This window comes from Silene latifolia, chromosome Y, assembly GCF_048544455.1.
Source record: "Silene latifolia isolate original U9 population chromosome Y, ASM4854445v1, whole genome shotgun sequence".
Lineage (NCBI taxonomy): Eukaryota > Viridiplantae > Streptophyta > Magnoliopsida > Caryophyllales > Caryophyllaceae > Silene > Silene latifolia.
Window position 1 is genome coordinate 143,885,006 of NC_133538.1, and position 72,089 is coordinate 143,957,094.

The window sequence follows — 72,089 nt, forward strand, 5'->3', positions numbered from 1 at the left end:
GATGAAGGCATTAAGATTCATCAATGAAATACATCAAAGAATTGATTCGGAAATTTGGAATGGAAAATTCACACGCTATGCCTACTCCAATGGTCGAGAATAAGAAACTGACATTGGATGAAGACGGTAAATCAGTTGATGAAACTACCTACCGTGGGATGATTGGGTCACTGTTATATTTGACCGCAAGTAGACCTGATATTATGTTTAGCGTATGCGTTTGTGCGAGATATCAATCGTCTCCCAAAGAATCGCATATGACGGCCGTAAAAAGAATTTTACGTTATTTAATTGGAACGGCCAACTTATAGCTATGGTATCCAATGGAGTGCAATTTTGATCTAGTCGGTTATTCCGATGCCGACTACGCAGGATGTTCTCTAGACAGAAAAAGCACGTCGGGTGTCGCCACTTTTATCGGACCTTGTATCATTACGTGGGGCTCGAAGAAACAAAATTCGGTTGCTCTCTCAACTGCTGAAGCCGAGTATATTGCTGCAGGACTGGTATGTACTCAACTTTTATGGCTTAAACAACAATTACGTGATTATTATTTTATGTGATAATACTAGTGCGATTATTATTTCTAAAAATCCTGCACAACATTCTCGTACCAAACATATTGAAATAAGACACCATTTTATTAGAGACCATGTTGAGAAGGGGAATATAAAACTTGAATTTTGTAGTACTGAAAAACAATGGGCAGACATTTTGACAAAATCATTAGCTAGAGAACGATTTGAGACTTTACGGTTGGAAATTGGTTTAATCAGTGGTACCTAAGCTTCTATAATTGTCTAATCCTTTTATGACTGACTAGTTAAGTTAAGATTGTATGACTGTGTCCGTATATTGCGTTGCATGAATAATTTCGTTTATAGAAATATTATTTTCATAAGATTCTATTTGCTATTTAGAATTTAATTGACATACAAACTTATAACACACCATATCTTTTATTTGTATCTTTTATCTTCAAAATTTTAAAATAAAAAAAAAAAAAATTCTCACAAAATAAGCTCACAATACACGGCTCACATCTTTCCTATTCTAGACCAAATTCCTAATTCATGTCATATCATCATAAATTTCCATACTTATCACTTTCCTATTCCTAATTAACTACATGATGTGACCATAATTGGCGCATATTTAGCCCCCGAATTAGCCTTGTTTCCATGGTTTTTAGTGCTTATTTGGGTCATTTCTTATCTTTAGTTCTTTGTTTTGCATATTCTTTGAGATTTTGATCCCTTGGTAGGAAAGGAGTAAGAATCTTGCATTTTCATGGCAAAAACGAGACTAAATTGATCGAATTCAATGACCAAGCATCAAGGAGAGACAAGATTAGGAGGCCTTTGTACATATCATAGTAGAAGAGCAATGTTGAGGAAAGATCCTTGAGTCCCCAAGGAAATCCCCAAGGAATTTATGAAGAAAAAGGAAGAAAAGAAGAAGTTACTATGCTGACTGACAATCCGAGCGGATTGTCAACAATCCGCTCGTCCAGCCCGTGCACAATCCGAGCGTCCCGTGCCGGAATCCGCTCGGATTCCCCCTCAACAATCCGTCCGGATTCCCCAGAATCCGCTCGGATTCCACCGCCCAAATCCGTCCGTCCCGACCTTATTCCGCCCGGATTTCTTCACAGCACGGATTGTCTTCTTCAAGCTACGAAAAGAGAAGCCATTCTCTCAGAAAATACCGGGTCCTCCTTGCTCAACTTAAAAAGTGTAATTACTAGTTTAGCCCTTAGTTAACCCTAATGCATCCTCCCTAATTTTCACTATAAATACCCCATTAGGCTAATTAGAGGAGCATGTTCTTCTTATCAATAATTAGTGTAGTTAATATCAATCAAATCTCTCTTCAATATTGTAATCAAGTATTAATTAAGTTTTAATCCAAGTTTTAGTTCTTTAATCTCTCTTTTGTTCATCCTTTATTTTGGGTAATTGAAGATTATTTGGGTTATTATTGGGAGATTGACAACCTCTCAATCTAGCATTCAAGTACTTCTATTATTCTTGCTTTATTATTGGAATCATTAGTAGGTATAATCTCTTAATCCCTTTTTAATTATTTTTAATTACTTTCATTTATTCATCATGTTTCATATTGTTAGTATGATTGACAACCTTGCTAGCATGATCAACATGATAATGAGTGAGTAGTCTCTTAGCTAGGGTTAATGGGTGATTAGGGGAAACCAACATGGGGAATGATTCATGCTTAAATTAATATGCTTTCATGTTTTATTTGCTTGCTTGTTTTGATCTCAACTCATGCACATGTTATATTTGATGAAATGCTAAGCCTATGAATCCTTGCATTTACTATCATCTCCTATCTTTTCAATGAGACTTGTAAGACATAACCCAACTCGAGTCTCATTAGACCATGCATGTTGTTGAGTAGGGAAGATTAAGTCGACTTGTAGGTGTTGTACAATCTAATCGATTCGGCTCCGGGACCCAAACTTTCCTAGGATTGTAAGATATAACCCAACTCAATCCATCACAACAATAATTGCTTGCTTATAATTTGAGAACATGTTTGTAAATGATCACATCCCATGATTCCCCTATGATCCCATGACACCCTAGTGCCTTTAATCAATTGTTTACACCCCTTTTTATTCATCTTGTTTGTTTATTTTCATTGTTATTCTAGTTTAGTAACCTTCTACATCAACCCAATTTGTGACACCCCTTAGACACCGCTAGTTACAATAGAAATCTCATTTCAACTCCCGTCCCTTGGGATCCGACCTTTACTTGCCTCTTTACTAATTGTAGAGTTGCTTGTTAAGCTATAAATTGTGTTTTGATTCGACCGTGACCAACGACCACATCTTAATTTGTGAACACTTAGCGGGATCGCATCAAAAATGGCGCCGTTGCCGGGGACGGTGTTTGTTTGATTTAGATTTCTTTTTATTGTTATTAGTTGTGTCTTTCTTCACCTTGAGGAAGTAAAACTCCTCAAGGTTTGTTCTAATCACTTTTCGAGTTGTTTGATATTTTGCGAGATGGATTTCATAGACTGTTTTGTAGAGGACCCCTTGAGTATCCCTTACTTCAAGGATCCCATGCAAGCACTAGAAGCCTTAGAAGCAAGTGAGGCTAAGAGCATGTATTGGGAGTTGGAGGTGGATCTCTTTGAGGCCGCTCTAGCTAAAAAGGAACTTACTCATGCACAATCCGAGTTGGTGCATAATATTCTAGTAGAAGCATGTCAACCCATAGAGGATGAGCAATCCATCCTAGAGGATATTTTACAAACTCAAGAACAAGAAGAACCCATCATGGGATTTGAATATGATGAGGTTGATGAAAGTGAAGTTGAGTATGCTATGAGAATGGAATGTCTAATGGAGATGGAGCAAATTCTCAATGAAACTCCAAAAGAAGAAAGTAAGGTACAAACTCCTACTTTGAAACTCCTTTCCCCAAATTTGAAATATGCTTACCTTGATGAATCAAAGACCAAACCCGTGATTGTTAATGATAGACTTGATGATGACCAATTGGGAAAATTGCTTGATGTGTTGAAACAACATGAGAAGGCTATAGGTTATAGTCTAGATGACCTTAAGGGGATAAGTCCGAATTTTTGCATGCATAGAATTCATCTAGAGGACGACCATAGACCTACCATTCAACCCCAAAGAAGATTGAACCCCCACATGCAAGAAGTTGTCAAAGGAGAGGTCATGAAATTACTTGATGCGGGAATCATATATCCCATATCGGATTCTTTGTGGGTTAGCCCCGTTCAAGTGGTACCTAAGAAAGGAGGTACCACGGTAGTGACAAATGAAAAGAATGAATTAATACCCACAAGAATGATCACCGGTTGGCGTATGTGCATTGACTACCGGAAATTAAACTCCGCAACAAGAAAAGATCACTTCCCCTTACCATTCATTGACTAAATGCTTGAGAGGTTAGCCTCTAACAAATTCTTTTGTTACCTTGACGGGTATTCGGGATTCTTCCAAATCCCTATACACCCGGATGACCAACATAAGACCACCTTCACATGCCCTTATGGCACTTTTGCATATAGGAGGATGCCTTTTGGATTGTGTAATGCCCCCGCCACTTTCCAAAGATGCATGATAAGTGTCTTCTCCGATTACTTAGAGACCATAATGGAAGTTTTTATGGATGATTTTACTGTTTATGGAAAGGACTTTGACTCATGCTTGCATAATCTTTCTCTTATATTGCAAAAATGTGAAGATGTTAGCCTAGTTTTAAATTGGGAAAAGTGTCATTCAATGGTCAATGAAGGAATTGTTTTGGGTCACTTGATTTCGGAAAAGGGCATCGAGGTCGATAAAGCTAAATTTGAGGTGATAGAGAAACTCCCACCTCCCGTGAATGTTAGAGGGGTGAGAAGTTTTCTCGGTCACGCGGGTTTTTATCGTCGTTTCATAAAAGATTTTTCGAAAATAGGAAAACCCCTCACTCAACTTTTGCTTAAAGATGCCCAATTCCAATTTACTGACGAGTGTGTTGAAGCTTTTAATAGAATCAAAGAAGCATTAATCTCGGCACCAATCATTCAACCTCCGAATTGGGAGTTACCCTTCGAGATTATGTGTGATGCTAGCAACTACGCCGTTGGAGCGGTTCTTGGCCAACGGGTAGGGAGAGCTCTTCATGCCATCTATTACATAAGCAAAACCCTCGACCCTTCTCAAGTGAATTATGATACAACCGAAAAGGAGCTTCTTGCCATTGTATATGCTTTGGATAAATTCCGTTCCTACTTGCTTGGATCCAAGGTGATTGTATTTTCGGATCACTGTGCTCTTCGACATCTCTTGATAAAGAAGGAGGCAAAACCAAGATTGTTGAGATGGATTTTGCTTCTTTAAGAATTTGACTTGGAAATAAGAGACAAGAAAGGAGCCGAGAATGTAGTGGCGGATCACTTGTCAAGGATCCGGTTTCATGATGAGAATGGAGAAACCCCGATCAATGACTCATTTCCCGACGATATTTTGATGGCTATTCAAACACAACTTGAAAGGCACATCACTCCATGGTTTGCCGATTATGCCAATTATATTGTTGGAAAAGTGCTCCCTCCAAACTTCAACCACAACCAAAGGAAGAGATTCCTATTCGAAGTGAAGAGGTACTTTTGGGATGACCCGAACCTCTACAAGGAGTGTAGTGATGGGCTCTACCGGAGATGCATCCCTCAATGGGAAATCCAAGGAATCTTGGAAGGATGTCATTCATCACCCTATGGTGGGCACCATGGAGCAAGGAGAACCGTTGCAAAAATTCTCCAATCGGGCTTCTATTGGCCTACAATGTTTCAAGATACAAGAGAATTCATCATTCATTGCGATGCTTGTCAAAGAACGGGGAATATATCTTGGAGGAACGAAATGCCACAAAGGGGCATTCTAGAGGTAGAGATCTTCGATGTTTGGGGAATTGACTACCAAGGGCCCTTTGTGACATCCAATGGGAATAAGTACATCCTTGTGGCCGTCGATTATGTTTCAAAGTGGGTGGAGGCAATTGCCACCCCAAATGATGATGCAAAAAAAGTCACCAAGCTTTTCAAGAAGATAATTTTCCCTAGATTTGGAGTTCCTAGAGCAATCATTAGTGATGGAGGAACACATTTCCATGAGAAGAAGCTTGCGTCCCTTTTGACCAAATATGGTGTTCAACATCGAACCGGCTTGGGATACCATCCTCAAACAAGCGATCAAGTAGAAATTTCAAATAGAGAGATCAAGCAAATCCTTGAAAAAGTTGTGAACAAGACTCGGAAAGATTGGAGCACAAAGCTTGATGATGCTCTTTGGGCTTATAGGACGGCCTACAAAACTCCCATAGGAGCCTCCCCCTACAAGCTTGTATATGGAAAAGCATGTCATTTGCCAATTGAATTGGAGTACAAAGCTTATTGGGCAATCCGAGCACTCAATCTTGATCTCAAATTGAGCGGTCAAAGGAGGATGATTCAAATCCAAGAGTTGGAAGAATTCCGACTACAATCCTATGAGAATGCAAAGATTTACAAAGAAAGAACAAAATTGCTTCATGACAAAAGAATTAGACAAAAGGCCTTGCATAAGGGAGACAAAGTCCTTCTATTCAATTCCCGCTACCGACTCTTTCCGGGAAAATTGAACTCTAGATGGATGGGTCCCTATGTGATAACCGAAGTTGGAAAATATGGAGATTTCGAACTCAAGGCGGACGATGGAAGCAAATTCAAGGTAAATGGTCAAAGGTTGAAGCCCTACTATGAAGGAGCGTTTGTTGGAGAGGTCGAGGCTACCTACCTCGGGCCTCCTTCCCCTTGAAAGGACCATCTAAGGGAGAGTTTGGTGGAGTCCTCCCTAAACCACCATTTGTAAATATACTAACCCTCTAACTTGTATTTATTTATTGCATTTGTTTTAATAGACTCTTTTCATGAGCGTAAGTGAGGGAGGGTCACTAATGAGTTTTTGAATGAAGGAAGGGACAAATGCCCAAGTGTGGGGATGCATCTAAGAAAGGAGAAGAAGTCAAAACTCGCAGCCAGAATCCGTGCGGATTCCAGAGAATCCGGCCGTCTTGTCAGAATCCGGGCGTATAGGGGAGAAACCGTACGTCCAGCTACGCTGAGAAATTGAAGATTTTTGGACTGAGGTCGAATCCGAGCGTCCTGTGAAGAATCCGCCCGTCTCGAGGAATCCGGCCGGATCTGAAGAAAGACGTCCGTCTTTTCACCTATGCATTTCAAGGAAAATCTCTGTACTGGAATCCGCTCGTCTTCTAAAAAAGACACCCGTCCCACCTTAAAAGAATCCGAGCGTCTTATGCTCGGGACGCCCGTCTTGTGGCGTCAAAATTTTGGGAATTTTCCTCTGTGGTAAAATCCGAGCGGATTGTGAAGAATCCGCCCGTCCCGTGAAGCAAGAATCCGAGCGTCTTCGCCTTAAATCCGCTCGTCTTCTCGCAGCGTCTTGACCCGACTTCTTCCTAATTAAAATACCCCCCACCACACATACTCTGACACATCACTATTCCTTCCACTTACCCTATAAAACCCACCTCCTTATGACTCCCATACATATCCAAATCACTCTCTTTACCCTCAAAATCAAAAACCCCCAATTTTCTAGGGTTTCCAACACTCAATCAACAAGGAACATCCTTAGCAATCTTCAAATCAAAAAGAACCCAACAAAAAAAAGCAAGAATGGCACCAAGGAGATCCACTTTTAGGAGTGCAAGAAGACCAAGGATGGTGGGAAGTTCCTCTACCTCACATCTCAACACCATTAGAAGGGAACATGTGGAGATTGTAGATCTCACAAGGCTCGATGATTTCTCGAATGTAGAATTCCTTGATGATGTGCAGCGATTGGTCTTCCACCGACTCTTAAGTAAGAATATTCTTCCCACTAAATTTCTTTGTCATGCTACCTTAAGAAAGCTTGGGATTTTTCATCAAGTAGAAGCACTCTTTGAGGTTTTTGGTCTTTCAACTCTCTTTCGCATGTATGAACCCACCTATCGGTCCCTTGTGCTAGAATTCTTAAGATTTTTGAAGATTACAACCGTAAACAAAGTGATATGCATAAAGTTTAGGTTGGAAAACGTCTCTAGGATGATGACCCTTGTCGAGTTTGCCAATGTGTTCGGACTTGATGTTTCGCCTACCCGAACATCAAAGCCCAAAAAGTATAGTGTTGCACCATTGTGGAGGGCCATGACGGGCCGAGATTTCATTATTACCAAGGAATGTCTTGCTTTTCACATCCAAAACCCGATCTTAAGGCTTACATATCGATTTCTTTTGGGTACTCTTTTCGCCCGCCGAGATCCGGCCATTGTCAACCAATTGGACCTTGTATTTATGGAATCATACCTTAACATTCAAGGGAGAGATAGGTATCACTTCAATGCACCTCTAGTTTTGCTAGAGAAGTGGGCAAGGTTTAGAAATGGGGATGATGATGGAATGAAGCACATAGTGAATGGTGGACTCATAACTAGACTTGCAAAGCACTTTAACCCAAGGTTCAATGAGAACAATGAGTACACTCCACTTACGGGGGGAACAAGAATTAATGAAGATCTACTTGTCGTCCAACACCATTGGATAACCCTTGAGGGGGTTGATAAGAGGATAAAGTGGTTGACAAAAGGGAGCGATCCACTCTATCTCCCAATAACCGATCTACCACGGGTCTCCCCAAGAAGACGAAGCTTGTCCCCAATGCCCTCCTACCTCATCCCAAGTCAAACAAGGCAAACTCCACCACCACAAAATCCACCACCACAACAACAAGAACAACAAACTCAAAATGAGAAGATAAAAGTGCCTCCTTACCCCTTTCCCTACCAACCATATAACCATCCAAATCCCTTCATCCTCCCCCGTGACGACTTTGTCACGGGAATTTTGCAAGATTTACACTACCGTCAATATGAGACCTCCGTGGACACTTATTATGCTCTTTACCCCCAATACTATGAGATGGCTCAAAAAGGACGGATTAGTGAGGAAGGAGCTTTCCCCTCATGGGCTCAAATGGAATTGCTCTTTCCCAACTCGGAGAAGGCCAATGAAGGGGCGAACGGTCGCAAAGGGGAGGAGAGTGGCGATTCTTGTGGAGGTGATACGGTGAAGCTTGAGAGTGAGGAAGATGAATTCATGGATCCAAGTTTAAGTGATGCTTCAAAGGATATTTGGGATAGCGATATAGAGGGAGATGATGCGGATGCCTAAGAGACTACTTCATCACTAGGAGGAGCAAGCATGAGCGGCCACCTAAGTTCAAGTGAAGTTCTCTCATCTCTCCTCTTTATCTTTATTTTTCATGAAAAGAAGTTTGTGTCTTGTACTCTTTGTATTTTATCTAATTTTGATCATTGTTGGTTTAGTCCTAGCAACATCAAAGGACTCACACCTCGGTACCATTGAGGTGTCCTTATCTTATTGTTCCCATTTGTAAAATCCAAAATGACAAACTAGTTTCATGCATAGCATAGTGTGTGCATGAACTATACCCATCCTTGGACATTAGAAATAGTGTCTCACTCGGTTTGGGGAAGTTAATGCATACGCAACGGGAGGTAATCTAAATTATCCTCTCCTTCATAACAAAAACTATGCATCATGTAGTGTAGCTTAGTGTAAATTGCATTTAGTATAGAAATCATGCATCATCTTTGCATAATTTCCATCATTTTGGCCATTGAGGACAATGCCCATATTAGTGTGGGGATGGGAATTCTAACATTTAACTCTTATTCAAAAACCCATAAAAATTGAAAATTTTCAAAAATCATAAAAATTGAAAAAAATTGAAAACCCAAAAACAAGTTCATTTCCTTTGTATATATTATCTTGTATATATTGTGTTTGTTTTATCCTTGTTCACATTGATTGACTACGCCACATCCGAGACATGAGGATCATGAAGACCGCATGGTATGATCTTTCCAATCTCCTTTTTCCTCTTTATGTTAATGACTATGTGGCTTTATTTTGATTGATGCGGTATAACAATGTGAATTCAGGACATGCATTTAGTTTATTTGGCATATTAGTTGGTAGAATCATTTGCATTAGGATGTATAAATGTTAGTTGCATCATGGCATGTAGTTTTGCATGGTTAGAAAAATTTTGTGAAACCGTCTATTTGGGAAACTTGACAAGTGTATATAGGCCCTAGTAGATGCTTTTTCTTCTTAAGACTTTGCTTGTTAGAATACTTGTAAAACACCCTAGGATGTGTCATGCTAGTATCCTTTGACCCATGGTTTAAGGCCTAGTCAAGAGTACCTTGTGGTGTGATAACTCCTTGGCTACCGTTTATTCCAAGGTGACCCTTGAAACCATGCATCCATCCATCATCCATGTTCTACCACATTTTGTCATCAAAGGGAATGGGGACAAAAAGAAATCAATTTGAGTTCAATGAAATGAAAAGTGAAAGAAAGTTTGCAAAAATGCATCAAATGAAAAGAGGAGCAAAAATAGAACTCCTAAGCTTCAAATACAAGGCACCCTCGTTACTAATTGGGGTGACTTTGAAAATGTTCAAAAGAAAATGCAAAAAGTTGTCAAGTGTTGAAATTGCCAAAAATCAAAAAGAAATGGCAAAGAAAGTGTTCTCAAATGTTATATGCCACAAGAAATTGGGGGAAAAAACAAAAACAAAAGCAAACTCCCAAAAGTGAAACTCAAATATCTATTGATCCCTTTATCCATCATATCCATTTTTGTGCATGGTAGAGAGGGGACGACCCTTCTTCTTGTCTAGGCAAGAGGGGGAATTCCGCGATCCTCCAGTGTTTCTAACACCATAGGGAGTTTACTCTTGACAAAAGCATTTAACGATTGAGGACAAAGGTACCCTAGCTTGACACATTTTGGAGGTGATTTATTGGTATCCTTCTAGGCTTAGTAGTTTGAACAAATTGCATCTATGAAGGATTGTGTACCCTTGAATTGCTTCCCTTGTAGATAATTTCCGCCACTTGATGAGGGAGTGGCTATTCTTTTTGTAGATGCATCCATTATGTGTTTTTGTGTGCTTAATGTTTGGATGTGTCGCCATTTTGGCAAGACCCACCTTGCCTTGCAAGAAGGCATCCTACCTCATGGTTGTCTTGTTGTGAGTTGAAGGGGCGGAGTGAGACCCGCTAATTGTCTCATATCGGCTATATTATTAGGATAGGTTAGTATTGGTCCTAGTCTTTGTCACCTCTTTACTCGGGACGAGCAAAGGTTCGGTTTGGGGATATTTGATGTGACCATAATTGGCGCATATTTAGCCCCGAATTAGCCTTGTTTCCATGCTTTTTAGTGCTTATTTGGGTCATTTCTTATCTTTAGTTCTTTGTTTTGCATATTCTTTGAGATTTTGATCCCTTGGTAGGAAAGGAGTAAGAATCTTGCATTTTCATGGCAAAACGAGACTAAATTGATCGAATTCAATGACCAAGCATCAAGGAGAGACAAGATTAGAAGGCCTTTGTACATATCATAGTAGAAGAGCAATGTTGAGGAAAGATCCTTGAGTCCCCAAGGAAATACCCAAGGAATTTATGAAGAAAAGGGAAGAAAAGAAGAAGTTACTATCTTTGATCGACAATCCGAGCGGATTGTCAACAATCCGCCCGTCCGGCCCGTGCACAATCCGAGCGTCCCGTGCGAAATCCGCTCGGATTCCCCTCAACAATCCGTCCGGATTCCCAGAATCCGCTCGGATTCCACCGCCCAAATCCGGCCGTCCCGACCTTATTCCGCCCGGATTTCTTCACAAAGACGGATTGTCTTCTTCAAGCTACAAAAAGAGAAGCCCTTCTCTCAGAAAATACCGGGTCCTCCTTGCTCAACTTAAAAAGTGTAATTACTAGTTTAGCCCTTAGTTAACCCTAATGCATCCTCCCTAATTTTCACTATAAATACCCCATTAGGCTAATTAGAGGAGCATGTTCTTCTTATCAATAATTAGTGTAGTTAATATCAATCAAATCTCTCTTCAATATTGTAATCAAGTATTAATCAAGTTTTAATCCAAGTTTTAGTTCTTTAATCTCTCTTTTGTTCATCCTTTATTTTGGGTAATTGAAGATTATTTGGGTTATTATTGGGAGATTGACAACCTCTCAATCTAGCATTCAAGTACTTCTATTATTCTTGCTTTATTATTGGAATCATTAGTAGGTATAATCTCTTAATCCCTTTTTAATTATTGTTAATTACTTTCATTTATTCATCATGTTTCATATTGTTAGTATGATTGACAACCTTGCTAGCATGATCAACATGATAATGAGTGAGTAGTCTCTTACCTAGCGTTAATGGGTGATTAGGGGAAACCAACATGGGGAATGATTCATGCTTAAATTAATATGCTTTCATGTTTTATTTGCTTGCTTGTTTTGATCTCAACTCATGCACATGTTATATTTGATGAAATGCTAAGCCTATGAATCCTTGCATTTACTATCATCTCCTATCTTTTCAATGAGACTTGTAAGACATAACCCAACTCGAGTCTCATTAGACCATGCATGTTGTTGAGTAGGGAAGATTAAGTCGACTTGTAGGTGTTGTACAATCTAATCGATTCGGCTCCGGGACCCAAACTTTCCTAGGATTGTAAGATATAACCCAACTCAATCCATCACAACAATAATTGCTTGCTTATAATTTGAGAACATGTTTGTATGATCATATCCCATGATTCCCCTATGATCCCATGACACCCTAGTGCCTTTAATCAATTGTTTACACCCCTTTTTATTCATCTTGTTTGTTTATTTTCATTGTTATTCTAGTTTAGTAACCTTCTACATCAACCCAATTTGTGACACCCCTTAGACACCGCTAGTTACAATAGAAATCTCATTTCAACTCCCGTCCCTTGGGATCCGACCTTTACTTGCCTCTTTACTAATTGTAGAGTTGCTTGTTAAGCTATAAATTGTGTTTTGATTCGACCGTGACCAACGACCACATCTTAATTTGTGAACACTTAGCGGGATCGTATCACTACACTTACCATATTTCATTTACACTTGTTAACCCTAATATCTAGACCTATATCTACCCTTGATTGACCGTCCACCCCTACCCACTTGCTCACTTTCTTTCTTCCAAATATTTACCATCATTGCATATCTTTTCCTTTACTCCAACAATCACCATCATCCCCTTTTTCAAACCATCTCCATCATCATGAACACATCCCATGCAAAAAAACACCCGATCCTCAACCCGTCACCACCAAAACAGCCCCTTTCCTCACCAAACATCACCTTTGCCACCACATACTCCTCATTCCATGAATTGTCCTTCACCACAACCAAACCAAAACTCGCCCCTGTTTCGTAGTCGGGACGAATCGGTCTCCGAAGGAAAAAGACGCCGTCTTTTCAAAGGTAAAAATAAAGTTGTTGTTGATAATGGTGAAGCGATTGTAGAGGAACCCGAGGTGATAGTTCGGAATGGTGTTGCTCGTACTCTGCTTAGGGATGCTTCAAAAGCCGCGACAAAGGAAGGGTTGAATCGTGTTCGGCTTACTCATGATGAAAGCATCTTGGTTAATCGAGTTTTGAGGTATTCTATTCATGGTGGTCGGTTTTATCCGAAATCTTGGTTGGTTAGTGTACCCGCTCTTGCCTTCTTTATTAATTTTCTTGATTTTCAAGGGTGGAGTCACATAAGTCGGTTTTGGTCCTATATACCCGGTTGAGGTGGTACGATTCTTTGCAAGTGTGTCGATTAAAAGGGAGTGTTGCATGCGGTTGTTAATGGTGTCGATGTTACCGTCTCTGTTTCGGATTTTTCTCTGCTTTTCGGTTCCTAATGAAGGGATTGAATTAAATCCGAGTCTTGAATGGTCTAATGTTGGAAGTGAAAAGGAATTGTTGGTGAAACAGTATTTTGAGGAGATGACGGAGGGTGTCAATATCGTGGTTCGTCCTCTTTCGGCCAAAATTAAGTTCCTCTTAAATTTTTTGTGGAACACAGTGGTGCCGAGAAGAGGGGGCCGTGATAAGGTGTCGAGTTATGAGGCTATTATGGTTTATTCTTGGTTGGAAGGTCAAAAGGTGAATTTGGGTAGTGTTGTTTTGCACCGTATCCTTCAAACGAGTCTTACGGTTACTAAGGACAAATTGAGCACTACAATTGATTTGCCGTATGGTATGTGGATATCTCGTTTGTTGGAAATTAAACAGTAATCGGGCTTTGACGATTACGGTGTTAGTGCTCGGGATAGTATGTGTGATAAGTTGATCAAGCTAATGAGTCTTGTTGTTGATGGACCCGAATTACAACTTGCAAAAGATGTTGAGAAAGTTCCGGTGGATTCGGGTTTAGGAGCTATTGAGTCGAAATTGGAGGGATTTATGAGTGGTTTAATGGAGAAATTCGAGGAGCATTCGACTAGTTTGGCTACGGCATTGTCACGGGTTGGACCATCTCGGTCTTTAGACTCGGGTTTGGATGCGAGTCGGGTGTACTCGTGGATGGAGGATGTGGACAAGAGATTAGCGGGTTTTGAGAGGGAGCTGAAGGCTATACGTGGGGAAGTGTTCCCACACGGTGATCGTCTCACTTTCCTTACGAGTCAGGGTGGTGCTTTGGTGATGCACGGGAAAGCGATGGCGGGAGATCAAGCTCTTACGTTGGAAGCTACGAAGGCTCTTTCCTTGAAGGTCCTTAATTTTGAGAGGAGCATTGGTACTCTTTCACAGTTGGTTAGGAGTTCTTTCGACCGTCCCGGATGCTTTGGAGCACCGTACTCGACCCGACTACGTGAACCCGTATAAGACCCGCAACATCTGATTTTCTCTCGTCCTACCCTCATTAGCCCTTACCTTAATTAGCTTTTCTTTTATTTCATCTAGTAGTGTGTTAATCAAACTTTTATTCGGCCCATTTTGGCATTACACTTGTGGTTATGGCCCAAGTGTTCTATTAGACATGTGATCATTCGGCCCACTTTGGCTTTAGACATGTTTAATTCTTAGTTTGTATGTTAATTATCTTTTGGATGCTTTTAGTCTTGCATGTTATTCTATTTTCTTATGGCGTTTTTATCTCTTGTCTCGTCCTATATTATTCTAGTCATTTTTTATTTGTTCTTAACTTTTCGATGATGTCAAGAGGGGGAAAGAACGTCTATAGTAAGCATCTACCTAAGCTTGCTCCTTGTCAAGACCAATTGTCTCTTAAAGTCCTTAAAGTTTCGGTTTTTTGAAAAATTATCTTGATCTTGCGTTAATCTTTATTATCAAGATAACGGTATTATATTGAGGGGGAACTTTTTCATTAGTCACAATTTTAGGAGACTTGCCATCATCAAAAAGGGGGAATTTGTTGGACCATATAGATTATGTGTTTATGTTTTGATGATGTCAAGGTGTTTTATATTTTATATATTTGTTGCGTGTAATCGTTTGTTAAGTGTTTTTGCATTAACCTGTTACAAGCAACAAAGAGGATTGTGATGATTACATGAGAAGTTCAAGTCCTTGTTCAAGATCAAACAATTCAAAGATTCATTCAAGTATTATGTGAAGACGAAGTTCGTCTAGAAGATTAATCAAGCTTGGATGATGATGTAGCCTATACTCGAAGATCTCCTTGAAGATTAGAATAGTATAGGTGATTATCTCGTAATGGTAATCAAAGAATGAGTTTCTTAATTAGTAAAGTTATAGCTTTGCAGCTATAACATTACTAGTAAAAGAGTTCAATGTTATAGCTCTTCTACTATAACATTGAAATGCTGAGTTTTTATACACGACTTTTAAATGGTTCGAAAATTGTTTTGCAATTTCTTAAAGTTTATTTTATATGTTTTAATGAAAGTATTTATTTTATAAAGCCCGGTTTAGTGAGGAGTCCGGTTATATTGTTAGCGTTAATTGATGGTTATTGGGTCAACTTATGAGTTGGACTTTACTATCAATTAGGGTTTTCATCTAGCCTCTCCTAAAACCTAAATTCTAATTATATACTAAGATTAGGGTTTGCATGGTTCACGAGCCTATGAGCCGTGTTATGCCGTGTTGCCTATGAGATATTAGGTAAAGATTTTATTCTATAATAATATCTTTACATATCTTATATCTTAGTTAATATATTTGTTTATGGTAAAAGATATTCTTGTTTTAGGAAATCTTATCATAATCTTAGAATTTATGGTAAAGATAATATTTGGAAAGATTATATTCGATCTTTTAGAATATTCTTTATTATCTTTTATGGCTTTTAGGTAAGAGATAATAAGAAGATATAATTTGTAATTATATCTTATTATTTCGGTTATTAGGGTTCTTGTAGAAACCGTGTAGCCTTCCTCTTCCTTGCCTATAAATACTTTGCTATTTACAACATCTAAAAGAGAGACCTTAAGCATAAAAATTGTTTTCATATTTTAAAGAGCAAACCGTGTGTTTTTAACGAAAACCGATTTGCTAATTTTGAAAGGTCGTGTGTTTACAAAACTCGTATACTTGTTCTTTATTTATCGTTATAAGATAATAGTGCTTAGTTGATTTCTTAACTTGTTCATTAACGTGAACCTTTGTTAGAATCATTAGTGCTTTCTTATTAGCGTAAGTTAGTCACTTGAGTATTTAACGGTACTCATTGAGTTACAGCTAGAGTTAGTTGTACGAGTTGGGTTAGTAAATTTGTAATCCGTAGAAAGGTACTAAATTTATTAATCGAGAATAGTGGACGTAGGTTTCGACTTGTGAAACTGAACCACTTCAAAATCCGCGTGTCTCTTCTTGTTTCGTTCTTTCGTTTACTTTGATTACAATCGTTAGTTGATTAGTTAAAGTTTAATCAATAAACTTTAAATAATTAATTGCACACACACAATCGGAAAAGATTTAAAAAGTTTTAAATCCTCAATTCACCCCCCCCCCCCCCCCTCCCCTCTTGAGTATTTTGGATCAATAGACTCTTCAAAACACAACATCTATGTGACATTAAATCGTCGAGTAACTCAGAATAGTTACCTTAAGCTAGAAAAGAGACAAGTAATAACTTGAGAAAGCTTTGGTCGAAGTCGGAGCTATATTCTATTTTTCGGAACAATTGTCGTTGGAAGCACCTAGACCAAAACACAATTTATAGCTTCACAAACAACTCTACAATTAGTAAAGAGGCAAGTAAAGGTCGGATCCCAAGGGACGGGAATTGAAATGAGATTTCTATTGAGACTAGTGGTGTCTTAGAGGTGTCACAATTTGGGTTGATGTAGAAGATCACTAAACTAAATAGCAATAAAAGTAAACAAGCAAGATGAATTGAAAGGGTTGTAAACAATTGATAAAAAGCACTAGGGTGTCATGGGGTCATAGGGGATTCATGGGAATTTATCATACAAACATGTTCTCAAATTATAAGCAAGCAATTATTGTTGTGATGGATTGAGTTGGGTTATATCTTACAATCCTAGGAAAGTTTGGGTCCCGGAGCCGAATCGATTAGATTGTACAACACCTACAAGTCGACTTAGTCATCCCTACTCAACAACATGCATGGTCTAATGAGACTCGAGTTGGTTTATGTCTTACAAGTCTCATTGAAAAGATAAGTGATGGTTGTAAATGCAAGGATTCATAGGCTTAGCATTTCATCAATCATAACATGTGCATGAGTTGAGATCAAAACAAGCAAGCAAATAAACTATGAAAGCATATTAATTTAAGCATGAATCAGTCCCCATGTTGGTTTCCCCTAATTACCCATTAACCCTAGCTATGGAACTACTCACTCATTATCATGTTGAACATGCTAGCAAGGTTGTCAATCATACCAACAAAGTGAAACAAGATGAACAAATGAAAGTAATTAGCAATAATTAAAAAGGATTAAGAGAATTATACCTACTAATGATTCCAATAATAAAGCAAAGAATAATAGAAGTACTTGATGCTTGATTGAGAGGTTGTAAATCTCCCAATAATAACCCAAATAATCTTCAATTACCCAAATAAAGGATGAACAAAAGAGAGATTAAGGAAATAAAACTTGTATTAAAACTTGATTAATTGTTGATTACAAAACTAAAGTGAGATTTGATTGATATAAACTACTCTAAGAATTGATAAGAAGAACATGCTCTTCTAATTAGACTAATGGGTTATTTATAGTGGAAATTTGGTGGATGCATTAGGGTTAATTAAGGGCTTAAATGACGATTAAGTCCCTACTTAGGAAAACGCCGGTATTTTCTGAAGGAAGGGCATCTTTCTTGAAGCTTGAAGAGACGAATTTGCACTGTCTTGGAATCCGTGCGTCTTAGGCATGGGACGGCCAGATTCCTGTGTGTCTGCCCGGGCGTCATTGGGAGAAGATGGGCGTCTTCTGGGTGCTGCTGCCCGGGCGTCTTTGATGGAAGACGCATGGATTGTGGTCCTGGGAACGGGCGTCTTCAGGTCAATCCGCTCGGATTGCTGCTCAGCCTTGTTTCTTTTTCTTTTCTTCCCTTTTCTTCATAAAATCCTTGGGGATTTCCTTGGGGATGCAAGGATCTTTCCTCATCATTGCCCAACTACTATAATATGTACAAAGGCCTTCTAATCTTGTCTCTCCTTGATGCTTGGTCATTGGATTCAATCAATTTAGTCTCATTTTGCCATGAAAATGCAAGGTTTGCACTCCTTTCCTACCAAGGACACAAAACCTCAAAGAATATGCAAAACAAAGAACTAAAGACAATAAATGACCCAAATATGCACTAAAAAGCATGTGAACAAGGCTAATTCGGGGACTAAATGTGCGCTAATTATGGTCACATCAAATATCCTCAAACCGAACCTTTTCTCGTCCCGAGTAAAGAGGTGACAAAGACTAGGACCATTATTTAAACTAACCTAATAACATAGCCGACATGAGACAATTAGCGGGTCTCACTCCGCCCCTTCAACTCACAACAAGACAACCATGAGGTAGGATGCCTTCTTGCAAGGCAAGGTGGGTCTTGCCAAAATGGCGACACATCCAAACATTAAGCACACAAAATCAAATAATGGATGCATCTACAAAGGGAATAGCCACTTCCTCATCAAGTGGCGGAGGCAACTAAAAGAGAACAAATTTAAGAGCATATATTCCGTCACAAATATTAGTTCAACAAATTACTAAGGCTAAGAGGATGGCACTAAATCACCTCCAAATGGTGTTAAACTAGACTACTTTCGTCCTCAATTTCCAAATACTTTCGTCAAGAGCGATCGGATGGTATGGATTGATGATCCCCATGATGCTAGTAGCATATGACATGACAAGTCTCGAGTTCTCTACAAAACTAAAGGTCATGGATCGTCCCAAGCTCGACAAAGTGGCTTGACAAAAGGGATTTTTGGGAATGAAATGTTCAAATCGTTATAAACAAGGGTGGATATGACTAGCATTCAAAATTTGACCTCATTCGACTTTCACATTTTAAACATTAGAGATGGGGTTTGTCCCTTCCGTGCTAATGTCCTTTGCTTTCGCCAATCGCTTATTAGGCAACCGGTTAACCTCTAGACAATAGCTTTTCGGGGTGATAGTCTCTCTGTCTCTGGGCGGTTGAATTCACAACCGTGTGGGGGCCCAATTCAATGGATCCCTCTCCAAAGCACATCGAAGTGGTACGCCTCCATCAAAACAACTAAAATTCTCAATATTTCAACATTTCATAACATTTGAGGTTTCCTTGGCAATAAAACGTTTCCACATACAAAATCTTTGAAATGAGCACTTCAAACTTATTGATAGAAAGTATTTTTGGGTTGCCGTACCACAAGGTCAATCAAGGTCACCTAGACAAGTTAACCAAGTCCACATCGCATCACGGGGTTGGATAGGTGACTCACATGCAAACCCTTGACTAGGCCTTGGGTCATGGGTCGAAAGACACTAGTATGACACAATCTAGGGTGTTTTACAACCATTCTAGTAGGCGAAGTCTTAAGTTGAAAAAGTATTTGTAATGGCTTAGTTGCTCTTGTCAAAGTTCTCAATTAGGCACTTTTCAAAATATTTCATCTAAATGGAACTAAATGCCATGATGCAACTATTATATACATCCTAATGCAAGTGATTCTACCAACTAATACGACATATAAACTAAATGCAAGTCCTAAGTTCACATTGTTATACCGCATCAATCAAAATAAAGCCACATAGTCATTAACATAAAGAGGAAAAAGGGGATTGGAAAGATCATACCATGCGGTCTTCAATATCCTCATGTCTCGGATGTGGCGTAGTCGATCAATGTGAACAAGGATAGAACAAACACAATATATAGAATAATATATACATGACTACACTACAAAGGAAAAGAACTTGTTTTTGGTTTTTCAATTTTCAAATTTTTATGGTTTTTTCGAGATTTTTCAATTTTTTTTGGATTTTTGAATAAAAGTTAGGTTAGAATTCCCCATCCCTACACTAATATGGGCATTGTCCTCAATGGCCAAAATGATGGGAAATTATGCAAACATGATGCATGATTTCTACACTAAATGCAAGCTACACTAATCTACACTACATGATGCATGGTTTTTGTTTATGACGGAGAGGATAATTTAGATTACCTCCCGTTGTGTATGTATGTACTTCCCCAAACCGAGTTAGACATTATTGCTAATGTCCTAAGGTTGGGTGTAGTTCATGCACACACTATGCAATGCATGAAACTAAATTTGTCATTTTGGATTTTTAAAAGGTGGGAACAATAAAATGAGAACACCTCAATGGGGCCGAGGTGTTAGTCCTTTATGGTGCTAGGACTACTCCAACAATGATCAAGATTAATAAAATACAACAAAGAGAGAAGTAGAGAAACCTCAAGAGGGTAGGAGCCTCCATAGTTTGCTAATCTTCCATCATATCATCACTATCATCATCTTCCTCACTAAAAGTGGACTTATCACCACTTCCTTCTTCACTTTCTTGTTCACCTTGCTCATCATCCTCTTCTCCTTCTTCACTAGCTTCTTCATTAATGTTATCATCAACCTCTTCATCACCGACAACCTCATTATCACCCGGAAACTCACCCCTAGATGTACTCGGAAAGAAGACTTCCCTATCCGCCCAACTAGGCAAAGGACATGAAGGGTCAAGTAGTCCTTGCCTAGCTAAGTGAAGGAGGGATGGATATTGGGCTAAGTAAGCATCTTCCCGGTCCTTGAAGGCTTGCTTGTGCATCTCTTGCATAAGAAGAGTCATATAATCTTTGCTTGCTTCAACACCTTCGGGCTTGAACTCTTGGTACTTGAAAGGATAGGGTGGTGTGACAATGGAAGAGGAGGGCATTTCAATTTCACCCTTTTGTTATCGGATAATGTATTCGGCCTCTTTTGAAAGGGGAAGGAGATAGTTGGTCCGGTGGACACTTAAACGACAAATCTTCGAAGGCAAAGTAAAAGATCTAGCCTCACTAGTGAGCCACCCATACTTGGTGTCAAGAGGGTTATGAGAGACCCACTTATACTTGTTTGTCATAGTATCAATATCAATGAGATGACCACCCTTCTTTGCCTCATACTTGCTATCCTTGTTGAAGTTAGGATCAAAGTATTTAGCCAAAAGAGTGACTAGACCTCCATTCACAATAACGGTAGTGCCTTGCTTCCCACAATCAACGTTTAGCCATATATCCACCAAAAGTCTTAGGGAGTTGAAAGGCTTGGTGAATTCCCTTCCAATGTTCAAGGCCGACTCAAGAAGAACAAAATCGAGTTTGGTGAAATGGTTGGTATCTTTTCTTGCAATGATGGTGTTCCCTACAACCTTGTGCCACACTCTAATGCCCGGATGGTGGACTAATAGAGCGCTACTAGAATGAAAGCTCTCGAATTTCCTTCCGGAAATCGCCTCCCAAAGGGGTTCGGGATCATATTTGCCAACATTCTTGAAATAACTCGGTGAATCACTAAGACCCAAAGCTTTACCCATTTCCTCAAAGAAGATGCGTCTACTAACATTAGCTAGGCGAAACTCGATGGTTTCCATAGTCTCAACCTTGTTAACTTTCAAAGAACTCAAAAATTCTAAGGTAAGGGAGGGGTATGTCAATTCTTTTGTTGTAAACAATTTCTCTAACCCCATGGCTTTAAAGAAGGCTCCAATTTGCTCAAGGACACCCAACTTATCTAAGGCATCTTCACAAATAAACTTGGTGGATAGAAATGATTTACTAGCAAACTTGGCAAAAGTGTCCCTATGGGATTTGGAAATGAAAATTACCTCCGGATAATTCGAAAGTTGAGCAATTTCCGGAGTAGTAGATGTTGTTGCTTCCATGGGAGGTTGTTGTTGTTGCACCTCCAAGTTTGGGCTAGCCACCACCATAGCCAATGCTTTCTTTGCTTGAAGACTCTTTTGTCTTGATGAGAGTGCCTTTGCCTTTGGTGCCTTTGCCTTTGTTGCTTTTGTTGCTCCCTTTGTCTTTGCCATTGATGAATAAACCAAAAAGAGTGAAAAATCTTCAATTTCTAGTGCACCCAAATCGATTTAAAGATGAAAGGCTTTGCCTTTATGAATTCAAAAATCGACTCAAAGGTTGAAGATTTTGTGCTTGGTTTTGATTGTTGTTGAAAGAGGAGTGATTAATTTGTTGTTAAAAGGATGTTTTGATTTGATTTTGGTGAATGTTGTTGACGAATCTTGTTTTTGTAATGGAGAGGATGAGGGTTTTGGAGTTATGGGGTTTATGGGTAGTGTTTTGAATGAAGGAATGAGGAAATGAATGTGGGATGGGGTTTATAATAAACCCGAAAAATTTGAAATGCAGGGGGAAGACGGGCGGCTTTCCTTCGGGATGCCCGGATTCTGCTTGTTCTGGGTTGGGAAATTCTCGCCTAAAGACGGGCGGATTGCAGCAAAGTCGGGCGGATTTGAAAACATGGGACGGGCGTCTTTCAGAGAAGACGGGCGGATTCCTTTCCAAGGATTTTTCTCGTTTTTTCTCAGCCAAAAGACGGGCGTCTTTATGAAGACGGGCGGATTCTACTGCAGGACGCCCGGATTCGTTAACAGTCACAAAATTTCAGAAATTCAGCTCAGAAGGACGGGCGTCTTCTGCCCAATACGCCCGGATTGTCTGAAGACGGGCGGATTCTCTTGAAACCGCTCGGGTTCTACCCCTTTTACCCGGATTCAGTTCCATCCGTGTACCTTGGATATCCTTTGTCATTTTTCATTCTTCAAAATCTCGTGTTCTTCATTGTGGGGGCACTACTAAGGCATGAATAGCCTAGGCAATTGTTATCCCCACACTAAGCTAAAGCACTACACATCAATTGAAATTATTAGTCTCTCCCTCACTTCTCTCAAACATGATAATTATCTTGATCAAGGCATAAAAAATCCAAAAATGACAAAAATGCAAATTAAGAATTAAAATGCGAGTTAGGGAGTTAGAAATATTTACAAATAGTGGTTTAGGGAGGACTCCACCAAACTCTCATTCTTGATGAGATGTCAAGGGGGCATGTCCAAGGTGTTGTTGATGTTGCTCAACACCTTGAAAAAGTAATCAAAAGCTTGTTCATTGTCGTGATAAAGTTCTTCAATAGATCTTTGTCCTTGTTGTCGGTCTTGATCGATAGCATTACCAATGTAGGGATTGAAAATCCCTTCAAACTCATCGTCCCAAAGACCACAAACTTCATCTACTTGATCACTAAAGATCTCTTGAGTTGATAGAGACAACTCTCCCATTGTCTTGCTTTGGCCAATGAGGCCATCTTCTTCATTGCTTGACTTTGGTGAGCTTTGCAAGCTCTCTTTGTTACAATTCACTTGCTCTTTGAATGGAGCATCTTCAATTTTCTTCTTCCATTGGAGTTCCGACTTCTTCCTATAATCCTTCCGGCTATAATGATCAATCATGAAACATGGTTCATGTAAACGGGGAGCTCTCATAGTTTTGTCAAGATTAAAAGTTATACTCTCATCTCCCACTTCTAGAGTGAGCTCTCCATGTTTCACATAAATCACCGCACCCGCGGTGTGTAAGAAAGGTCTTCCTAGAATGATTGAAATGTTGGAATCTTCTTCTATATCAACAATGACAAAGTCCACTGGGATGAAAAATTTCCCAATTCGTACAGGAACATCTTCCCATATCCCTAATGATGTGTTCGTCGATCTATCGACCATTTGGAGTGTGATATTGGTGCATTTAAGCTCTCCCATCCCCAACCTTTTACTCATCGAGTACGGCATAACACTCACACTAGCCCCTAGATCACACAAGGCTTTGTTGATCGTGGTGTCGCCAATGGTACACGGTATTGAGAAGCTTCCCGGATCCTTGAGTTTTGGAGGTGAACTCCCTTGAAGTATTGCGCTACTCACCTTAGTGAAGGCGATAGTCTCAAGCTTCCGGATCGACTTCTTCTTTGTGAGGATGTCTTTCATGTATTTCGCATAGGCTGGCACGTGATTGATTAATTCCGTGAAAGGAATTGAGACTTCTAAATTCTTCACAATTTCCATAAACTTTCCAAGTTGGTCATCAAATTTGGGCTTGGCTTGACGACTTGGAAAAGGAAGTCTAATCACAATGGGCTCCTTCTCCTTGACCTTGTCTTCATTTTTCTTTGAAATTTCTTCTTTTGATGATTCTCCATCTTTGGAGTTTTGCACAATTTCTTCCTTATCACTAGCTTCCACAACTTCATCCTCAACTTGCTTCTTCGGTGCTTCATACCTTGTACCACTTCTCAAGTGAATGGCACTAACCGTTTCATGTCTTGGGGGATTACTTTGAGGTGGTAATTGTCCCTTTTGTCTTTGTGAGCTTGAAGATGCTAGTTGAGTCAATTGGGTTTCCAACATTTTGGTGTGAGCTAGGATGTTGTTGATGGTGGTTTCCTTTGCTTGACTATCTTTTTGCATTTGAGTGAAAAATTCTTGTTGATTCTTTTGCATTTGAAGGACCGCTTTTTGAACATCAAAACCTTGGTCATTTTGTTGATTGTATGGATTTTGATTTTGGTAACCTTGATTTTGGTTGTAAAAGGGTCTTTGATTTTGGTTTCTCATGGGAGGTGGGGTGTATGTTGTTTGAGCGTTTTGAACATTTTGGCTTTTGTATGAGAGATTTGGATGGAATTTGGTGTTTTCATTGTAATAGTTAGAATAAGGGGTGTCACTCTTGTATGCTTGGAAAGCATTCACTTGTTCATTTGTTCCCCTACATTCACTTGAGTCATGTCCCAAAGTTCCACAATTCTCACATATCCCACTTGGGATTGATGAGGATGCCGTCATGGCATTAACATGATGCTTTAGTGATTTCGAGGCTTCTTCAAATCTAGCCATAGCTTTTTCAAACTTCAAATTGATGGTATCAATGTGAGCACTAAGTTAAGCACCCAATTGAGTAACGGAGTCCACTTCATGCTTTCCTCCTCTAGTAGCCTTGCGAGGTCTACTATATTGTGAGTTATGGACCGCCATTTCCTAAATTTTGTTCCAAGTTTGATTGTCATCAACTTTGGTGAACATTCCATTTGATCCCATGTTGAGAATGTTCCTTGAATCTGCATATAGACCGTTCCAAAATTGTTGTACCAAGAACCACTCGCTAAGTCCATGGTGAGGACATGAGCGACAAATTCCCTTGAACCGCTCCCAAGCTTCATACAAAGATTCTCCATCCCTTTGCTTAAAACCCGTAATTTGAGCTCTTAGCATGTTAGTCTTTTCCGGTGGGTAGAATTTTTTGTAGAAAGCTAGAGCCAACTTCTTCCAAGAATCAATTCCGAGAGTGGCCTGTTGGAATATGTGTCCTCCGACAATAATGCGATCACGACTGTTGATCATGATGATCACATGTTTAAATCTCATTATAAAGAATACAATTGGGAAGTAATTTTCTTGTCAACCGATCAACATATATCGGTAATGATTGGTGACTAGAGTTTGACATTTCGTCGTGCGGACGGTGGTGATCAGTTGATCCCCTAGGTCATACCTATAGGGCAACACTCTTAATTGATCACTTAATTAATCGTATAACGTTACGAGTTAATTAAATTACTTGAAAATTGACGGACGATTTTGGAAGTAAAATTTACGTATCACATTGAAATTTGATTAAATGAGATACGGTCTGAGTAATCGAATTGTATCATTACTCAGATGAAATTATTGTTTAAGGAAACAATTAAATTTGAATGAATTATTATAAATACAATTTATTGTGATTTATAATTGGAGAAATATTTTGGTACAAGTAATTATGAATTACTAAAGTCGATTTTTGTATATGACGTATTTTTATTAATACGTTGATTTTTAATATGATAAAAATACATAACAAATTTATGTAACATATGACATGTGACATATTGACAAATTTGACAAAAATAAAATGGGTTCCATTTTATGAAGGTACCGAAATTAGGGGAGGATTAGGATAAATATTGTGTTGTTTAAATTAGTGGAAAACATAATCATTCACTAATAGCCTAGCCATGCAACCCTAGTTTTCATTGTGAAGAACAATTCTAGCATGCATTGGCTCCCTCCTATCCACCCCTCCACCCGGTTTTTGAGATGACAAAACCACTTTGGTTTGTCATCTTATTTTCACCTAATATACACTAAAATGTAGTTAGTGTATTATTCATTCATTATTCATAAAACTTTGAGTTTTAGAGAGATAAAAACTTCCTTCTTCCTCCTCCCATAAAACCGAAAATATTAAGTGTCTATAATATTTTTGGGTCATTTTTCTACAAAATTAATATTATCTAGTATTCATAGTATTAATTTTATTAAGAGTAAGCTTTGGGTATAAATCCTTGGGAGAGATCCTACACTTGGGTCTTTGTTCATCCAAAAGGGAAAGCTCAAGAACAAGAGAGAAAGGTGATCTCTCTTGTGCCCATTTGAACCGAAAATCCAATGTAAGAATGGATGTTTCTTCCTTATTTTGTTTATTTGTTTGCATGCATAAGATCATTTGTTAATTTTATGACAAATTAAATTAAAACATATATGAGTATGTCAAGTATATAGATCTACTTTTCCTTCAATCGGTATCAAGAGCCATGGTTGTTTGCATGGAAATCGGTTAAAAGTTTTTCCGAGTTATAAAGATTAACATATAAAACTTGTATAATTTGTGTTATTATGATATATCACGAGATTAATTCATGCATGTTAAAATTTCTGGTCCTAAAATGTTTTTAGGATATTTTGGTTAATTTACGGATTTTTATTGTTCATATTATACAATAATGGCATTTAAATATGATTTTATGAGTAAAAATGTCATTTTCAGTCTAAAATTAGCTATACTTCTAATTTTTCAGTGATTTTTGGATATATTGTCACATATATTATTTTGAGATAACCTGTAAATTTTCATACTTTTTGGACTTCTTATGCTCGAAAAATGGATTTTTCATTATTAAATTCGGATTTAGGTGAAAAATAGGTTAATATGAGATAAATTTCGAATCTTCTCATAGAAATTTAGTATGTTGTCACATGTAATTTTATAAGATGTGTTTAAAATAATAGGCTATAGTGAAGTCTTTTTGCATGATTTATGGATTTTTGAAGAAAAATAGCATAAATAGTGTCATTATTAGTGAAAAATTAATAAAACATAATCTATGACTAAGGAAAAACGTTATATGTTGCATTTTATTATCTTTTTCAGATCTAAAATTGAAAAATTGATGTATATAATTTTTCACATGTTTTTTGATGATTATTTTAGTTAAAACCGATAAACCGCAACATTGTTTTTCCGAAAAAATTCGAAATTTTTTAACCTAAGGTTTTGAACATTATGAGTGTCATGGTATTTTTCCAGAATGTTCATGAGTTTAAATTTCAAATTTTGAATTTATTTGAAATTTTGTGATTTATTTGAAGTTTATAGCTTATTTTTGTAATTTTAAGTCCATTAATGAACAAATTTTATAAATATGAGTTAATTATGGTCAAATAATTAGTGAAGACTAAATTTTGAGTCCTAAGAGGTTAGGGTAATTAACTTACGCATAAATATGAATTTATGTATTTTTTGTGATTGTAAAATGTTGAAATCACGCAAATCCGTAAAAACCGAGTAATATACGATATTGGCTAATTAAAGGCGATTTAGCATAAATTGGGCATGTTCATACATATTATAATGCTGCATTTTCTTTATGATTGTCATAATTTTAATTTATGTAATTTTTGAATTATGTAATTTTTACTTAGTATGGCCTTAGATTTTAATTGGTATTTCCCGAAATGTATGGGAATATCGATTCGGTTGTAATTTATTGTGATCTCGTATCACCGTTTTGTAATTTAATAGATTTATTTTATTTTAGTAACAAATGTATAATAGGAAATTATGTAATTTGCTATGTAATTTAATTTATCTCGGAGTTCCCCAAGACGGATTTCTTCAAGATGGCGATACATAAAGACGGTGTTACCTCGAGATGCGTGCCACAACCGAAGTTCAAGGGACCAATGGAGTTGGTTTCCAAATATGTAATAGTTAAATAGTTTTACTATTTTAGGAAGGCCATACTAGGATTTTTTTTATGTTTTGCATTTTTTTTTATATGTCACATGCATCGCTAAATCGCCATAACTAAAACATGCATCATCATCTTTATCGAGTTTATCGACCGTGTCAATTAGAATTATCGTAGTTCACCACTTTAGTTCACTTAAAACGTGATAGATAATAAATTGACATGACCTCTCGCTAAAACAATTAATTGAGACATAGCCTTACCAAATAGTAGAAACCATGAAAACCTATTTCGCGAGGGAGTGCACTCGGCCCTACCGGGGTACAAACCTTGTTACGTAGGGGAAGTGGGTGATGAATGTTAATCCACCGAGTTCATGTTAATGAGGGTTTCATCGGCCATACCGTGCCTAAATTGATGTGGATTTGGATCATGGACACATTTATTCGAAATTTGGATTGAAGTCAACAAAAGTTTTTCGATAAGGGTTTCATCGGCCATACCGTGCCCTTGTCGGATGTGTTTTGGGCTATCGATAATTATTAGAGTAATTTTATCGACCAAGAGTTCTAAAAGTAGAATCGATTAAAACGTTAATCCACCGAGTTATATTGATAAAGGTTTCATCGGCCATACCAAGCCTAAGTCGATATGAATTTGGGTCTTGGAATCATTTATCTAGTTGGGTAGAGGCCACTAGAAAAATGCATAAAACTTGTTTAAATCATACATTTTTACGAGTATTATTATTAAAACGACATTTTTTTACTCCTTCTATCTTGTTTTGTAGACCACTTCTTTTTCTCATAACAAATGGCAACACCAACCCCTAACGCCACGCCTCTCTCTAGTTCATCATGGCTCCGATCCTTCATGGATCGATGTAAACTTGAAAAGAATGGGTCAAATTTCTCCGATTGGGATGCCCAACTCAAATTGGCCGCCCAAGGTGACGACAAGCTTCGTTACCTTCCCGAGGCCTCTCCACCCGAACCTACTACTAGGTCGACCGCCGCCACTAGGGAAGCATATGAGGCTTACCAAAAGGAGTCCGCCGCAATGAAAAATGTCTTGATATTTCCGATGGAGGCGGATCTCCAAAGGAGAGCCTTTAAAATGGGCAATGCTAATGAGATTTACTCCAAGCTTGTGACAACGTTTTCACAAACTCCGCGGATCATCCAATATGAGGCGGCCGCGGCATTCTTGGATCTCGACTTCAAAGAGAGCCAAAAGGTTAGCCCTCATGTGCTCAAACTCATGGAGCTTGTCGAGACCTTGAAAATTCAAAAGGTTGAAATCCCCAAAGAACTTGTTGTAGATAGGATTCTACACTCCTTGTCCAAAGTCAAAGCATATGTTCAATTCCGGGTGAATTTTAACATGCAAGACAAGGATGTGTCTCTTGAAGAATTTCACAAGTTACTTGTGCAAGCCGAAAGGGACATGGGGTTAAATGTGAACCCACCCAAGGATGTGCTTAACATAAGCACTAAGAGTAAGGGGAAGTTCAAAAAGAATGGGAGGAAGGGTAAGAAACAAGCTCCCACATTCACCAAAGCTAGGACTTGTGAAGCTAGCACTTCAAAAATCAAGAAGGGTCCTCTTGATAAATGCCATTATTGTAATGGTATGGGACATTGGAAAAGAAATTGTTCCAAATACCTTGATGATATTAAGGCTGGAAAGATTACTCCAGTAGGTAAATGACTATCCTTTCTTTTATGTTTCTAATTCAACTATGGTATTATGATACAAAGTTGTGATAATGTATCTCCCTTTTTATTGTAAATAGGGCCTCCACCAAGCAAAGACAAAGGAAAAGAAAAGCAAGCTTAAGAAACCATCAAGGAGCTAGGAATAGCTTTCATGGAGCTTCGCTTTTGATTGTCTTATTTTATTCATGTTTTTGAATTTTAGAACCTTAAGTTTCCGTGTTCAACATGGAAAGGTATTTTGGATAATGGTTTGTATTTTGGATAATGGTGACTTGGTTTGCAACCCAAGTCACCCGTTTTATCATTTTATCCTTTTGTTCTAAAAATTCATGTTTAAATGCTTACTCTTAGAAACATATAACTTAAAGTGATCAAATAGACAAATATAATGACGGGTTTCATTATATGTCCACATGCTTATGGCTTGTGTATGATCATTTATAAAGTAATTTTGAGTCTATGAACTCTCTTAAAGGTATGTCAATCAGCAAGTACACATATGAAATCTAAAACTATTAGTCAATCTATGAGATAGTTCTCCTTATAACTTCAACATCATTATTTGTGTCTCATATGCTATCTTTGAATCTATAGTGTATTTATTCTAAAGATAGAGTGGGAGAAAAATGAGGACACAACACACGAGGCAAGAAAAATTTATGTACTTGTGTAAATGAGATCTACGCAAGGTAGAATGATTTGAATGAAGGGTATATCTATTCACATAGTATACCAAATAGATGAGATCTATGGTCTCAAGTAAGTTCTATATGACTAAAGAGACCAAGTGAAGTAATCGAAAGAACATATTCTTAAGATAACTACACGAGGAGACCAAAAGAAAGTTTTGGAACAAAATGACTAATGTAAAGTCTTAACTAGAGTTTTGACTAAGTTTATGAAATTTTTGACCAATAGTTTCAACCTTGAGATTTACTTAAGAGCCTAAATAAATCAATGTAACATCCTAGTAATAAGCGATATTTATGACTAGAGGTTGCAAGGATTGATATACCGATATCTTCAATAGCCAAAGTTTTAAACCACGCAGATGTCATTACTTAACCTCATTGTGAAAATGAATTGGTTAAACCTCCTTCTAAAAGGGATATTTTGAAGGATGTGTATTAGATATTACTCATATTTAATAAATGACATTGCCACACATCATTATGACATGAGTGTGTTAGAGATTTAAAATCTCTTTCCATAAGGTTAAAATGAGACCTCTTCGAAATAGGAATTTTGAAAGGATATGATGGGAACATATATGGTTTCATCTTAAATAACTTTGTAAAGCAACATACATTCCAATTTTTGAAATGTGTTCAATTGAGTAATCAATTTCGAAACATGTGGAATTAAGTGGGAGCATTAAAAATTTTCATGTGAAGACATGGAATTTAGTGGGAGCTGTCATCCTCTGAATGTTTACAACTCATTACTCGTTAGGAATGACGAGCTAATATCTTCTTTCATAAAGAAGTATTTGAGTTTTCAATTCTGGATGAATTTGGACTATGATGAATCCAATTACGACAAGAAATATTGGATTAGTATTAAGAGATACACATCATATCAACATACACATAGGCTATTCATGTAGATGAAAATGGAATTGCCATTAGCAGTCATGGTCGTTCATTGAACCTATGAACGGTTGATCTCATGATTATTAGTAACTAATGTTTCCGCCAATAGAATAATCATGCACATGTCCAATAGTGAATCATTTGCATGAAAGAATGATGATTCATTGGTAAGCCAAAATAGAAACGTCATGAATTCTCAAGTAGAATCCGATGAGCGATTTCGGTGTTTGACGGAATGCTCTATTGTGTGTCAAGAGGTTGCACATATTATAGAAAATCCGAACACATGTAAGGATTTATGAAAATCCTAAACTTTTCAAGTTAAAAGGAGAAATAAGAAGTTTTGGAAAGATACTTAGTTGAATAAGAAGTTACTCAAAACTAATCTTTCCTAACTATGCTAGGACTTGTGAGAAGTGCTAGGCTAATCATCTTGTCAAATTGTTGCAAGATTCTGCAAAACATATACCTAGTGCATTGTGTGTGGATGGAGTACTTGATCAGTACAAGTTATATCATTCACCACAAATTCGTTCGTTATGTGATAATCGATAAAGAAGTTCTTTCAAGATAAAGAACCAAAACCGAGGTCGGGAACCTTGATGTGTACTTGGTAAGATTCATGCTATGAGAGAGAACATGAATGTAAAGGAAAATGCAAGTAAAAGAAGTTTGAACACATGGACACATGGCATGTTAAACTTCTACTGCAATCAATAAGTGTTTACACTTACGATTTGCATCACAAGGTTGTAATATGGTATTGACTACCCGAGTGTGATGTCGACATTTGTCGTTTGAGTTATTATTAACTCACCTTGTACATTGTTATATACAAATGGGTTGTGGAGACAATTGAACCCCGTTAAAGTGAACATGGATTAACATTGTATTTGCCCATAGTTACTTACATGAGGTGACGTCTCAAAGTGACTAGAGTGTGATGCGATTGATGGCAAGTTCAAGTGCCATAGAGTCATGTGAGATGACTAGTCGATCACATAGGCAGACTGTTAGGAACATTTTGTTGGGCCTAATGACCGCTTATAGAGTTCTAGCAAATTTATATAGCCTGGTCGTGGCAAGAGCTGCTATAGTATTCAAATGAGTCGATTCTTTTGACTAAAGACTATTCGCCTAAGATGGCACAGTTTCAGATTAACTTTGATTTGTGTTACTACGACCTTCGTAAATGGGGTCAAATGGGCATATTTTGGGTTATGATGGCTGTGGCTAGTCGAAGGGAATGAGTGCGATAGGAATTGTCCACCCCTAGTCAGGGTTATACCAATATCTCAGGGCCACTCGAGGAGTAATGAACTGGAAATGCGTGGCCACGCTCGGAATGTATCCATGGTGGATAAATCCGGTCAATCAGTTATTCTCCAGATCGACGAAACCACTCTCGATATGATCACTTGCAAGTACGACCTGAAAGACACCTTGCATTGAGTGGGAGATAGTAATAGGACAAGAGAATTGGTGACGCACACTTGTCGAGGACAAGTGGGAGATTGTTGGAATATGTGTCCTCCGACAATAATGCGATCACGACTGTTGATCATGATGATCACATGTTTAAATCTCATTATTGTCCTCCGACAATAATTAGGAAGTAAATCCCATTTGAACCGAAAATCCAATGTAAGAATGGATGTTTCTTCCTTATTTTGTTTATTTGTTTGCATGCATAAGATCATTTGTTAATTTTATGACAAATTAAATTAAAACATATATGAGTATGTCAAGTATATAGATCTACTTTTCCTTCATGGCCTTATCAAGGCCCTTCAACCATTGTTTCGCGGTGCCAATTAGAGAAAAAGGAAATAAGACCCATCGAATTTGGTCTTGAGTTACACCGGTTTGAGAAATCGCATAACAATAGTCACAAAAGGTCTCCATATGAGAATGAGGGTCTTCACTAGGCATCCCCCCAAATTGGCTCCTTTCGACTAATTGGATAAATGCGGATTTAGCAATGAAATTTCCGGTCAAATGTTGTGGTGTGGGAGTACCATTGGGTAGGTTCTCCTCGGTGGGTACGAAATGTGATGAAAACTTAGGCATTGTGGGTTGATTTTGTGTTGTATTTTGTGTTGGGTTCTCCTCACCTTCTCTTGCAAAAGAGTTGATGAACTCAATAGTTGGTTGAATATCTACAACCTCACTAATACCTCTCAAATTTCTCCTAGCAAGTCTTCTATTGGTTGTCAAAGTTCTTTCAATTTCACGATCAAAAGGTAACAAATCACCTTGTGACCTTCTAGACATGCAAAATATCAAACAACTCGAAAACAATTAGAGCAAACCTTGAGGAGTTTTACTTCCTCAAGGCAAAGAAAGACACAACTAATAACAATATAAGAAAATCTAAATCAAGATAACACCGTCCCCGGCAACGGCGCCATTTTTGGTCGAAGTCGGAGCTATATTCTATTTTTCGGAACAATTGTCGTTGGAAGCACCTAGACCAAAACACAATTTATAGCTTCACAAACAACTCTACAATTAGTAAAGAGGCAAGTAAAGGTCGGGTCCCAAGGGACGGGAATTAAAATGATATTTCTTTTGAGACTAATGGTGTCTTAGGGGTGTCACAATTTGGGTTGATGTAGAAGATCACTAAACAAAATAGCAATGAAAGTAAACAAACAAGATGAATTGAAAGGGTTGTACACAATTGATAAAAAGCACTAGGGTGTCATGGGGTCATAGGGGATTCATGGGAATTGATCATACAAACATGTTCTCAAATTATAAGCAAGAAATTATTGTTGTGATAGATTGAGTTGGGTTATGTCTTACAATCCTAGGAAAGTTTGGGTCCCGGAGCCGAATCGATTAGATTGTACAACACCTACAAGTCGACTTAGTCTTCCCTACTCAACAACATGCATGGTCTAATGAGACTCGAGTTGGTTTATGTCTTACAAGTCTCATTGAAAAGATAAGTGATGGTTGTAAATGCAAGGATTCATAGGCTTAGCATTTTATCAAACATAACATGTGCATGAGTTGAGATCAAAACAGGCAAGCAAATAAACTATGAAAGCATATTAATTTAAGCATGAATCATTCCCCATGTTGGTTTCCCCTAATTACCCATTAACCCTAGCTATGGAACTACTCACTCATTATCATGTTGAACATGCTAGCAAGGTTGTCAATCATACCAACAAAGTGAAACATGATGAACAAATGAAAGTAATTAACAATAATTAAAAAGGATTAAGAGAAGTATACCTACTAATGATTCCAATAATAAAGCAAAGAATAATAGAAGTACTTGATGCTTGATTGAGAGGTTGTCAATCTCTCAATAATAACCCAAATAATCTTCAATTACCCAAAATAAAGGATGAACAAAAGAGAGATTAAGGAAATAAAACTTGTATTAAAACTTGATTAATTGTTGATTACAAAACTAAAGAGAGATTTGATTGATATTAACTACTCTAAGAATTGATAAGAAGAACATGCTCTTCTAATTAGACTAATGGGGTATTTATAGTGGAAATTAGGTGGATGCATTAGGGTTAACTAAGGGCTTAAATGATGATTAAGTCCCTACTTAGGGAAACGCCGGTATTTTCTGAAGGAAGGGCATCTTTCTTGAAGCTTGAAGAGACAATTTTTGTCTTGGAATCCGTGCGTCTTAGGCACGGGACGGCGGATTCTGTGTCTCTGCCGGGCGTCTTTGGGAGAAGACGGGCGTCTTCGGGTCTTCTTTGCCGGGCGTCTTTGATGGAAGACGCACGGATTGTGGTCCTGGGGACGGGCGTCTTCAGGTCAATCCGCTCGGATTGCTGCTCAGCCTTGTTTCTTTTTCTTTTCTTCCCTTTTCTCCATAAAATCCTTGGGGATTTCCTTGGGGATGCAAGGATCTTTACTCATCATTGCCCAACTACTATAATATGAACAAAGGCCTTCTAATCTTGTCTCTCCTTGATGCTTGGTCATTGGATTCAATCAATTTAGTCTCATTTTGCCATGAAAATGCAAGGTTTGCACTCCTTTCTTACCAAGGACACAAAACCTCAAAGAATATGCAAAACAAAGAACTAAAGACAATAAATGACCCAAATATGCACCAAAAAGCATGGGAACAAGGCTAATTCGGGGACTAAATGTGCGCTAATTATGGTCACATCAAGCTTCTAAAACCCAAAATTACTCTCCATCTTCAACCACATATGAGTCACCTAACTCATCTTCAAATTCTTCACTTATAAGAACAACAAAAACACAATTATTAAGCTTAAACGAAACCCTAAAAAGATAAGACCCGAAACGAAATTGGGGGAAATGAAAATAAAGCTTACTAGTAGATGAGGATTGAAGAGAGGATTCCAAATATATAAGTTTTATGCAAATTGGTGGAGAAATGAAGGATTTATGGTGGTTTTAGGTAGAGCTGAGCAAAACCGGTTATCCGCTCCGGTTTTGCAAACCGGTTCGGTAACCGGTTTTAAAAAATGGTTTTTTTCAACACCGAATCCGCTCCGGATTAATCCAGTTAACCGGTTTTTTCGGAATTTAATAATCGGACCGTAAACCGGTTTACCCGCTCCGGTTTTTATAACCGGTTTCAAGAAAGATGCACAATCAAATGCATAGAAACACATAGAAAAATTAGGTTACCGGTTTTAAATTTACATTATTTTTGACTTTTAGTTTCTAAAAATGAAACCAGTTGGTTTCAAAAAAACTAAAAATAAAGAAACCGGTTTAAAAACCGGTCTCCGGTTTTGAATTTTCTACAACCGAATCCGCTCCGTTTTTATAGTAAAAAATCCGGTTCAGTTACCGCACCGGAAAAAAAACCGAATATTCGGACTCCACAATTCGGTTTTCGGTTCGGTTTCGGTTTCGATTTAAAAATACGGTTCGGACTTTTTTGCTCAGCCCTAGTTTTAGGGATTGTAAGGAGGTTATTTTGAGAGAAGTTTGGTGTTTGAGAGAAAGAGGAGATAGATTGAGTTATGGAGGAAATGAAAATTGAAAGAGGAGACAAGTGGAGGGGAGGTGGCCGGTCCAACAAATGGCATGGGGAGGTTGGGTCAATTGTTTACGTTTTGGGTTTGTTTCGACGGTAATTAGGAATATTCGTCGAACGTGATTTCCGAGAATATTAAAGTTCTTAAACACGATTTTACTAAAAGATTAAGTACTCATATGCCCAATATCCAAACTCGTTTACCCAGCGACCGTAAAAAATGGGAAAATCTCAATTTTACGACTTTTATCCGAAATCTATTTTATCAAAGGAAAAGGTTTAAATATAGTTTAAATCACTTTTAAACATTTCTAAACTATCAAAAATAATTACATTTCTTCAAAATAAAATAAGATTATATTTTATCAAATAAATTTTATTTCAAATAAATTAATATTAAATTAAAATAGATTAAAATATTACTTTTAAAATATAATAAAGGTCTTCAAATTTACGGGGTGTTACAATCATCCCTCCTTTTAAGAAGTTTCGTCACCGAAACTTAGAAGAAGGAACATTGTATATATGTAGGTCCATCTCTTTAAAATCAAGTAAACAAAATCTTCAAAATATGAACGTATGAAATATAAGTGTCTTTTCAATGGAACGGACACTACTACAGATACAGTAAATAACAACGGGTAAAAACCGTTGTAAAAACAAAAGGCGGACGTTGTTAAAGCGGCCGTTGTAAAAGGTATTTACCACAGTTAGGTTATTTACTTAAACCGTTGTAGAAAGTATTCACCACGGTTAAAAGCCGTTGTTTTAGCGTGTAAGCCGTTGTGGAAAGTGTTTCAAAAATTTGGTGGGAATAATATAACAACGGTTCTTAGTTTAATAACCGTTGTTGTAACTTTCCCTCCAAAATTGTGAAGACTTTTAACAACGGGTATATGATACATTCCCGTTGTTAAAATTTGTAGTAACAACGGTTTTTAGTCTAAAACCCGTTGTTGTAACTTTCCCTCCAAAATTGTGAAGACTTTTAACAACGGTTCTTCGTTTAAAACCTGTTGAATATTATGCGCGGTATTTGTGAAAGGTATTCACAACGGTTTTGTTTTTAGTAACCGTTGTGAAAGGTCTTCACAGCGGTTTTTTTTAGTAACCGTTTTTATTACGAACTCCTAATGTTTTTAAAAATTAAATTTGTTTCATGTCATTCAAAAACCTGCATATATCAGCAGCACCATATACAAGCACCAGCATAAATCACAGTTGGGTTCATCAGAACTCAATAGATTCAATTCAACCACAACAAGTTGACATATATATATATATATATATATATATATATATATATATATATATATATATATATATATATATATATATATATATATATATATATATATATATATATATACTTACAAGGAGTTAAATTTACATGAACAAACCAGCATTCCCTAACTTCAAAAAAAATTTACTAATAAGCTGATCTAAACTCTGAGTATCATGCATTTCTATTGTCTAAGACGTATTTGCCCAACATGTCCCTTACCTCGTCTATATCTACACTTGAGTACTGCTGAATCTCTGGTGACGGGTTGATTACATACTGCGGAAAAAACAAATTAAAGACAAGACATTATTGTAACAACATCAAATACTTCATAGCAACATCAAAAAAGTAATAAACGTAACACATTATTAAATTACTAACCTTTTCTGGAATAAGGATATATCTTCGCCTAATAATCTCCAACATGAACCGACAAACGTAGTATCCACATTGTATGCTATCCGGCTGGCGAGGGGCCTATTATTACATAAAACCAAACAGACGAGAGAAGGCTCACATCAGGATCTTGAACTTTAGGTATTGTATTAGTATTAAACACAGATTTTTGCACTTAATGTATTGTATTTGACCACGTACCCCTGTTATCGTAATAAAATCAGGGCCATCATCAGAATATTTAGTGGGTTGATCCTGCTAGTTAGCTCTTCTCTTCTCAAAGGCCCTTTTTTTTTAATAAAAAAAAAAAAAAAGAGGCAGACACTCATTTTTTTAGGGACAAAAATGAGCTTTTTGCTATAAATAAAAATTGAAACTTAATGTTATTATAAATAAATCAGTATTATAAACTTACTTATTAATCAAGCGCTTAAAAGTCTCGCTTGGTGGATTATGTAAAGAGTCCAACCAAAAAACTTTCTTCTTTGTTGGCATGATGGCTGCTAGCACCCAATGAGTCCTACATCAAGAGACATCATCATTATTAACAAGTACATATATTAGTTATGAAAATGCAATTGTAGGGGGAAACGTAATATTAATTTGTTTATTACCCTTTTTCATTATAAGCGGCAAAAATCAGCTTCTTGGTTGTCGCCAATTGCTGAGCAATATAATCTACCCGTTCTTCGAACGAGAAATCCGGAATAAATAAAGATAAAACATAGGGGCACAGGAATCCGTATTGATCAGATGGAATCTTCTTCTCGGGGATCACTCTCAATTTCAATATCCTACATTATTATGGTATTAATTCCGGTATTTAATTAAAACACTATCTAGTAGTCAGAATATTAGAATATGAAATTATTTATTAAGAAACTTACTTCATCCAAACAAATAGGTGTGCCACATCAATCTGGTCTAGGCCAGCCCAAATGGCTAGCATATCCCATGACATAAGTGCTTCGCGCTCAGCCCCTAGAATATCCTCCTCGAGCGGAATAACTATCAATTGCTCGGTGGCTATGCGACGGCAAGCCTCCTCATGCAGTTTCCTCATCGTCGTCGTTCTTACTTTTTGCATGTAATCCTTCCCAGTATATTGTGTGGAGTTTAAACTCCTAACTTCTTTCAGGTCGGGGAAATAATGATTCTTTGATTTTGTGCTACTACCACCAGCCTACACATGTAGATAATTAAAATAATAAAAAATCCAAAGGTAACATATCCTAGTTGGAGTAATAAAAATAAAAGTGTACTTAACTAAATACCTCGTCAACCTGCTCTTTCAATGATGAGGTAGTAGTAGCAGGTATGACTGGGGACTTAGGCTTATCAATCTTTTTTGTCCCCTACACAAAATTACCATGCATGCTTTTTAGAAATACAGACAAAATATAATTAAGGGAGCGAGGTTTTTTAAAAAATGGAGAAGTTAATTAAATACCTCATCAAGTTGTTGTCTGGACGAGGTAGTTGGCATGTCCGGGGACTTAGGCTTATCCGCCTTAGCCGGCTTTTTTGTGCCCTACACATACAAAAAATTTCCATGCTTTTTAGAAATATATACAGAAACAAAAAAAATTAAAGGGAGGTTTTCATAAAAATGGAGAAGTTAATTAAATACCTCATCAAGTCCCCGGACATTAGGCTTACCCGCTAAAGCCGTCTTTTTTGTTCCCTACAAAAAAAATAACATATAAATTTAACATATAAAAACATTCAACAATTAAAAATGTAACATATATATAAAGGTATTTCTTCTAACCCCAACTACTTTCGGCTGCTGAGGCGGAGATGACCGAGCCAAGTAGATGTGAGTTTCAGGCCATTGGATGAAACTCCCAACCGCATCTCCCAGAATGGTAATGTCGTCACGAATCGGGACGAGCGGTTGTGATTTTCATGGCCCGGAAAGACTGTAGTTATCTCTACTTTTCTATGATTCGGCAAAAATTTTTCGCCATGAACTACTACAGTTACCGCGGCTGATTTGGTGTGCATTTCTACGAGACCCCGGCCAACACGCACATTTGGATTTTCGAATTTAGGGTCATCAAGAATAACTACTACCCTCTTGTTTACGGCCTGAAGAATATACACATACATTATTATATCTCAAAATTTAATAGAATTCATATAAATTTAACTAATTAAACACTTCATGTATGCATACCTTACTAAAAACAGGGATTTGACTTGAAGGGGATGTATGCTGTTTTCCATCAGCCGTCTTCTCAAGTTGCATCTCCTTTTCAGACCCATTATTTACCTAATAAAATTAACAAATGGCACGATGTCAGCAGTTATAGCATTAGAGTTGGCGGGGAACACACCCCCGATCTTACCAAAAAAAAAGAAAGAAAAGAAAAATAAGGAAGTATTAGGTGGTACTGATTGGCTTTAGTAGTTCTGACTTGAAGCATTAGGTACCGATCTTTCTGAATCTCATTGACCGATACTTCCTTCTCAGCATGTATTGCCAAGGTAGTAGTGTTCTCGACCTCTTGACCAATCTGTTGTACCTTATTACCCCCTTTACAAATGACATCCTCCATCATCTTCACTTCTTCTTCGGAAAGCTTGCCTCCAGCATTCAACTTTAGTAGTACGGATGCCATTAACTGAAGCTGCGTGCCAAGAATATAATGTGTCAGCAATTTTTATCCCAACAATAACATGTGAATTGAACTTAAATGAAAATAATAGAATAAATGGTACCATGTCAGCCTTCTCAGACTAAGTCTTCCTTTTCTTCTTTATCGGGGCAGTTGTCCCATAATATTTCGTTACTCCAACCTGTAACGGGACGCCCCTCAAACGACCTGGATGTTCGGGTCGGCCGATCGCTTTAGCAAGAACGTCATTACGACCACTGGGAGTGAATTTCCCTTCTTCTACCTCTTTCAATACGTTGTCCTATAATATATTAAATAAACTTCAAATTATATTTGTGACTAAAATAATAAAGTTAGTAATGAACTCGTCTTAATAAAATAATGCTTACTATGTTGGCCAACACTTCCTCATCATATTTGTCACGCGGCCGGGATCCTTTAGGCGTGTGCCCTTCTTTATAAGTTACATGCCGATCCACCTCTTTCACTCCCTTTGCCACCTACACATTAACATGGTAACATTTATACATGTAAATGTGTATCAATGCAAGTCCAAGTGTGATTAAAAAAATAAAGTCTCACAGGGGAATAATGCATGCTACTTACGAGGTTCTCTTCTATATTTCTGTAACCGCCTCGAGAACCATACCATTTCCCCTTCTTGCATGAAATGTTAGCACGATTTCTTCTGCTAAAATAATTATATAAAAGCACAAGTAGATGAGATAATAAAAAGATTATATAAAGAACTCATTAAATAAAAAAATGATAGGTAAATCGTTAAAAGGCGAGGATATTTAACCTGAAACTTCTCAGCAGTTCTCATCTTTTTGAAAAGATCCCATTGTTCCTGACTGATGGTGGGACACTTGTTTTTCGGTGGGCTCTTACGCATCTCCCCCGTTGCCTTGTCCACATACAACCAATCCCTAGCAACGTCACACCTCCACTGCCTGTGGACATCGGCTGCCTTATGCATTAAATACTTATCATGGCTTTCATCGGGTATAATAAAGCCTTCCTTTACACGAGCCAAGTATAACTCCGCCAATTTTGGATTCAAACTTCTAACATCATCTAAATGGATAGTCACAAACTGTCTTGTGCAACATCCAATCCAACTGGAGAAATAACCCGCATTTGGACCAGTAGGGAAACCCTTCGAGCTCCATGTTATTTCCAATAATTTGTTTAGCGGCTATAGCTGCAAGGACTTTCTGGCACTTTGTAGCACCCCTCTCACCAGGCTTATTATCCTCAGGCTTATTATTCTTTTGACTTCTTTTCCGTTTTTCACCCATGATAATCCTAAAACCCAAATATGAATGATATAGGAAATGAACAACTTAACAATGTACATGCAGACTAAAACCCTAAACCCTAATATGAATGAAAATTTAAAACAACAGATTGAGCTTCTAAAATCCTAAACCCTAATAAGAAGAGTGCAGTAGATGATGCGGGATGATAAAGATAACAAAGAAGACGAAAAACAAATAGATGCATGAAAAAGAAAAAAGATGATCGTCTTAAAACCCTAATGACGAAACACAAAATTAAAGTGAACATACCTGATGAGATGATGATAAAGAGAACGAGCAGGATGATAAGGGAAGGCAATGGAATCTAGGTGTCAGAAATTGGGCGACGGCCGGCAACGAGAATGTAGAAAGCGAGGAATAGAGAAGAATTAACCCAGGATACCAACGGTTGAACTGGTGTTGTGTGTGTATGTGTTTGTAAATTAGTTTTTTATTAAGACAGACTATTGACAACGGGTTCTAAAAGGAAAACCGTTGTTATATGTTAATAACAACGGGTCAATATAAGTCAACCGTTGTCAAAACTTTATTACAACGGTTAAAATATACCCGTTGTAATATATTTTCACCAAATTTGCGCCAAAATGAAATATGTCAAAAAATTCAATGACAACGGGTAGGGATAATACAACCGTTGTTGAAAGTAATAACAACGGGTAATGTAACTATAACCGTTGTTGAAAGTATTAACAACGGGTAATTTAAATATAACCGTTGTTATTGTTGAACCTTTTTTTAAAAAAAATTACTGTAATTCCATTACAGTCCAAACCTGTAACAATATATACATACTGTAACAGCAGAAGCACCATATACTGCAACATTATTCAGTAATTTCAACACCAACATCCACATCTAATAATAAGATCAAGAACATAAGACAACACCAGCATGCATGCGTACTGCATATCTAAGCTACAGGATTTACCATGCCATAGAAATTTGGGAATTTTTATTTAACAATGACCATTATTGATTTACCAATAAATTAAACCATCAAATTATTGGTCTGAAAATGACTCAAAATATTGGTCGTCCATATCACTGTGTCTTGATGAACTATCTCAGGATCGGGGATGTTTCTTGGATGTCATAGTTTCTTCGTTAACCCAAATACCTTCACCATGGTCATCACGCATATAGATGCTTTCAGTGTCCTCATGATCAGTGTCAACATCGTCGAAATAAGATACAGTGGTAGAGTGATCCATTCCCTCAAAAACGACATCCTGATCATCATCATCACCATAATCGGATGGACTACTCCTTCTACTCCTTATAGACAGTACAACAGACCACTTCTTATCCATAGGATCGGTGACATAGAACACTTGTTTAGCTTGGGATGCCATTATGAAAGGATCATCCTTATTATTGCCAACCTTACCCAGATTGACCAACGTAAATCCCATCTTATCATTTCGGACACAATGGATGTTGTTATCAACCCAGTTACATCGAACAAAGGCATGGTGAAATCAATGTAATCTAGTACCAATATTTCTTGAATAACACCATAATAAAGGCATTTTCCCTAAATAGGCTTTTTATCTTTTGAAGTAGCAAAGTGCATTGCCTCAAATTCAGAACTCACACCACTATTTTGCATTGTGCTCAACTCATCTTGCTCGCGGGTGTAAAAAGTATATCCATTAATGGCAAAACTGTTGTAAAAGGTGACCCTGGCATTTGGACCTAAACCAAGACGTAGTAACCTAGGAGAGATGTCATCACCAGTTTGATCCGTACACTCTAAGACAATATTCCTAAACCACTCTGCAAACGTCTTCGTATGCTCGTTCGCAATCCACTTCTCGGTCTTGTTTGGGTGATCGTATTTCAGCTCATCTTTGTGTTGTTGAATATAAGGTTGCACCTCTTCTTCGTTGTTTAGCACATACGTGTGTGCTAAATGCAACATTTCACGTGTCACAATTTTTTCAACCCGGCCCCTAATACCTTTTCCGGTCATCCAGTCACTATGACGATTCTTAGGAACGCCAATCAACTCCTCAGGGGAGAGATGAGCGTAACAATATGAAAGAGCTTCGTCTAAAATAGCTCGTTCAGCAATACAACCTTCCGGACGATACCGATTAGATGTATAGTACTTGTAGACTTTCATCAATCTTTCGAAAGGATACTGGTATCTCAAGTACACGGGCCCAAGGTACAAAATCTCCCTAAACAAGTGAATGGTCAGATGAATCATGATAGTGAAGAAAGAGGGTGGAAAATACATTTCCAACTGACAAAGAGAGGTTACAACGAGGTCCTGCAATGAATCCGCGTCATTGGGATCGATAACATTCTCGCATATGGACTGGAAGAAGAGACAGAATCTAGTTATAGCATATCTTACCTTTTCAGGTAAAATGGAACGAATAGCCACAGGTAGTAATTGTTGCATCAAAGTGTGACAATCATGTGACTTTAACCCGGTGAGTTTTAGGTCTTGCATCGACACTAGGCTTTTGATGTTCGACGAATAACCATGTGGCACTTTAATTCCATTCAAGCATGCACAGAACTCTTTTTTCTCATTCCGTGAAAGGGTATAAGCTGCTGGGGGTAAAAATGTACGATTACCTCTCTTCTGTGGTGCCAACTCTAGTCTAATACCCATCATTTTCATATCTTCCCTAGTTGCTGTGCTATCCTTTGTTTTACCAGGAACATTCAGAAGGGTATTGATAATATTATCACAGACATTTTTCTCAATGTGCATGAAATCGAGGCAATGCCTGACCTCCAGGTCAGGCCAATATGGAAGTTTATCAAAAAATATGGATCGTTTCTTATACTCACGAGTAGACAATTTAGAGCCGCTCTTCTTCCCATAATCTATCTCAATATGCTTTACTTTATGATAAACTTCATGCCCACTTAAAATTCTAGGAGGTTGACGAAGTTCTTGTCTTCCATTGAATGCTTTCTGCATCTTGCGATAACAATGGTCATGATACAAGAACCTCCTATTTCCCATATACACATACTTACGAGAAGACTTCAATTATTCAGACTCGATATCCTCCCCACACAATGGACAAGCCTCTTTCCCATGAACTGTGTGCCCAGAAAGGTCGCCATAAGCCGGATAGTCAGTTATTGTACACAATAACATTGCTCTCAAATTGAAAGTTTCGTTCTTATATGCATCAAATACTTCTATCCCACTATCCCACAACAATCACAAATCATCTAGAAGAGGTTCCAAATATACATCTATATCATTTCCAGGTTGTTTAGGACCGGAATTAACAACGACAACATCAAATACTTTCTTTTCATGCACACATATGGAGGTAAGTTATAAATAGCCAACACTACTGGCCAAGTACTATGTTGGCTACTCATGTTTCCATGTGGGTTCATTCCATCAGTGGACAGTGCTAGACGTAAGTTTCTAGGTTCATTGCCGAACTCGGGATACTTAGCGTCGAACGATTTCCATTGCATACCATCTGTCGGGTGTCTTGGCTTTCCATCATTTATTCTTCCTGTTTCATGCCAAGTTAACATTTTTGAATCATCGGGATTCGCATAAATCCTTATGACTCTTGGTATCAATGGAAAATACCACAACACCTTAGCCGGGATCCCTTCCTTATCCTTATAACGCCACAACAAACATTTAGGTCAATTGGTTAAGTTTTGATATAATTTCCGATACAATATGCAATCATTTGGACATGCATGTATTTTCTCATATTTCATACCCACTCCTCTTATTAGTTTTTTCGCCTCATATGTCTTAACAGGTAGAACATTACCATCAGGAAGCAACTCCTTTATCAAGGCTAAAAAACTAGTGAAACACGTGTCACTCACCCCATTTGCCCCCTTGATATTATACAACTTCACCACAGCCGACATTTTTGTGAACTTACAACCAGGATACAGAGGTGCTTCAGACTCACACAACTTCTCATACATGTTGTTAAGGTCATCCCAATTACTAGTGTCATCACCTACATCTTCGAAAGCAATCAACTCATCATCATTCTCTTCATTATCTATAGACCCAACATTCAACTTCTCTACTTCCAACTCTTCCAACTCAAAAAACTTGATACGTGCATTTTATATAGTCTTATTAGCCTATTTTATGCACGTATTTATATGCTTTTATCGTGGTTTTATGCTACGAAATGCCCCGAATATGCTACTTTGGTTTGTTTTGTCTTATTTGCAGGAATGAACCCAAAAGTAGTGAAATCAAGCCTTTTACCGTCCTTTTAGCATGCATTTGGAGGAAGAGTGAACTTGGAGCGGGAATGTAGCTATTTTGAGATGCGCAAAGAAGAAAGATAGCTAGGCGAGCAAAGGAAGAACTTCAAATTGCTAGTGCCTACTTTGAAGAGGTATATCTCGAGTGTTACAACAGATATTCAGGTGATTCCAATTGGCGATGAAAGTTTGTCCTTTTATCTTTCCAATGCCACCAGAATCACCCTGTTTGACCAAGTAACGAAGAAATGGCAGCCATTTGAAGTTTGGTGCGCGAAGCAGGAATTACGCGCTGAGAAGTGCTCGATCGAGAACTATTTCTATTCGATCGAGAGCCCATTTGCTCGATCGAGAGCTACTTCTTCTCGATCGAGTGATTAAAGGGAAAGAAGTCTTCGATCGAGAGGAATTGTTTTCGATCGAGAGGAATGCTAAGGAATATCACTCGATCGAGCAACAATCTTTGACGGGCTTGGGTTTTTTATAGCTTTATTTTCCGCAATTAGGTTAATAAATCCTATTTTCTTATAAATAGGAAAGTTAGGACGACATTTGTGCTGGTCTCCTCTCTTCTCTTCTCCTTTTATCATCTAACACTTTGTCACTTCTACTTTGCTTTTGTTCTTTCATTTCCGGATCATTTATTTCAGTAATCCTTTCTTCCCTTTTCTCTCTTTAATTTAATTTAATGTTTATTATTCGTTCTTTCTTTATTCCTTGTTCTCCCTTAATTATGCATAGCTAATTCCCCTAGTGTGTTAGGATTAGGGACGCCGTGGTAGCGATGTTTTAATTGACTTATATAGATTAGTCTTGCGATAGGAATTGTATTAGGCAATTTAATTGTTATCCGGTCGAATGAATGCATGCAGGAGACCATAAATTTAGTTAACCCCGACCTAGATCGAAATATTGGAAGGGAAGGCTTGCTTAATTACAATGGGGTATTGCAGTGAGGGCGAAAGTTAAGCTGTTTACGCTCTAGGGCGGTTTAAGGACCGAAAGGTGACGACCATAGCTCTTCTTATCAATAGTCTAATCGCCTTAGTATTCCCGATAGTATAAGATCTGATAGCTGCCACGGTAGACCGACTCCTAGCATACTTCCTTCCTCTTATTTTTAATTTCCTTTATTCCCTTCTCTTGCCTTTAGTTTCAGTAGTTTAGTTAGTTCACAATCAATTCAACCCCATTTTCGTGACACCCGATGCATCGAATTAAACAGGATAGATAGCAACTTAGCCTCCCTGTGGAGATCGACCCTACTTACCGCTGACTTCTGTTAGTAGTAACTTAGGTATTTATTTTTGGTACAGAACGACCGTATCAAATTTTGGCGCCGTTGCCGGGGAGGCGACGCTTCTTATCTGTTTTATTTTGTTTGTCCTTTCGCCTCAAGGGAAGACTAAGTACCTTGAGGCTGTTCTTATCTTTTTCTTTAGTCTTTGTTTTGATAGGCCTACGGGTTTATTAGACAAAGCACGAGGGAGATTATCGAAGGGAAGGCTTGAGTACCTTCGATCCCTCTTGCCAAGATGACATCTGTCTCCCGACTAATTGCTCGGTTTGAAGCCCAAGCTGAGAAACCCGCTAGTTGGGAAAGGAAGAAATCTTGGGGATATGGTCTTCGCCGAGCACAATGCAGTGTAGTTGTGCCGCCACATCCACCCCATCAATGGCCACCGCAACAAGATCCTCGTGATATACGGAAAAAGATATCGCGGAGTGAAATCCTTAATTCTAGAATATGATAGATATATGGGTGCTCAAGTCACCGAGCCGCATTCTCAAATTGCTCGGTTACAAAGTGGGTTGGATGATCGGCAACGAAGAGGTGTACTTGACCAAGAGCGGTTTTTCCCATGAAGAACCGGCGTTGCCCAATGCTGAAAATGATTTCTATATTTCGGATGACGAATTTCTATCGTATTTCCGAGTTTATGCGAGGATATCAAATACCAGACAGGAAGAAAGTCCTCGATCGAGTAATATCTCTTCTCGATCGAGTGACATGCAGGAGGATAGTTCTCGATCGAGTGATTTTGTTACTCGATCGAGTGAGATGCGGGAGGAAAGTGGTCGATTGAGTGATTATTCTGCTCGATCGACTGAATTGGCCATTGGGAGCTTTAATGCGTCACTTGGGTTTATTTTGGATGACGATTTTGACGATGATGACGGTTACGGTGAACCTCCCTTATTCACAGCCGAGTCGGATACACTTGAAGCTGCGATTTACGGGATGGATTCCACTGAGGAGGTTGATGAAGAAGCTGAGACGGTAATTGCTCCTAGCACGGATGAGGTAATGCATTCCTTTGTCGGTGATTCCGTCGTTGAGAGCGACCAACCCGAGGTAGTAAGCGATAATTTCATTATTGTTTGTTTTAACAAAGATATTGCCTCGTTTAATTTGTGCTCCTTCTTTTAATGCTACACCCTCTCATATGTGGACGCATAATTTAACGAATTTTCACCGTCCTCGTCATTTCAAAACTGTTAATCTGAATCGGGACCCTTATATAATGACAGTTGCTCCCGCGCTCCTTTATTATGTGGATAAATTTAGGAGCTCACATAGGAAATTTGTTAGACTCAAACGGTTGTTTAATTTCATTTCCTATTTCTTGATTCCACTTTGGTGCTACTTATGCTGTTGTGTAGCACATGCGCAGCTATTTGACAGGTTCCTGCGCGCTTTGAGCTGTTTTGATTGTGATTAATTATAAAGGCTCGAAGAAAAAGAAGGTCGAGCTGGGACCTGACTGAAGCTAGCGCTATCCGGGAGGCAACCCGGCGATTTTATTTTGCATTTTTATTTCATTTCAGTTGTAATAAATGGTTCTTATACCATAGACGGTCTCAGTTAAGCTTGTTTTTGTTAGTTTGCGGGCTGTTTTTATGGCGTTTTGCAGGAATTACACCGAGGACCACTCGATCGAGTAGTTTTTCTACTCGATCGAGCACTTTTGCTGATGAATTCACTCGATCGAGTGGCAATTGTACTCGATCGACCACCTGCAGATTAGAGAACCACTCGATCGACCACTATTCCAGTCGATCGAGCAGTTTTTGCATGCCCATTCACTCGTTTGACTTGGATTAGCTTCTTGAGATGGTTTTCCGGGCCCTTAGCAACCTCCCATGTTCATGGTCGGTTTGGGGAGGTCCCTTTATTCGCACTATTTTGTGAGTTTTCTGCTTTTACTCTCTTTCTCCTTTAGTTTGCATTTCCTTTCCATGTTTTGGTACAATGGGGGCATTGTACGGTTTGGTTTGGGGAGGTTATGCATCCATATATGTGTCTGCATATTGTTTTTATTGCATTTCAGTTATCACATTTAATTTATGTTTGCATCGTTGTTTATTTTCATAAAATCCAAAAATTCCATAAAAATTGAAAAATTGAAAAAATTGATAAAAATCAAAAAAATTTCACGTTTACATTAGCATATAGGTTGAGTCGGAACGGTAGATTTCAATGATGAAATTGCACTGCGTTTGTCTTTTTGCTTAGGCCTTGCATTAAACTGTTATCTTTTAGCTTTGTCTTATTGCATAATCTACGAGTTTATGTTAAAATTTAGCTGAACATATAGACTTGACCTGAAATTTTGGCAACCTACTTATAATTTCCAAGATTTAGAGCCTTATAAACTAGTGTCATTTGTGACCAGTTTCATGTAGGATTGTGAGTAGTCACTCCTTGCATATCATGTATCATTAATTTGCACGTATATGAAATTCAATTGCTTTTTGCCGTCATACATTCGGGTTAGTGGTTGGTGTCACATGCAGGGAGGTGCTTACAATTTCCCTTTCTTTCATTTTTTTACCCATTTAACTCCACTTTAGCCAAATTTGCCAGTTGACCCTTAGCTACATCCAAATTTAGCCTGCCTTGTCAAGCTAGTTTAGATTGTTCTGCGGTATTTCGTCTATTGCATCAAATTTTGGTTCATATCATATTGATTTTGGAGTTGGTAATTTATGAAGAAAATGAGGATGAAAGAAAAAAAGAAGTTGAAAAAAAAAAGAATTCGAAAAAGAAAAAAAATCGAAGAAAAGAAAAAGAAACCGAAAAAAAAAATAAAGAAAGAAAAAAAAATCGAAAGAAAAAGATGTTTAATTATGAGTCGGTTTCTGCTCTCCTATATGCTATCTTATATCATTTGAGGAGTATGTTTGGTTCGGTTTGGTGAGTTTTATGCCAAATGAAGGGCATTGTGCTTAGTTCATAATTGAGTTGGAAATGGATGTTGTCATATGGTTTTGTTTAGGTACTAGCTTGATCACCTATACCTCCACATTCCCATAAATGTTTTGCCTTTTCTTACCCATTGCCTCACTTTACCATATTTTTGTAAGCCCTCGGTGTGTGACAGACCTCGTTTGGTTGGAATGTGTGTACGGTAGCTAGAATTGTCTATCATATTAGTTGCATGCATGTTTATGTGGGTCGTAGTCTAGGTGAGCGACTATTTTTCTTCTTCTCTCTTACATTCATTTGCTTAGCCTTTGCTTCATGAGAGAAGAGTGACCCGTGAGAGTCCATTATTAAAGGTCTTGCAAGGTCGACGGTTCAGCTTTATTATAAACATCTTACAACTCGTTTGCATTTGACTGTTAGCTATGAGTGTTAGTTTGCTTGCATTAAATTGGCTTAAGTGGGCATTTGTAGCTAGCTCTGAGTTATCTTTTTCCGTTCCATTAGTTGCATTTAGTTTACTCGAGGACGAGTAAAGGTTTGGTTTGGGGAGATTTGATACGTGCATTTTATATAGTCTTATTAGCCTATTTTATGCACGTATTTATATGCTTTATCGTGGTTTTATGCTACGAAATGCCCCGAATATGCTACTTTGGTTTGTTTTGTCTTATTTGCAGGAATGAACCCAAAAGTAGTGAAATCAAGCCTTTTACCGTCCTTTTAGCATGCATTTGGAGGAAGAGTGAACTTGGAGCGGGAATGTAGCTATTTTGAGATGCGCAAAGAAGAAAGATAGCTAGGCGAGCAAAGGAAGAACTTCAAATTGCTAGTGCCTACTTTGAAGAGCTATATCTCGAGTTCTACAACGGATATTCAGGTGATTCTAATTGGAGATGAAATTTTGTCCTTTTAGCTTTCCAATGCCACCGGAATCACCCTGTTTGACCAAGTAACGAAGAAATGGCAGCCATTTGAAGTTTGCTGCGCGAAGCAGAAATTACGCGCTGAGAAGTGCTCGATCGAGAACTATTTCTATTCGATCGAGAGCCCATTTGCTCGATCGAGAGCTACTTCTTCTCGATCGAGTGATTAAAGGGAAAGAAGTCTTCGATCGAGAGGAATTGTTTTCGATCGAGAGGAATGCTAAGGAATATCACTCGATCGAGCAACAATCTTTGACGGGCTTGGGTTTTTTATAGCTTTATTTTCCGCAATTAGGTTAATAAATCCTATTTTCTTATAAATAGGAAAGTTAGGACGACATTTGTGCTGGTCTCCTCTCTTCTCTTCTCCTTTTATCATCTAACACTTTGTCACTGCTACTTTGCTTTTGTTCTTTCATTTCCGGATCATTTATTTCAGTAATCCTTTCTTCCCTTTTCTCTCTTTAATTTAATTTAATGTTTATTATTTGTTCTTTCTTTATTCCTTGTTCTCCCTTAATTATGCATAGCTAATTCCCCTAGTGTGTTAGGATTAGGGAAGCCGTGGTAGCGATGTTTTAATTGACTTATATAGATTAGTCTTGCGATAGGAATTGTATTAGGCAATTTAATTGTTATCCGGTCGAATGAATGCATGCAGGAGACCATAAATTTAGTTAACCCCGACCTAGATCGAAATATTGGAAGGAAAGGCTTGCTTAATTACAATGGGGTATTGCGGTGAGAGGGCGAAAGTTAAGTCTGTTTACGCTCTAGGGCGGTTTAAGGACCGAAAGGTGACGACCATAGCTCTTCTTATCAATAGTCTAATCGCCTTAGTATTCCCGATAGTATAAGATCTGATAGCTGCCACGGTAGACCGACTCCTAGCATACTTCCTTCCTCTTATTTTTAATTTCCTTTATTCCCTTCTCTTGCCTTTAGTTTCAGTAGTTTAGTTAGTTCACAATCAATTCAACCCCCATTTTCGTGACACCGACAGGACCGAATTAAACAGGATAGATAGCAACTTAGCCTCCTGTGGAGATCGACCCTACTTACCTGACTTTGTTAGTAGTAACTTAGGTATTTATTTTTGGTGATGTAACGACCGTATCAAATTTTGGCGCCGTTCTTCGGGAGGCGACGCTTCTTATCTGTTTTATTTTGTTTGTCCTTTCACCTCAAGGGAAGACTAAGTACCTTGAGGCTGTTCTTATCTTTTTCTTTAGTGCTGTTTTGATAGGCCTACAGGTTTATTAGACAGGCTACTGAGGGAGATTATCGAAGGGAAGGCTTGAGTACCTTGGATCCCTCTTGCCAAGATGACATATGTTGTTCATTCTTAAGATTTTCATAACATTAATAACAACGGTTATTCAGTCTGAAACCGTTGTTAAAAAGTATTAAAAACGGGTTCTAATATAACCGTTGTGATTACTTTTCATAATTTTGCGCCAAATTATTAACAACGGTTAAAATTTATTACAGATTCAACCGTTGTTATTAATGTTTATATTAACAACGGTTTTTCAAGTATAACCCGTTGTTAAAACCAATAACAACGGTTAACAACACAGAACCGTTGTAATTAATTTTAGTAAAGTTCGCGGCATAAATTCTACAACGTGTTTTGATGATTTTCGTGAATAAGCGTTGTTAAAGGGCCGTTGTAGTTGCCTGTATTTGTAGTAGTGGGAATATCCTCGTCGGCCGTTCATGAACATCAACATTCCAAATCAAAGACATAAAAATATATATTTTTACACCAACAAATGAGAAAAACAATTATCGGACGTCTCCAATAACGAGCTTTACCACTCATTGACGTTAAAACCAGTGAAAACATTAAAACATTTTCAAAAATATTTAGTTCGAAACTCTATAATAAGGATAATAACTCCACTAGCTATGACCAACTCTAACTACGACTTTTAAACAACTAAGCAAAGACTACTAACGCGGAGTGTATTTAAGAGAAGGAGAGGAACACTCGAAAGGATAGCTAAAACTCACAAGAATTAGATAAAGGAAGGAGAATTACCTCACGAGAAAGTTTGGGATATTTAGCTAACATAGAAGATTCAGGCTCCCAAGTTTCTTCTTCGATATTTCCACAACGCCAAAGGATACGAACTAGGGGCACCACTTTGTTTCTAAGTTGCTTGTTTGCTCTTTCGAGGATTCGGATTGGCCTTTCTTCCAAAGTCAAGTTAGGCTCCAAATCTGGGATTTCTTCTTGAATGACATAGCTCGGATCACTAATGTACTTCCTCAACTGAGATACATGGAAGACATCATGAACCTTGCTCAAATTCGGGGGCAACTCTAAACGGTAAGCAACGGGACCAATCTTCTCAAGCACACGGAAAGGTCCAATGTATATGGGACTCAGCTTTCCTTTCACACCAAAACGTTTCACCCCTTTCATAGGTGACACCTTAAGGAATACTCGATCATCAACCTCAAAGGCAAGTGGTCGACGACGGGCATCAGCATACGATTTCTGTCGGTCTTGAGCGGCTTTCATACGCTCTCGAATGATCTGAACCTGATTGATGATCTCAGTCACCAAATCGGGTCCCAACACATGAGCATCTTGGACTTGATCCCAACAGACCAGACTACGGCACTTCCTACCATACAAAGCTTCATAAGGTGACATCTTGATAGAAGTATGATAGCTATTGTTGTAGGAGAATTCGACAAGAGGTAAGCACTTCTCCCAAGAAGTGTGGAAGCCTAAAGCACAAGCACGGAGGAGGTCCTCTAAAGTCTGGATAGTCCTCTCAGTCTGTCCATCTGTAGTGGCATGAAAAGCGGTACTCATCAGTAGCTTACTACCCATGGCTTCTTGCAAAGCAGTCCAGAAACGGGAACAGAATCTCGGGTCACGATCTGAAACTATATCCTTAGGCACTCCATGGTAGCGTACTATCTCCTTCACGTAGGCACCAGCTAGGACATCTAATCTCCATGTCTCCTTGATAGGTATAAACCTAGCACATTTGGTCAATCGATCTACAACCACCCAAACCGCATCTTTTCTGCTAGCATTCTTAGGTAAAGCCATCACAAAGTCCATGGAGATGGACTCCCATTTCCAAAGGGGAACAAACAAAGGTTGTAGCAAACCCCCGGGTTTCTGATGCTCAATCTTCACTTTCTGACAGGTAAGACACTTGCTAACATATTCTAGAACATCAATCTTCATCCTAGGCCACCAAAACTGTAATTTCAAGTCTTTATACATCTTGTCACCACCAGGATGAATAGAATAAGGAGAAAGGTGAGCTTCATCAAGGATCTTCTTTCTCAACTATGCTACCCTCGGAACATACATTCTACCATGGTAACGAAGGTATCCATCATTATCCACCACACAATCCTTAGCTTGCCCAAGTTGGATTTTTGCTTGAATGGACTTGAAAGTAGCATCCTCAGGTAGGCACATACGGATCTCACGGTAAAAGTCGGGTTCTGCACTCAAGTCACTAAGATAGTCAAAGCCCTTCCCAACAAGGCTTATCCCTAACTTTTGAAATTCCGTGGTAAGTTCATCAGGTAACACACAGATAGTGCTCACAGAGTGACTAGTCTTCCTACTCAAAGCATCGGCCACCACATTTGCTTTCCCTTCATGATAAATCAACTCGGCATCATAATCATTCACCAACTCTAGCCATCTTCTTTGCCTCATATTCAATTCTTTCTGGGTAAAGATAAACCTCAAACTCTTATGATCGGTATAAATACGCAATGAACTCCAATAAGGTAATGCCTCCATGTCTTCAAGGCATGTACCACGGCGGCTAATTCAAGATCATGAGTCGGATAGTTCACCTCGTGAACCCTCAGTTGTCGATAAGCATAAGCAATAACCCTTCGGTTTTGCATCAAGACACAACCTAGGCCATGCTTTGAAGCATCACAATAAACATCGTAGTCCACACCATCCTCAGGTAAGGTCAACACCGGAGCGGTAGTCAACCTAGTCTTCAACTCTAAGAAGGCATTCTCACACTCATTGGTCCACACATACTTAGACTCCTTCTTCAACAATTGAGTCATCGGTCTAGCTAACTTGGAGAAATATTTCACCAATCGACGGTAATAACCCGCTAAACCGAGAAAGCTTCGAATCTCAGTCACATTTTTTGGACTCTTCCAATCAACAACGGCCTCAATCTTAGAAGGATCTACCATAACACCATCTTTGGATATGACATGTCCAAAAAAAAGTTACTTGATGCAACCAAAATTCACATTTCGAGAACTTAGCATACCACTTTTGACGATGTAGAATGTCCAAGATGATACGGAGGTGTAGGGCATGTTCTTCATCATTCTTTGAGAAAATCAAGATATCATCAATGAACACCACCACACACTTATCGAGGTACTCACTAAAGGTACGAAATATTTGATCCATGAAGATATCCGGAGCATTAGTCAATCCGAAAGGCATCACTTTAAATTCGAAATGACCATATCTCGTGCTGAAAGCAGTCTTAGGAATATCGGACTCACGCACCGGAATTTGATGATAACCCGATCGGAGGTCAATCTTGGAAAAAGTAGAAGCACCACTTAATTGGTCAAAGAGATCATCAATTCGTGGAAGAGGATACTTGTTCTTGATTGTCACACGATTGAGTTCACGATAATCAATGCAAAGTCGCATAGATCCATCCTTTTTCTTCACAAAGAGGACGGGGGAACCCCAAGGAGAAGCACTAGGCCTAATAAAGCCTTTTTCAATCAAGTAATCAAGTTGAACTCTCAACTCCTTCAATTCGGAAGGTGTCATACGATAAGGAGCTTTAGCAATAGGACCTGTTCCGGGAACTAGGTCAATGGAAAATTCAACATCTCTTTCAGGGGGAATCCCGGGTAATTCATCGGGAAATACATCCGGAAATTCACAAACAATGGGAACATCCTTCAAGGGAGGAAGAGAAGGAGAATTAGAAGTAGTCACTACACATAGGAATGCATGATGACCCTTCTTCAAAGCATTCACCATCTTCATAGCTGAGATCAACTTCACACCTGTTTGCTTTATAACCCCTTGATAAGATATGCGAGTACCCAAAGGGCTTTTAAGAACAATCTTTTGATCTCGACATTCAAATCGAGCATGATAAGTAGATAACCAATCCATGCCCAAAATAACATCAAACTCCTCAAGTGGGAATCGAAGGAGATTAGCCGGGAAAATATATTCCGCTATCGAAATAGGGACATCCGAATAAAAATAAGAACAAGAGAAGATGTCGCCGGAGGGTAAAGATATTGATGTACTATCTCCAAGTGAAGGTTCAAGAGGTAAATTGTCGGAGAATTTCATCGATATAAATGACAAAGAAGCACCGGTATCAAATAAAACCAAACAAGGGACATCAAATATTAAGAACGTACCAGTGACTATGTCTGGGTGTGCCTCAGCCTCAGCACGGCTCATCACAAAGATGCGACCTCTCGGCCTCTCAGGAACAGCAGGAGTAGTAGTAGTCTTCTTACAATGATAGCACATACGACCCTTGGGATTTTTGTCGTTGCTAGGAGATAGAACACGAGCACCTTGATTTTCTTGTCCACTCGGAACAAACCTCTTCTTGTTAGGATAAGAGGGAGAATAAATAGGCACAAAGGGTCTAGAAGGAGCAACATAAGGCCTAGAAGTGGAGTAGAGTGGCCTCTTGCCAAGGGAAGTACGAGAAGCACGAGCCTCTTCATCAATAGCCCGAATAGAGCTCTCGGCCCATAATGCATCATCATAGATTGAGACAAAGGAAGTAGAATCCCTACGGATCAAGCTCTTAAGCTTTGGAGTAAGCTTGTCAAGGTAAAAGAAAGCCTTTTCTTCTTCATTTTTGACAAGTCTAGAAGCATAGTGAGCAAGTTCATTGAACTTGTTGGTAAAGGCTTGGACAGAAAGACTTCCTTGCTTCAAATTCATAAACTCTTTAAGCCTTTGTTGTTTCAACTCTTTTGGATAGAACCTAGTCTCAACTAGATCCTTAAAGCGATCCTACCAAAACCAGGCTCAAGAGTGGAAGTAGGACTAGTCATGGTCCACCATCTATCAGCTTCTTTCCCAAGGAAGTGAGAAGCTAATTTCACCTTGTCCTCTTCACGAACATCATACAAGGCAAAACTCTTCTCCAATTCCCGAAACCATTCGGTGAGTGCCACCGGGTCTACTTCACCACCATAAGTCTGAGTCTTGTTTCGAGTCAATTGACTTGCCACCCAAGTGTAAGAATCGGGTCTATCACCTTCTGGAAACTGAGGAGGGGGTGGAGGAGCTGGTTGGTTTTGCTAATTCTGAAGAATCTGAGTAAGAGCTAGCAAGATTGCATTATCTACGGATCTTGGAGGAGCCATTTTGCAAAAGAGAACATTGGTTAGCACCTAACAAATGGCAATCACAAAGAGACTACAACATAAGGTCCTAAGTCTACCCATCCTACCCATCTCTCAAGTTTATCATTTTAAGGTCAAGTTATTTATATTGGGGGTGCACAAACGTGCTTCGGGAGCAAATATGCTCTGATACCAACTGTGACACCCTCATTCATTGCGGAAAAGTAAACACGTAATTCTAGAATAAAACTGCATGGATATGTTTGTAATAGGTTCATTTGAGTAAAAACCTGTAATTTTTAAAACATGAACCTGTTATAAAGATATCCAAATTGAAAGGTGTCAAAACATACAAGGTCTAAATAAAAGTTTCAAAACATAACCATCGCTAAAGTCGCGAATAGCAAAGTTATACAACCAAATGTAAAGAGGGAGACATATGTCCCTAAAATGTATGTGACATAAAAACTCGTATAAGAGTCTCTATAAATAAAACCAAATCTAAGTAAGTCCCAAGGTTACTTTGCTCGCTAGCTCGTCCGTGAACCCCATATAAGCATCACCATACCTGTCAATCGCATTTTATACAAATACGAAAGCAAAAGTCAGTGGGGAGTAACTCCGAGTTCTCCCAGCCACGAAATGTCATAATTAATATAACATGTAAACATAAAAATATGAATATGAATAACACATAGCCTTAGCACATAGAGGCTAGACAATCGTGCTTATCATGTGAACAACAATATAACAACACATAGTCCTAGCATGTGAATACTAGACTGACTCATACTACACTATCATGTAAATCACATAACATCCGGGAATCCAAAATCTATCAACCATAGCCGGCTTGCATCTCACCTTCTATGATTCATAGAATCATCAAACAAGAAAGGACAATATATCTAGAGACAGGCATAAGTTCTTAGTACAAATAATAGTCACTCAGAATCCTCGAGTCTATACCACGAGGTAAGGTAAACACCCTAGTCCTAAACTTGCGCAGACCTAGCGACATGCGGAAAACTACCGCATCCAAGACCCATGATAACAACACATGAGTACCCCTAAGGAGTCCACCAAAGGGTTGGCTAGTACTTAAGCTGACTACATACTTCTAGGAGTACGTCAGGAAGTCATACCCTAACTTGGATATAAACCCACCAAACTAAGACACAAAGGCTATTAAGTGGTGAACATACACTCGTCAAAGACTATAAGGGCCTATCTATGACGAAGGCCGAAATACTCACCTAGGACCTAGTCCCAGCTTGAATACTTTAGCCCACACCACACAAGACAAGTAGGACACTCAATTAACAATAAGAGGGGCAAAGAGTCCAAACTTGCACACACAAATGATCATACACACCCTAGCATATGAAAGGCTACGCAAGAGCATGTTCAGCTGACAATCCAACAATATCTCCAATATCGATAATAATCTAAATTCCAGCTAACCAACAGTACCATAATCCATGAGAACAAGCTAAAATGGCAAAGAGGCAACAAGACTCAAGCATAAGGCATCCAAAGCATCCAACAACCAATATGTAAAATGATAATCACAAATATCAAGGCATCAACATAAAACATTCAACAACAACCAATCTCACCTCAAATACAACCCTCGACCCTATTCCCGCGACGGGTCATCGGTCAAATCGAGGCTGACCGGTTTAAACCTGGCTTGACCAAACTCATTTGGTCAAATTGGCCCAGCTCAGAGTCTTGGCCTACTTTGGCCCAAATCACAAAATTCATCACAATATCATTCTCATGCCATTTCCAATTTCTATCATGTGAAAAACTATCAACATAAGGAAATATATTCCAACTTACTAAATATCCAATTCAATTAAATTCTCGCATAATAATGATTACCCACATGCCAAAAATACCAAAATACCTAAATACCCAAACAAAAGACCCAAAACATCAAACAATAGACCCAAGACCCGACCCAAAGTGACGGGTCAAAGTCCGGGCCGGACCCACCGGGCCTGCCGGGTCATGCCGCGCCCATTCACGAGCTGTTTTGGGCGGTTTTTTTCGCCCTTTTCCTACCAAAATCCGTTTCAAGCTCAATTTAATACTTTCTCGAGCAACAATCAACAATACCCATTTCGTTTCAATACTCAAGTATATGAAATAACCACAAATTAGTAAGCTTCAACAACACAAGTCATGTGAAAAACGAAACTAACACATTATCAATCACCTAAACACTTACACAAACAACAAACACAACATCTATGTGACATTAAATCGTCGAGTAACTCGGAATAGTTACCTTAAGCTAGCAAAGAGACAAGTAATAACTTGAGAAAGCTTCTAAAACCCAAAATTACTCTCCATCTTCAACCACATATGAGTCACCTAACTCATCTTCAAATTCTTCACCTATAAGAACAACAAAAACAAAATTATTAAGCTTAAATTCGAAACCCTAAAAAGATAAGACCCGAAACAAAATTGGGGGAAATGAAAATAAAGCTTACTAGTAGATGAGGATTGAAGAGAGGATTCCAAATATATAAGTTTTATGCAAATTGGTGGAGAAATGAAGGATTTATGGTGGTTTTAGGGATTGTAAGGAGGTTATTTTAAGAGGAGTTTGGTGTTTGAGAGAAGGAGGAGATAGATTGAGTTATGGAGGAAATGAAAATTGAAAGAGGAGACAAGTGGAGGGGAGGTGGCTGGTCCAACAAATGGCATGGGGAGGTTGGGTCAATTGTTTACGTTTCGGGTTTGCTTCGACGGTAATTAGGAATATTCGTCGAACGCGATTTCCGAGAATATTAAAGTTCTTAAACACGATTTTACTAAAAGATTAAGTACTCATATGCCCAATATCCAAACTCGTTTACCCATCGACCGTAAGAAATGGGAAAATCCCAATTTTACGACTTTTATCCGAAATCTATTTTATCAAAGGAAAAGATTTAAATATAGTTTAAATCACTTTTAAACATTTCTAAACTATCAAAAATAATTACATTTCTTCAAAATAAAATAAGATTATATTTTATCAAATAAATTTTATTTCAAATAAATTAATATTAAATTAAAATAGATTAAAATATTACTTTTAAAATATAATAAAGGTCTTCAAATTTACGGGGTGTTACAAATTCTAAGTGAAATACTACATATATCACGTATGAAATATAAAACAAATGAAGTGTTTGAGTCCATCTTAAAATTGTAACAATGCATAAATTATTACTTCTTTAATTATAATAAAGAATAAGATAGACCAACTTTAATATTTGAAAATATATTTTTGACTTTAAATAGAAAAACGTTTTTATTATTTAAAAACAAATCAAATTTTATTTTATAAAAATTCAAATTAGCATTTGTAAAATATAAAAGAAATTTTCTTTCTAAAACGTCGTGTTACGTAGCCACTCCATGTTATAGTACAATCGACTATAACTTAGAGTATGAGTGTGTCAAGTTATAATCGTTACAATTATAACTTGAGAAGAACGCAAAACAATTATTAAATATCGCGAAGGAGAGACAAACTAACTACTGACTAATCTTCCTTGAAAATTCTTTAGTTTTAAGTTCCTTTCATCCTTCTTGATCACGAACTTAAACCGCTTGATCAAATCATCATTTTTGCAATATCATAACCTCGTTAATCTATAAGACTTAACAAAAAATTACGTGCAAACTTATAAAACAATTATAATACACTTGTCATCATCAAAACATAAAACGTAACTTAGGACATGGTCCAACAATTTCCCCCTTTTTGATGATGGCAAGTCTCCTAGATTTTTTTCTACGGTTTAGTTCCCCCTCAACCCAAAATTTATCATAATTGTAATTACTTTGAACTAACGGTTTGATATGTGAGCTAAGTTATAGCACCTAAGGACTTTAAGAGACTTATGATCTTGACAAGGAGCAAGCTTAGGCAAATAACGTTATTCAAGTCCATTTACTTTCCCCCTCTTGACATCATCTAAAAGACGAGAAAAAGACATAAAACGACTAGAATGATATAAACCGAAGCTAAGTATATAACCAAGTCAAAAGCACACAAAACAAAATGAGATTAAGTTCCTAAAATAGAAACTATGACATCGTCTATGTTAGCAACTATGCAAAAATACAACATATTTAAGTCATAACCATTGAAAAATACGTAGTAATATGATTAAGATGGTGGTTTAGTTAGGTGGTTTGAAAATGGTGCGGAATAAGTTGGTCCAAGCAAGAGTTAACTGATTAGTGTTCAAATTAAGTCGTCTCTCAAATATACCACCTTCAACATTCGACACGACCTTCTCCATTGCCTCTTGCAGCCCCGAACCTCAGCGATAACCGCTCCACTATCGTCACAACCAGCACAACCAGAAATTACACCCGAATACCTCCTCTGGAACGGAAATTCCGTCCTCAAAATTTCTGTAACACTAGCCAACACAGCCCCCTGCGGTGCCTGCAACTCAGAACTTCACGGGAACGAAAACATAATTCCAATCTCGTATCAACCCGCTCCATAAATGTAAATATTTGAGAATCTAAAACAACCGATACACCTGCTATACTTTTTGACCTTTCTCAAAGAACATCCTTTTTTTTTTTTTTTTTTTTTTGTTTTTTAACAGAGCATGATGCTTTTCAGAATATCACGATTTTTTTTTTTTTTAGCATCAAAACACAATCCATCCATTCAACCATCTTTGTTTCAAGACAACCCGAACCAGCATAGTAACAATTAAAATGAATGTTCCTCTGCCAGTATATGCTCCATAAATGTCAACAAACCCGGATCAATTTGACACGACACACAACCGAAGAAGCACCAGTTGCACCAGCCTCCATTGGATTCTTTTTCTCTCTAAAAATAACATTTTGTCCATGAATTTCAAGACTCATGAAAGTAAGAATCCGACCATTCATATGGTAAGCATCTCCTCCTTGAACAAAAATCATTAAGGAGCGAGCTCCATTATTTACTTCACTTCATCATCAACCTCATCTCTAATCACCTTATTTCATAATTAGCCCCCTTTTTTTCTCACCTCGACGCGGTACCACCAATCAACCAGAGTTGCTGTAGTTAATCTCCCAAATACCGATTTCTTTCCAATTCTCAGACTTACTTGATTGATCCTTGCTTGGTATGGGTTTTCTTGGTAGGAGTGGTCATGGCAAAACACGGTGAATATGAATATCAGGGGTTAATTATTGGGTTTGTTTGTGATGGTGAAATACGCATAGGATGGTTGGGTAAATAAAGAGGTAGGTACGTAGGTTTTAATACAAATAGATATTAGAAAGTGACGTGTTTGCAGTAGAACTAGGAAGAATGTAGAGTTGTCATTTAGGTAGGATAGTAAGTTAAGACAAATATTGGATAAACGATGTAGGATACGGCTAAACGAAATAAGGTAAACACGAAATTGACTTCTGACTAATTTTACCTCATCAGATAAAATTGCATAACAGAATATCAACGGCTATTTATGTAGGAGTAATATTGTGAGTTAGAGTGGAATGTTGATATGTAGGTAAAAACTGGTTATGACATAATAATTAATTAATTTGCAAAGTAATTAACATATTAATCAATTTCATAATATAATATGCACTTTATCAAAGTTAATATTTAGCAGCGGAAATACGGACACAGTCATATAATCTCGTCTTAACTACTCAGTCATATAAGGAAAATAAATATTTTTGATGGTTTTAGGTGCCACTGATTAAACCAATTTCCAATCGTAACGTCTCAAAACGTTCTCTAACTAAAGGCTTAGTCAAAATATCAATCCACTGTTTCTCAGTACTATAAAACTCAAGTTTCATATATATATAAAATATATATATATATATATATATATATATATATATATATATATATTCTCCCTTTTTCAACATGGTTTCGTAAGAAATTAATGTCTAATTTCAACTTTTGAAGACGGGTATGGTTCAAGGTATTTTATAGAAAATTGAAAGAATCGTTAATGTTCTTGGTGCACACGCAAAAACAGAAATTAAATTCTTATAGTGAGAGCACATACCTAGACATCGTGAGCATCGTAGTTAATTTCCATAATTTGATTCATACGTTGCACCAATGATTGTAAGTTGCAGAAAAACCTCCTTTGTTCCCCCTGAATTCGATCTTGGGGTTATAGTGGAGTCTTCCATAACCTCAGCCTCCAGTTTTTGTGTATTGCGGTGAGATTATAGTTCATATACTATAACTTTAGCACTCTTTCCCTTTGTATCATCACAAGTAACCGTACCTCTGTCAAAAGGATCTAGTGAAAGAAACTAACTGATATCACTTGTTATATGTCTAGAGCAACTATTGTCGAGGTACCATTGATTGCTTTCTTTCACCATAACCTGCAAAAAAATTAGATTCAATTTTTTGTTACCCAAGCTAAGTTAGGTCCTTTGACGTTAATCACCCTAAAAATCTCATCTTTTCTAATCCAAACCTGTCTCACAATTTTCCTTTTGACGTGTGAACTCGATCGACTAGTATTGGTGTATCTAGATCTCGCTTTATTAACACTAGATCGGGAAGGATAGTTTGATTTAGCATTGGAAGTAGTAGCATGAGTTTTCCTTTGATAATCAAGGTTTATTGGTTTTTTAAATCCACCGTTACAATTCCATCTAAACTCATTATTTCTAGTTTCTTCATGCTCCTTCTCTTCTAACAAGTCCTCTTCATTAACACCCGATTCTCTGACAAATTTAATCCCTTCATTTAGATCAATTTTACGCTTGACACATGAATTTAGGATATGGCCGGTTTTACCGCAATAAGTACATATTAAATGCTCCGGTAAATCCACATATTTCCGTTTCCTAAAATCACGATCAGAAGGGCTAGACTTGCATTTTTCATGGTCTCTACGACTATAGCATTCATGTCCTAATCCCATTTTCATATTATTATCTGATTGTTGAGACAATAAATTAAGAACTTTAGTGTTGCCTTCCCATTTGTCATAGACCATTCTAGCATGTTTAAGTAAATCTGTTAAAGACTCTATTTCTTTTTGACATTCTTTATGGTCATATTCTAACTCTTTAGGAATATTATCCTTTAACAAATTCTCACGAAAGTCAAGAAATCTTTTGTTTAATATATGGACTTCAAGAGAATGTTGTTTCTTAATATTTCTTAATTCGGAATTCAAATCATTCAATTGCCGAGTAAGAAAATCGTTTTTCTCTTTTCGTTCTGAAGTTATGGCTTCGTGAGCTATAACCTCAGATTTTAAAAGGTTGTTTTTCTCTTTTAGATCTGAAATTATAGCATCATTAGCTATAAACTTAGATTCTAATAAAGCATTCTTCTCTTTTAGTTCTTTAGTTATAACATCATGAGCTATAACCTTGGATTCTAAAATAGCTTTTTAAGATTTAACTGATTCTAAGGTTATAGCTGAATCAGTTGTAACCTTATAACTCAGCTTCTTAATCTTTGATTTTAAAACTTGATTTTCTTCAGCAATATCAAGAATTTGTTCTTTCAAATCAATTAATTCAAGATTTTGTTCACGACATTGGTCAAGCGTTTTCTCAAAATATTCAATGAAGTGAATTTTTTGACAATTTCTTGGCTTGTTTCTTAAGACGAATAAAACATACCTCATCGTCTTCTTCGGAATCAGATTTTCCCATAAGACACACATCAGTCCTCCTTCGACCATCATCATTATCGTCAAGATCTTCATCATCTTCTGAATCTAGATCTCCCCAGCAAGATGCCATCATGACTTGTTTATACTCATTCTTTATTTTCTCTCTTTTAGCCTTAGATTTTATTTCTTTCCAAGTAGGACAATCTTTGATCATGTGATCAATCTCACCACATTTGAAACAATTTGTTCGACATAGATACTTTTGAACCACTAGATTTATGTCAACAGTTGATTTCTTTTGCTTGTTCTTGAAAATTGCATTTTTAAAACGGATAGCAAAAGTTATTGTTTCATCCTCAATGTCAATATCTTCATCGCTTGAAGCAGCTTTCAGAACTATCCCTTTGCTTTTTCTTGAATCACTTGCACGCTTGTTAAGAGTAAGTTCGTGCGCCATAAGTGAACCAAGCAACTCTTGATAAGAGAGTTAGGACAAATCTTTAGCTTCTTCAATCGCGGTAACCTTAGGTTGCCACTTTTCAGTTAAGCTCCTTAAGATTTTCCTGACAATATCCTCAGACTCGAATTTTCTACCAAGATTTTTAAGTTCATTGGTAGTATTTGAAAAGCGAATAGACATGCTATTTATACTTTCATCATAGAGAACAATTCATATTGTTGAATATGCAAGTCTACTCTATGTTTTCTGACAAGAGATGTTCCTTCATAGGCTAGTTCAAGACTATCCCATATTTCCTTAGCAGATGTACATGAAGAAAACCGATCAAATTCAGTTAGACTTATGCCATTTTGCAAAAGAGTCATAGCTTTTGAATTTTTCTCAGCTTTCTTGTAGTCTGCCTCGGTGTAGTCATCCTCGTTCTTTTCATGGGCAACGCCTTCACTGGAAAGTACCATAATTTTATTAGGACCTTTTTGAATAATTTTTCAGCATTCCCAATCATGACCCTTAATGTAATGAGTCATCATATTTTTCCAAAGGCCGTAATTTTTTCCATCGAAAACAGGACACTTAAGATATTTGGAATCCATAATAAAAAAGATATTTTAAAATAAATAAAATAAAATAAAATAACCAACTAACAAAAATAGAAAGACGCCGGATCAGCCTCTTTTGGTGTTAGGAAATCAAGAGCACGAGGCTCTGATACCAATTGAAGAGTCTATGGATCCCTATGAAATACTCAAGAGGAGGGTGAATTGAGTATCTACCACTTTTTCGACTTCGATCGAATCTATAAAAGTATGATATTTATAATTTGAATTTATGAATTAAATTCAAAATATAATTAGCACACGGAAAATAAAACAAGCGATAAATAAATATGCACACCGGATTTTGAAGTGGTTCAGCTTCACACTCCGAAGCCTACGTCCACTATTCTCGATTAATTACTTTAATACCTCTCCACGGATTACAAAATAATCAACCCCTTTTACAACTAACTATAGTTGTAATAATGAGTATCGTTAAACACTCGACTTCCTCTCGTTATAAAGAAAGTAATAAGAATATCTCAAAGATTGTTCACACAATTGAACGAATAAGAGATAAATCTATGACCACTATTCTCCAGAACGATACTTAACAATTGTTGACTTGAATAACACGACTTTCCAAAAACAAAATAAATCTTGCAATTAAAAGCTTTTTAAAACAAAGACAAGGTTATGCTCACAAATTAGAGATTTGGAAAAGTGAATTTTATTGTAGCACTTTACATCTATTTATACTAAAAGTAATATAGAAGTTGTAGTATAGTGCGTTTGCGCCATCTTTACGTATAAGATAGAGTTTTATTAAACAACCTTTAATTTGTGTCGAAGTACACCTCCTATACGCGAATTGCAATCATAGTACAAGAGTTGTATACTACACGTGATAAAGCCAAAGTAGAATTTTAGTCAAACACAATTTGTGAAGCTAATTCATACGTGAATTGGAGACAATAATCCAAATCCAATTCTAAGTGAAATACCACATATATCACGTATGAAATATAAAACAAATTAAGTGTTTGAGTCCATCTTAAAATTGTAACAATACATAAATTATTACTTCTTTAATTATAATAAGAATAAGATAGACCAACTTTAATATTTGAAAATATATCTTTGACTTTAAATAAAAAAACATTTTTATTATTTAAAAACAAATCAAATTTTATTTTATAAAAATTCAAATTAGCATTTGTAAAATATAAAATTAATTTTCTTTCTAAAACGTCGTGTTACGTAGCACCCCATGTTATAGTACAATCGACTATAACTTAGAGTATGAGTGTGTCAAGTTATAATCGTTACAATTATAACTTGAGACGAACGCAAAACAATTATTAAATATCACGAAGGAGAGACATACTAACTACTGAGTAATCTTCCTTGAAAATTCTTTAGTTGTAAGTTCCTTTCATCCTTCTTGATCACGAACTCAAACCGCTTGATCAAATCATCATTTTTGCAATATCATAACCTCGTTAATCTATAAGACTTAACAAACAATTACGTGCAAACTTATAAAACAATTATAATACACTTGTCATCATCAAAACATAAAACGTAACTTAGGACATGGTCCAACAATAATATTACGGAGTACTATTTTTTGACTAATTTTAAAATTAAAGGAGATCGTAGTTTAAAACGGTGTGTATATACACAACCTTATGTCATCTCTTTCACAATAGTTATGTATAAGATCACAACAACTCTAGAAGCAGAAGAAAAAAGCATTTCGTAAGATTCAGGTTATGAATATGTTAGTTAAAATCTATAAATCTCTAACAATCCAAATTGCATGGAGGCCAGGGTGTATGTATATTAACAATAAGAAAGAAGAAAAATGCACCTCGTAAGATTCAGGTTTATGAATATGTTGGTTAAAATCTATAAATCTCTAACAATCCAAATTGCATGGAGGCCAGGGTGTATGTATATTAACAATAAGATAAGATACGAATGTACCAAAAAAAAAAATAAGATAAGATACGAAGTAATTAATATTAGGGAATTAAATTAAATCTAACAAATCTTATGTTATACATAAAGATTTCAAGCGGTTATGGGGAATTCAACTTTTTGAATTATTTTACCATGATATTGGAAGCTCTAATTTTTGTAAACTACAGAGTACTTTGAATTATATAAGGTAAGATTTGTGAGTTTCGAAGTTTTATGGTAATCTTATCTATATAAATTCAGAAGACAATACTCATTGTACAGCGCGCCACGTCATAAATACATTTTTTTTTTTTGGAAAATCCAGGTTATGGTGGGACCCATGAGTGTGCAACCTATTTAATTATTCAGATATCCGTCTTTTCGAACATGCGCTAAATTCCGTGTTGCAACAAATTATATAAAATATTCTTATGGAATACTTCTTCGAATTAATATTATGATAAAATTTTATACATTCCGTGTAAAGAAAATGCATAACATTTACGCAGAATTAATTACAAATGCGAGTAAATGTGATTAAATTACATAATTTTTAAAACAAAATTACATAATTTTTAAAACAAAATTACACAATAAAATTACAGAATGATTACAGTTAGATACGGGATCGAACATACAACGGAAATGAATTACATGTATTTTTGTTAATTTTATTGTACCACAAATTCACAACATAATTTTTTAAAACTACAGGGTACAATTTTTTTTTTTTCAAAAAACAATAATGACGGCATATGTACTTGGAATATAAAACTCGACATCTTAACTATCAGCCGCGCACACCGAAATTGGTAGGTGACAATGATAAGAAACCGAGTTAATATAGTCTTCAACAAACATATAAAGATATTTTAATTTTTACAAGAATAGATTACGTTATTTCCTTATAAACCAGTGCATGTGAACACATGTTTGTAACAAATTTAAACATTAATTATGTACATCGTTGATTTACACCAATTAGATAGGTACAATAGAAATGCAAAAACAAATATACATCAAAAAACATTCATTCTGGCCCAAATACATTATGTAACTGCGACAGCTTTCTAAAACAGTATCTAAAACATTTTCCCAGATTACCTTTCTTACGGCCGTCGTCGTCTTGGCTGGCACTGCGACAGCTTCAACCCATTTGGTGAAGTAGTCAACGGCGACAATCAAGTACTTTCTTCCTCCGGATGCCGTTGGAAATGGCCCTAGTAGAAAGGTAAACGGTTGAAAACTATGTAAGAAGGACAAAACGGATCGTATGTATTATGTAACCACTGTATTATGTAAGAACGGTTTTCTAATACTCCCTCATATTCGGTGTTTTTTCTTCCCCTTTGATGTGGGCACAAGATTTTAGGAGATGATTAAAGAATGAATAAAGGAAGATGGTGGGGTTTGTGGATTGGAGAGAGGAATGAATAATTAGGAATTAAATAACAAATTGTGTGTTAGGTGGGGTTTGGTGGTAGGAGAGAGGGATGAATAAAATAAGAGTAAAAGTTGAGTGGGGTTTGGTAATAGGAGAGAGGGATTAATAAAATAAGAGTAAAAGTTTCCAAAATAAGAAAGGGGAAGAAAACCTGTGACACCCCCATACTCCAAGTGCCTTACCAGGACCACTTACGGTATAAGTACGTCACCAACTCGGTTACCCGAGGCAATTATAATCAAATGACAATGAAGAAACATAATTTAAAAAATAACATAGTTTAAAGTGATTACATGATCAAAACCAAAACTCTTAAACTGAAATACAAGATTCTCAGACGGTCTACTACTAAAACTATCAAAGCTATAAAACATCGTCTGACACATCGCAAGACTTCTAACTGCCACGTGATGACTCATCCCAGCTATCACATACGCGTCATATCATAGCTGCTCAATAAATGCTCACCACCTCCGAATGGATCACCACAGTTTTTAAAACATTTAAACGGGGTCAGTACTAATTACACGATACAAACCAACATGAAGCAAATACCAAGCAGCTCAATCAACACATCAATCCCCAGTCTCCATCATCAATCTCCACACAACTGACTACACAATAAAGTGTGTAGCCCTGCCAGAGTACCCATCGCAACAGGTACTCCACACCGCCAGTAGGAGACCGCATCCGTTCCCACCTAAGCCCCGCTCATCTCATCGAGCGATAAACCCATGTTCCTTAATGTGCATATACCTCTTGTGACGGGTTCCACAGGAGGCGAATCAAGGGCGTGAAACCACTCCCGCAAGTGACTTCACTCAGCCAGGGATGCACCCCGAAGAACACAGACAGATAGAACAACAGTCAACGACAATAAACAACAACCGTCACAACACTAACAATTACCGACAACCAATTCCAGTACGATAATTACTCAATAACAATAGCAATCACCACACAATCATGTAACTAATACTGAGTAGGGAAACCCTACCTGGATTGCAACACAAACAGCAGACGATCTAGCAGCTATCTCAAAACCTTTCCTCTACGAACCCTCTTCCTATACACATAACCATACAATCACTACCACATCAACATAAACATAGAAAACCCCCAATCCCAAAATTAGGGTTTAAACAACTGATACCGTTGTCAGGTACCAAAAATAAAATACCTAGTTACACTAACAGAAGCTAGCAGTAAGTAGGGTCGATCTCCACAGGGAGGCGGGTCACTATCTACTTGTCTATTCGGTCCGTCTAAAGTCACGATTGGGGGGTTTGAAATGTTTGAACTAAAATAAATAAGATAAAGGTAAGAGAAATAAGGATAAGAGAAATTAGCAAGAGAGAGAGGAAACTAGGATGTCAGTTCATCAATGAACGTCAGTCAATTGCAGTTAAAGTTACAGATTAGTCGATATGTCGGTCTAAGGGGCAATGAATATCTTCTTCCGGTCTCAATTCGCCGTAAAATACTATTAGCTTAGCTTCCGCCCTCACTAAAGCATCCTATTGTTCACTGCGGGTCTCAACCCTTCCAACCTTCCGGTCTAGGTCAAGGCTTACCAAAATTAAAAAGGCTAAATGCATCGATTCAATTAGCAAGATACAGTTAAAGCAGTGATTAAAAACATAGACATAACCACAATGACCAATCTATGAACTAATTAGTAATTAACATTCATTCATCGAATCCCCTAATCCTAGCAGAGAGAATTAGCTAGACATGGTAAAGGGAAGAACAAAAACAAAGGAAAGAGAAATAATAAACATTAAATAAAGAGAAAAGGGAAAACAGAGAAAATTATAGAGAAAAGATCCGGAAAAGAGAGGAAAGCAATAAGTAACAGTAACAGGGAAAAAGTATTGTAAAAGTGATGTCTAAGCTGTACTGTCGTCTTCCTATTTATAGGAAAGACGATTTTATTTGACCTAGAAACAAAATAAAGCTAAAAAGCCCGAGCCCAATAAGAAACCACTCGATCGAGTGAAATAAATACTCGATCGAGTAAACCCTAAAATGCAACTACTCGATCGAGTAGAAAAAGGAGTCGATCGAACATAATTGTACTCGATCGAGTACTTTCCAGCGCACAATTCCTGCTTCGCGCACTGAACTTCAAATGGCTGCCATTTCTTCGTTACTTGGGCAAACAGGGCGATTCCGGTGGCGTTGTAAAGCTAAGAGGACAAAATTTCATCTTCAATTGGAATAACCTGAAAATCAGTTGTAGAACTCGAGATATAGCTCTTCAAAGTAGGCACTATTAATTTGAAGTTCTTCCTTTGCTCGCCTAGCTATTTTACTTCTTTGCGCATCTCAAGACAACTACATTCCCGCTCCAAATTCA

At 37.5% G+C, this 72,089-nt stretch overlaps 1 long non-coding RNA gene and 1 other non-coding gene across 2 annotated transcripts; one reads left to right on the plus strand and one right to left on the minus strand.

Annotated features, from left to right (window-relative positions):
- Positions 1-25,121: 25,121 nt before the first annotated feature.
- Positions 25,122-25,228, plus strand: LOC141636436 (small nucleolar RNA R71). The gene has a single exon (XR_012541048.1). It is a non-coding gene; the product is annotated as a small nucleolar RNA R71 (small nucleolar RNA).
- A 12,586-nt stretch (positions 25,229-37,814) lies between these two features.
- Positions 37,815-38,252, minus strand: LOC141627119 (uncharacterized). Its single transcript, XR_012536679.1, has 3 exons — positions 38,218-38,252; positions 38,002-38,097; positions 37,815-37,896 (listed from the first exon to the last, which is right to left on the minus strand). It is a non-coding gene; the product is annotated as an uncharacterized LOC141627119 (long non-coding RNA).
- Positions 38,253-72,089: the final 33,837 nt, after the last annotated feature.